The 72,089-nt window shown below is 39.1% G+C and overlaps 1 protein-coding gene, 1 long non-coding RNA gene and 1 other non-coding gene across 3 annotated transcripts; 1 reads left to right on the forward strand and 2 right to left on the reverse strand.

Annotated features, from left to right (window-relative positions):
* Window positions 1-13,520: 13,520 nt before the first annotated feature.
* On the reverse strand, window positions 13,521-18,624 carry LOC142172887 (uncharacterized). Its single transcript, XR_012701981.1, has 2 exons — window positions 15,864-18,624; window positions 13,521-15,744 (listed from the first exon to the last, which is right to left on the reverse strand). It is a non-coding gene; the product is annotated as an uncharacterized LOC142172887 (long non-coding RNA).
* Window positions 18,625-22,833: 4,209 nt separating this feature from the next.
* LOC142173078 (U6 spliceosomal RNA) lies at window positions 22,834-22,935 on the forward strand. Its single transcript, XR_012702508.1, has one exon. It is a non-coding gene; the product is annotated as a U6 spliceosomal RNA (small nuclear RNA).
* Window positions 22,936-24,633: 1,698 nt separating this feature from the next.
* On the reverse strand, window positions 24,634-34,130 carry LOC107775949 (ER membrane protein complex subunit 8/9 homolog). Its single transcript, XM_075236752.1, has 6 exons — window positions 33,778-34,130; window positions 32,799-32,945; window positions 32,635-32,697; window positions 25,060-25,226; window positions 24,880-24,959; window positions 24,634-24,812 (listed from the first exon to the last, which is right to left on the reverse strand). The coding sequence occupies exons 1-5, from the start codon at window positions 33,985-33,987 to the stop codon at window positions 24,929-24,931; spliced, it is 618 nt and encodes a 205-aa protein (XP_075092853.1). The 5' UTR covers window positions 33,988-34,130; the 3' UTR covers window positions 24,634-24,812; window positions 24,880-24,928.
* Window positions 34,131-72,089: the final 37,959 nt, after the last annotated feature.

The following is a 72,089-nucleotide window of genomic DNA, read 5'->3' on the forward strand; positions in this document are numbered from 1 at the left end:
TCAGTTTATGAAGGAAGATCATGAGTATGCAGCACAAATGATTTCAGATGTTGGCACTAATTGGTATTACCTGAGAAGAGTGTACATTCAGAAGTCGCACTGTGTACTGACTTATGGATGCTTCGTTGGTATTACGGTACTCATCTAGTTGATCGACTACTGATATTCTGATTTTGCTATGTGGAACGAAAGAATTGTAGAAGCATTCCTCGTGGGATGATCGTGTATGAGAGATATGTTAGACATTTGGGCGGTGGAGTTAGGATCAGATATGGTAATTCGTGTGTTCTATGGATTTGGAGTTTAAGAGTTCTCAGAAGCAGATTGATTCGTGGTTGTGGACTATGAAATGTAGACAAAGCTAGCCAGATGATAGTATGTGTCATGGTTAGGTCATTGTGGACTTTTGGAGGGTTACTTATCTATTTGTGGATGAACAGAGTTGATTTGGGGCCCATAGGTATGGCCAATAAAGATGTGTATTCTACACCGGGTTGGATTTGTTAACTCCTACTGATATTGTAGAGGGATGTGCCATTCGGCTAGAATTGATTTTTAATCTTATCGAATATGTTCTATGTGTTACTCTTCCATTCTACGAGGGGTTGTGATTCTTTGGTTATATATACACATGGTGCGGTTCTATTTGGGCCTTATAGCGGAATTCAAGCGAGATGGTGATTGGGGTATGGAATGGTTGATTATACCTTGGTTATGGTCTTTCTAGGTTGTGGTATATTGTATTGTTGCTTCTCTATGGTTATGGTCATGCATTTGTGTACTTAGTGTCGAATTGCCTATGGTTGTCGATCTTGGGCATGGTGGCTTGAGGTATTTCATATGAACTAATGTTTGGATGGGGTCACGCCTTGCAGCAGAGTTATGTTGAGATATGAAACTTTGTGTTATATTCGTGTTTCTTGGTTCTACTATGTATGATGGACTCATGGCATTGTGGTTATTATGGTACTTGTTGAACTTGCGGAACGGTTCTATCATTTGAGTCATTTCCCATGACTAAGTACAATTGAATTGTTGAGTATTTGGTGAATGGATTGCATTAGTTTGTGGCTCTGGGTAGTATAGGTGTGGCATGTCAGTTGAGTAGCTTGTATTTGACCATATGAGGTTGTCAGATCTAGAATGGCTGCTATCATACTTGATTGTAGTATATTCTGAAGGATAATATCGAAAGTCGGCTTAGAAATTGGCTATAGTTCTTGTCGAATGAGAGGGAGCTCCATGATTGGTTGATCTGATAAATGGTTATGAGTTTCTACGTGTTTCTTTCATCATCGGCAGTGTACGAAGGTTTTAAATGAGTTTGATACAACGTTTATTACCGGTATCGAGTTTGAATTTAGCAGTTACTGTGGTCAGAAGTTATTGTCGTGAGCATCTAAGTTATATGGTATAGTATGTGATTGCATTTTGGTCTTTGGTTATGGCTTGATACAGCTTGTTCAGACTTATACATTGTGTAGATGCGAGATTCAGGTCTTATAAGGAATTCTAGATGTTGGAAATCGGAATCTATGGTTTATGATCTAAGGTCGAAGTAATGATCTTCTGTTATGTTGTGTTGTTAGTCCTATGTATAATTGGGTGACGTGGTATCACCCTCGGGTATGTGCATGATAAGGTTACACAATGATTGACGGCTTTGGAACAACTTTTGGCATGTTCGAGGACGAACGAATGTTTAAGTGAGAGAGAATGTAATGACCCGACCAATTGTTTTGAGCATTTGCACTTCGCTTGGTAGTTTGAGGGCATGAATAGCTCTGTATGATGTATTATGACTTGTGTGAGTCATCGGCTTTGGTTTTCAGGTTATTCAGAATCGATTTGGAACAATGAATGTCATGATTTAAGCTTTAAGTTGGAAGAGTTGACCAAGTTCGATATTATAGTATTTGACCTCGGATTTGAGTTTTAATGGTTCCATTAGGTCCAGATGGTGATTTTGGACTCGGGCGTATGGCCAAATTTGCATTTGAATATTTCTAGAAGGTTTCGGCACGAATTGGCGAAAGTTGGAAATTTGAATGTTAGGAAAGTTTATAAGTTTGATCGAGAGTTTACTTTTAGGATATCAGATTTGGATTGTGGTTTCGGGAATTGGAATAGCTTCTTCATGTCATTTGAGACTTGTGTGCAAAATTTGAGTTCATTCTGGTTTGATTTGATATGTCTCGGCACGAGTTTTGGAAGCTGAAAAGTTCAAAGTTCATTAAGTTTGATTTGAGATGTGATTCGTCATTTCGATGTTGTTGTACATGATTTGAGGCGTCGAGTAGGTTCATGTTAGGTTATGGGACTTGTTGGTATGTTCTAACGGGGTCCCGAGGGGATCGTGCGTGTTTCGGATTGATTTCAGACCATTTCCTTCATTTTGCATTGCTAGTTCTGCTGAGTTCTAGGCATTTAGTTTTCTTAATTGTGATCGTGGAGAACGAATCACGGTCGCATGGGGCTATTTTATAGCTGGGGAAAAGTTATTCATCGCGTTCGCGATTCCTTAGACGCATTCGCGTAGGTTGCTACAGAGTGAGCATCGCGTTTGTGCAAGTGTGCACGTGTTTGTGTAGTGATTTGGGCTGAGTTGGGCAAAGGTTGGGTCCTTCTTCACGTTCGCAATAATAGCATCGTGATTGCATAGTTCAGATGCATGTGGTCATCGTGTTTGCATGGATAGTTACGCGATTGCGTAGAGTATACGGGGAGGTAGTGTTGTTGTTCATCTCGATCGCTAAGGTTTGTTTGCGATCGCGTAGTGCATTTCCAGAGGCGGTGCACTTTCTTCTTCGTGATCACGTGGGTATTTCCACGATCGCACTTCATTAATCTGCTCAGTGATTATAAAGTACTCTATTTCGGAGGTTTCGGCCATTTTTAAATATTTGGAACTATAGAGCTCAGAGTGAGGCGAATTTTGAGGCAATTTTCACCACATGTATTGGGGTAAGTATTCTCTATTTGGTTTTGGTTATATTTTGTGAGTCTATCTGCGTTTTTGGTCATTGGATTGTGAATTTTAAAGAGACAAATTGGGGATTTTTTCTAAAGTTTCATAGAGTAAATTTTGAGTTTTGAACATCGATTCGGAGTCGGATTTGAATGAAATTTTTATGGTTGAACTCGTAATTGAATGGGTTGTTGGATTTTGTAAGTTTTATCGGGTTCCAAGGTGCGGGCCCGGGTTTGGATTTTTGGTTGATTTTGGTCTTTTGATTAAAGATTCAACCTTTATCGATTGGGTTGATTTCCTTTGGCATTATTTGATATATTTGAGTTGCTTTTGGCTAGTTTTGAGCCGTTCGGAGGTCGGCACGCGCGGGATGGCATTTTTGGAGCATCGTTTGGCTTACTCTGTATTGGATTTGGCTTGTTCGAGGTAAGTAACACTTCTAAACTTGGTGCTGAGGGTGCAAAACCTCGAATTACGTGTTATGTTTATTGATGTTGAGGTAACGCGCAGTCTAGATGACGGGCGTGTGGGCGTGCACCGTAGAAATTGTGATTTAGTAGATTTCATGGAACCGTGTATCTATCTTATCTGAATATATGTACTATGCTCTATGTGTTAGAGCACTTGAGCTATATGCTGGTACTATTGGGACCCACATTGGTCGTTCTTTTGATTTTGAGTTATTTGCTTAGTTGCAGTTATGTACTCAGTCGCATTCTTCACTATCTGTCATATCTCAATCTCTGTTATTGTATATTATCACATCTCATATCATTGATTTGGGCTGTTTAGCATGAGTGTTCTGAGCTCTAGAAACTGGAGAGATTGATGATTGAGTGAGGCCGAGGGCCTGATTGTGAGTGATATTTATAGGATCGAGTTGCATGCCACAGCATGATTTAATGATTTAAGCCAGGATTTGGCTTATTATAGTGCTTGGGGTGGATCTGTCCCTTCGGTGTCTGCAAATCCATAGTGGGCGCAATGCTAGCAGTTATTTACAATTGGGCTAGATCTGCCTTGGATTTATTTATGTTTGGTTTGGATCTGCCCTGGGCTGGATCGGCCCTGTACAGTACTGAGTGACTAGGTGAGCTGAGTATTGAGCATGATGAGGGAGAACACGAGACAGTGAGATTGAGTACTCTGAGAGTGTGAGTACATGAGTTCATCATTGAGATACATTGTAGTTGACATGCGTACTTGAGATACAGGCATAAAGATGCATTTCCTCTTACTACTCGGTTTTGGTGGCATTTATGATTTCACCTGCTTGTCAACATGTAGGTATAGAAATGTACTTTCCTTATGATATCTGAAAATGAAACATCTTATTTGTTGAAAGGTTTTTGGGAAATCACAATTTTCAAACTTACTCATATATTTTTGGTGTTTTCGGTTGAAGATTTGAGATTTACTGTTATACTTGAGAGCATGCCTATTTTCCGTAACTGTGAACGAGTTGAGCATCTTATCCCTAAGTTATTTTCTTGTACCATTGTTATTAGATTGTTATGAACTGTGGATGGTTATTGGAGTTGGACTCTGACCCTTGTCCCGGCTCGTCACTACTTTCAACCTAAGGTTAGGCTTATTTCTTATTGAGTACATGGGTCGGTTGTACTCATACTACACTTTTGTACCTTGCGTACAGATGTTAGATGCTGATGTTGATGTGTACAGCGAGAGTTGGATTTAAACACATACATGTGTTCCAGTTACGGCTATCACTTGTCCTTGGTAGCGTTAGATTCGAATTCTGTTCATTTACATTTCAAACAGATGTTGTAACTGTTTCAATTCACTTTTTGTAAAAGAATCTAAATCTTAGAAGCTCATGATTTGTACTACCAGTCTTTGAAAAATTCTTGTATAAAAGCAGTTGTATTGTCATTTCTTCTCTTAATCAGTCTTATTAAATTGGATAGTTATTAATTGACTTACCTAGCAGGTCGGGTTAGGTGTCATCACGACTAGTTGGATTTTGGAACGTGACAGTAACATGGAAATTGATTAATAATTATCATATTATACAATATTATAAGTATAAACATTCTTAGATGAAATTAGTTTACTAAAATGTCTTTCAAAATTGAATCACCAAATTACCCTCTACCTAAAATTAAAATTACCTCTAATTAAACGATGTTTTGTACTTAATGTTGTGGTAATAAATAATTCACAACATTCATGAAGGAAACAATCACAATATCATGGGTGTTTCCATATGTTCAACCGTTATTGTACATATTTTAAAGACACTACAAATTTCAATTAATCCATTGTATTTTATATGTTTTCATGTTGGATTGGAGATAAATTTTTAGAAAATTGTAGATGTACTCTGTCAATGTCATTAAAAAGCAAACTTAGTTAGATTGTGGAACAAGAAATATACTTTAAGCCTCTCTGGAATACTTCAATCTCAAGCCTCAGTATGTTTATCTCCTCTTTTGGGTCCTAACGAATGTAGCATAAATTTATCGTATCATAACATCATATTTTGTCACGATCCAAAAATCCACTAGTTGTGATGGCACATAACCCAACCCGCTAGGTAAGTTAACTAATAGCTATCCAATTCTAAAAATATTGACAAGTCAATTAAACAAAATAAATTATCTGGATCTATTATTTTTTCCAAGGACTGGTAGTACAAATCATGAGCTTCTAAGAATAGAGTTTACAAAGCTGATATTAAGTAAATACATCTTTTGTTTGAAAAGTACATAAACAGAGTTTTATAATCTGCGGCTACCATGAACAAGAGGCAGCTACAACCGGAACGTGGGTACATCTTTCAATCCAGCAACCATCGAACACAGCAACATCAGCATCCGGGATCTGCACGCAATGTGCAGGAAGTGTAGTATGAGTACAACCGATCACATGTACTCAATAAGTAACAAACCTAACCTTAGGTTGTAAGTAGTGACGAGCTTTAACAAAGGTCGGGTCCAACATCAATAGCCAACATCAGTTCATAACAACATAAGACAATTAAATAAAGAAGTAACTTAGAGAAAAAACGCTCAGCTTTTTAATAATTTATTCGAAAAAATTTCCGCCTTTCAAGTATATCAGTGAAATCCAACTCTTTTACCGAAATCATCGAAAATCCGAGTAAGTTTGAAAACTGAGTTTTCCCAAAAATCCTTTCAACAGTAAATATGATGTTTTATTTTTTTCCAGATAGCATGTGTGAAATACCTCTCTATGCCCACATATAAATGTGTGTAAATTAAGTCATGAATGACGTGATATCGTACAACATGAGGAAAAATGTATCTTTATGCCTATATGTCATGTGCATATCAAATGCAATGTGACTCAGTAATAAAACCATATTCATACTCTCAGAGTATCAATTCACTCAGTCCTCCCAGTCACTCAGTCCTCCCATTCACTCTAACCTCACAATTACTCATTCCTCACAATCACTCATTCCTCATGATCGCTCAGCACTCGGCACTCGGTAGGTACATGCGCTCACTGGGGGTGTGCCGACTCCGAAGGAGATCCTTTAGCCCAAGCGCTATAATAAGCCAATCATGGCATAAATCAATCAGGCCATGTTCCACACTCAGTCATAAATCAATAAAACATGTCGCGGCGTGCAGCACGATCCCATAAATATCCTTACAATCAGACCCTCGGCCTCACTCAGTCATCAATCGCTCCAGTCTCTCGGATTCTCAATGTCATGAAACTAGCCCGACAACAATGATATCATGTATCAATAAATAACAGTTGAGACTGAGTTATGATATGAATGCATGAATATGACTGAGTATGAAATATCAATGAAATTAGTGAGGTGACAGTAAGAAACAGCCATTGTGGGTCCTAACAATATCAGTATAAAGCCTAAACATGATATCTAGCATGATTGTCGGCTCAATTAATTAATCACATGGTGAAAACACAGAGATCAACAAACTAGGGCCACTAAATAGTGCCAGGGAAAACAACAGAGTCAGAATTCACAGGGTGCACGCCCACACGCCTATCACCTAGCATGTGCGTCACCTCAATACCAATCACACAACACATAATTTGGGGTTCCATACCCTCAGCACTAAGTTTAGAAGTTATTTATCTCGAAGCATCCAATTCCAAACCAAGCAAGCCAAGCGATGCTCCAAAAATGCCATCATGCGTGTAGCGACCTCCGAGCGGCTCAAAACTAGCCAAGAGCAACTCAAATACATCGGATAAAGCCCAAGGAAACAATACAAATGATAAAGATCGAATCCTAAATCAAATCCCAAATCCGGCCAAAAACCACACTCGGGCCCGCATCTTGGAACCCGACAAAACTCACAAAATCCGACAACCTATTCAATTGCAAGTCCAACTACACTAGTTTCACTCAAATCCGACTTCAATTTGACATTCAAATCTCAAAAATTTGCTTTATAAAATTCCTACAATTTTTCCCAAATTTCCATCTCAAAATACTAATTGAATGATGAAGACGATGATATATTCATGTATATTAACCAAATTCGAGTTAGAATCACTTACCCCTATAATTTTCTTGGAAATCTCACGAAAAAATGTCACAAACTGAGCTCCCCAAGTCTAAAATGTGAAATAAAACCGTAAGCCTCGCTTATGTAGTACTTCCTCTGAACTTCATTGTGCGGTCCGCACAAATCCAAGTGCGGTCGTACACCATAGTTTCCTCCATACCAGGATTCAGTATTTTGACTATAACTTTCTCTATAGATGTCCAAATGATGACTTCTTTATTTTTCTAAAACCTAGACATGAAGGGATATAACTTTTATTTTTGAATCATCTCAAAATTCCTTGTAAATCAAAAGATATAAGCTTTCGAAGTCGGACCGGAGAATCTGCAGAATCTCCTTGGAGTACAGCCGTAGGCAAAATTGTGTGGTCCGCACTCCTCCTTTGAGGTTCGCACTTTTATGCTGCAGTCCGCCTCTTATGTGTGATCCTCACCTTTCCTTCGCCTCAGCACCCCAAAATGTGCGGTCTGCACCCCCAAAATTGCCATAACAATATCAGAGTGCCGAAATGCCCGGACTCGCTCAAAACTCACCCCGAAACACACCCGAGGCTCCCGAGACCTTAACCAAAGGTACCATTGATAACTAGGGATTCTAGTCTATTTTATGCTTCTTTTTACTTGAGTTTTGGATTAAAAATATGTACAAGTATTCCCAAAAGCTAACTTGTTATCCTTGTTTGCAGTGTCTGGTCAAGAAGAGACAAGGATGCCAAAACCAGCTCTAAAAGGAGTGAAACCTGCACAAGTTCAAAGCCAAGTCAAAGCAGCGGTATAGCGAAAAATCCACTGTGGATGCAGAAGACCCACCACGACCGTAGTCCTTTTATTGCGGTCCACGGTGGCAAGGATTCAGAGAGTTGTCATTTTTGGAATTCAAGTCACCGTTGACCGCGGTGCTTTTATGCGGCAGCAAAGGACCTACCGCGACAGCGGTCCATTTACCGTGGTCCGCAGTGAAGAGGTTCAGAGAGTTGGAAGTTGAGCTGGAAGATTGAAGACCGTAGTCCGCTCTTGATTTTATGCAGTCGCGGTAACCTCACTACTGCAACGGTCCATTTTTCATTGTCAGCGGTACCTCCATTAGGGGCATTTTTGTTCGGAAAATTTAGCTGTGTACAAATACTTTCTTTTTAGATTTTTAGGTCATAATATCAGTAGTGAGCACGTGAACGCCGTATTTTACCTATTTTGAGTAATTTTGTAGCTAGTTTAGCAATTAATCTTAGTTTCTTATCTTGTAATTATATTTTATGGGTTATTCTTCATCTCAATCTATGATTTCTTCTTCAATTATGAGTATCTAAACCTATTAGCTAGGGTTGTGGCTCAACTCTAGTGTGGGTATTTAATGGGTCTCTTATTTTAGGGCTTAGATGTTTATGGGTGATGGATATTTGGCCTGATTTATGCTTTCTATGTTGAATTAGTGGTTGCAAATACTAATTTGTGCCTTTTTAACTTAGGCTCTTCTTGAGAAAGAGAGACTAAGTCTAGGAATTTCAGGCCAACAAGGAATTGGGGTGTATTCAAGAGATTGATATCCCTAATTAAAAGGTTAAACCTAGAGATAGTAACACCCGACTTGAGCCAACATTGCTTGCACAAATTGAACATCCAATTCGGCTTGAGAAAGCCAATTAGGGCAAAGTCACTCAAACTACCAAGAGGTATAGAGTGAGTAGCTTCGTGCATTGGCTATATCACGATCTCAACTATTACATTATTGCCCTAAGTTTTAGATCCCATTAGATACTTACCCAGGAGAAAGTCACTTTCCTAGTGCCTTTTTACCCATTTAGAAAATCCTACAAAATATCTTCTTAGTTTAATTTTGTGCATCATTAGTATAAAATTAGAAGTAACAAACAAACAAGAATGATTGGAAGTGCAATCAAGAGCATTATACGTTGCTAGATTAGATAGGAATCCAACTCCAAATATATCTAGCTCCCTGTGGATTCGATCCCGACCTTCTCGGATAAAAGTTGCACCGACCGTTCTTGCCACTCTATAGTGGTGTAGGGTTGGACCCGATCAACCATCAAGTCCCAAAACATCATATAAACTTAGTCGAGCTCTCATATCACATCAAACAATAACCAAAAATATGAATCGCACACAAATTCAAGCTTAATGAACTTGAAACCTCAAACTTCTATAACCGATGTCGAAACCTATCAAATCACTTCCGATTGACCCCAAATTTTGCACACAGGTCATAAATGATATAATGGAGCTATTTCAATTTCCGGAATCAGATTTCGATCCCGATATCAAAAAGTCAACTCCCCGATCAAACTTCCAAACTTAAATTTCCGAATAACCTGAAAATCAAAACTCACATAGGTCATAATACATCATACGGAGCTACTCATACCCTCAACCAACCGAGCAAAGTGTAAATGCTCAAAACGGCCGGTCGGGTCATTACATCCTCCCCACTTAAACATAACATACGTGGAACTTATTTTGTATGTTGATAGGAGCAGTTGTATATATTTGGATTTGTAAATTCAAATCTGAATTATGGATTTATTTTAATAAAGTCTAATAAATATTTTTTCTTATAGTAATGTGCAACAATGCAGCATATATAATATATATTCTATGTCGAACATGATTCAGATCATTACCAGTCCAGTGAAGTAGTTCTACTATTCACGGGGAATTTATATAGCAGTTTAGTTCGATGGAATATATATTAGATCCGTGACATATTTGGGAGGGGGGGGGGGGAGACATATTAAGCCATTGCTCTCAATTCTCACCTATGGGCTTAATTTCAAATTCCTACTTAATTCACCCATTGAAAAGATAGAATTATATCTGTTGTTGAAGAACCTTAGGAGCACTTCACATTTGTCCCCCTCTTGTTCATTTTTCTCTCTAATTTCTTCATCTTTTGCTTATTGTTGTTGTTGTCAACAAAACTACTTATTTATATTATTATTTTTTGCGTCTTTATAAAAATTTACGTCAAGATTGTATATTTATATGATTTTTAAAAAATTTATACCAACTAATATTGAAATATACGCACAAGACACGTGCCCAGAACTAGTTTCCAAAAAGAAGAAAGGTGTCAACAGATTTTAAAAGGAAAGTTTATAACATAAAATGAGAGAATGAGTATTATATTCCCCGAGTGTCAAATATCATTACCCAACTGTAAGTTTCATTCTAACTTTTGTGGTACAAATTAATCATCATCTAACAAATTTCAAAATTACCAAGCAATTGTAGCATCTATTAAATTAAAATTAGGGCGGCATAGCACGTGTTAAGTTCCCCCTCCACCCTCCCCTCCCCCCATATTTAAACCGTAATCGTCCATTAAAATGCACCACACAATATGAAATTTTCCTATTGAACATCTTATGTACTTAATGAATACCTTACTCGTATCAAATGTGAGAGACTTTAATCTTCGGTCTGAATTAGAATTCGCGTTTATCATCCACGTAGTCCATGACAGGTAGAAAAATAAATCAATATTGTAACAACCCAACTATATGATCTGGTTCATTATCAATCATTGACTGAACTTCTGGTGAAGTTGGTATGATGACAGGCTGGAAACCTAAATATAGAAATACTACCAATGTTTATCTGTCAAACTTGTTGAAACGGATCGACTTGCCTGTCCTCGCAATGATAATCCCAAATGATATTCGCTTAGTTTCAATTTAGGTGGCATAGTTGGCACAAAATTTAATAGAAAAACAAAAAGGAAATTTTGAAACTTGTAATTGTATACCTACAATATCATCTGTGCAGCTATAATTAAAAGTTTCTCATTCAAAGAAAATTAGAAGCTTACGTTGAATTATTTCCGATCGGAGAAAGCTACCATTCTTTTTGGAATGTACTAAAAAAAAATGTGCGTACAATGAAATTGAAAGATTATAGTCAAACTAGGTACTGAATAACATCTCGGGCGTCTCCCTCCTCCATGTATCACTTTTAGTTGTTAATATACAAGGAGTCATCGAAGCCCCTATTAGTTGCCATTATAGATGTAGATTTAAAACAAATATGTGAAATTTCGAAAGTTTTGAGTTCAATAACACAGTAAGCATGTCAAAATTGGAAACAATGGCTCAGCTATTTTATACATGTGATAAAGTCTATACTTTCTACTCCTACCATTTGTTTCTTCAACAGAAGTGAGAAATCCTACTTGGGGTGGTTTGGTTTCCAAACATGTTATTCTAGAATTGTAATATGAGGGATATAATACAGAGATCGAGTAAATAATAATGAAATAATATAATACAGAGATCGAGTAAATAATAATGAAATAATATAATAAAGATACGTTTTTGGTAGATGTTTGGTTTGTTGAATTAAAAATAAATATAGTGATATAATATAAATTATGTGTTTGATTTTATAATAGATAAACTTGGATAAGCTAATTTGAATTTTAACCTTTTAAGGACTTAGCTATGCGGGCTTTGGAGAAGCGGAGAAGTGCACTTTTGTCGTTTGGTCGTTTCATCCTTGGATTAGCTATCTCACGATTGTTATCCATATAGTTAAATGAGATATAAAAGTAACACCAAAAGTATATACCACTAATTTCAAAATTGCTTATACTGGAAATAAAAGTCCAACCAAACAAGAAATTAAGTAATTCTATATTTTATTCCAAAATAATTATCCCTTATTTTTTTAACCGAACAAACCCTATATTTACTTTATAGGGTCCTTGTTCTTTGCTTAAAGCATGGATCATGTCACAAATGGAATCAACAAAATACGAAATAATGCTAATAATGGAAAACTACAATGACACTATAAGTGAGGAGAAAAAACATAAGAAGATACGAAAATATATAAAAGCTTCGCATAAATGTACATGTTATGAGTATATGAATAGTCTATGAACTCGAATGTTCTCAATATAGCTGGATCTACCTTTTCGACTGGACGTGATTTATGAAATGCGATCACTGGCTTCACCTCGAACTATATATGCGTCTTGCAGAGCCTTACATGAGCAGAAGAGAGTAAAATGTAGCCAAGGACGACCTGCCAATAAGTCATTGCATTGGCTACAACATCTCGGCAAGTCATTCTTGGCTGCAATCCACTCCCTACCTTTTCTTGCAATGACTCTCTAGACAAATCATGAGCAATTCAATTGGATGTGATTTGTGAAACTCAATCACTGACTTCACCTCGAATTATATATGTCTTTCAGAGCCTTACATGAGCAGAAGAGAGTAAAATGTAGCCAAGGACGACCTGCCGATAAGTCATTGCATTGGCTACAACATCTCGGCAAGTCATCCTTGGCTGCAATCCACTCCCTACCTCTTCATGCAATGACTCTCTAGACAAATTGTGAGCAATTCAACTGGATGTGATGTGTGATAACTTTACCTCTGAATTATATATATGCATTTCAGAGACTTACATGAGCAGAAGAGAGTAAAATGTAGCCAAGGACGACCTGCCGATAAGTCGTTGCATTAGCTACAACATCTCGGCAAGTCATCCTTGGCTGCAATCTACTCCCTACCTCTTCATGCAAGGACTCTCTAGACAAATTATGAGCAAATCTCCACAAGTAGAATAGGAGAAATTATGTCGTATGATCACTGGTTTCATGCATATGTAGCTCTTGGAATGTCTCAATGGGCAAGATTGTGTGAATATTTATAGAATTGGAATGAAGGGATGGGACAGCATATATTCGTATATGTCCCAAAATAAACATGACTTTGCCGAAAGTGGAAATATGCCCATGCCTCTTGTATTGCACTAATAATAGAAGCTCCGTATATGGTCCAAATTTGGACCAAGTGTAGAGTCAAAGGGATAATATTTGGCCCACTTGTAAATAAAGTATTGGTTGAAGTGATCCATTTCTCATCATAATGGAACCTGTTGAGATAGAAGAAACTTTTCAACGGTTATTATTACTTAATTATGAGGGACGAAAGAAATGGTGGGAATTCATTCTCACATGTTAAAGCTATTGACAGCAAAGAGCAGTAAAGTGACTTCAAAAACTTAGTATTTTTATTGATCATGAAAGTTTGCTTAAATACATAAAGTCGGCAACTGACTATTAATAAATACTGCTAAAAATATGCTAAACAACTCTACTGCTAACTAAAAAGGAGGAACAGAACTTGAAAATAGCTAACAAACTTTCAAAAAGAAAAACAGAATCCTAAATATCTGCAAAATCAACACAATCTGGTGTGTATTCCTCAACTTCTGCAGCCTAACTAAACTTCTGATTTTATTGACTGCAACAACATTGCAATTTTTCAGGCAAATGCAACACTCCTCTTGCCTCAAGAATTGCAGACTCCAAGTTTGCTTCTAAGAAACTCAAATCTATTAACATGAAATGGCTTTGTAAACAGATCAGCAATTTGATCTTCTGACCTACAGCAATACACCAATTTCACCTCTCCTCCTTCTTGCACTTCCATAAGAAAGGACAATTTGATATTAAAATGCTTGGTTTTACCATGAAAAACTGGATTATGAGAAATTGCTATGGCTGCCTGATTATTCACAAACACTTCTGTGCTTGCTTGTTGCTCCAGATCAAGATCTAATAGGATTTTCCTTAGCCAAAGAGCTTGATTAACTGCTGCAGTTGCAGCAATGAATTCAGCTTCTGCAGTTGACTGTACTACGATTTCCTTTTTCTTTGAGCACCATGAAAAACATCCTGAACCATGGCTAAAACAATAACCTGAAGTGTTTTTCATATCATCAACTGAACCTGCCTAATCACTATCAGAATAACCTTGCAACTTGAAAGTGTAACACTTAGAGAACTTAACACCATAGTCCAAAGTTCCCTTGACGTACCTTATCACTCTTTTGGCAGATTTCATGTACGTTTCACTCGCATAATTTAGAAATATGGACAATACACTTACTGCCTGAAGAATATCATGTCTAGTAGCAGTGAGGTACATAAGACATCCAATCATACTTCTGTAACTAGCCTTGTCAACCTTGTTACTACCATCATCCTTGACCAGCTTCTCTTTCTGATTTATTGGAGTGTTCGTAGGCTTGAAATATTCCATTTTGAACTTCTTCATAATCTCTCTTGCATACTTATTTTGGCAAATGAACACTTCATTTTGAGTTTGATGAATTTGCATTCCAAGAAAGTAAGACATTTCTCCCAAGTCTGTTATTTCGAATACTTTCTTCATATCTGCCTTGAAGTCCTCGATCATTTCAAGGTTGTTGCCTATTTCAAAAAGATCATCAACATAAAGTAATATAATCACAGTATCAGAATCTCTTTTTCTAATAAAGAGAGTTTGTTCACTTAGGCTTTTCTTAAAACCTAAGCCTTGCAAATGCTCATCAATTCGATTGTACCAAGCCCTTGGAGCTTGTTTTAAACCATAAAGGGCTTTCTTCAATAGATAAACTTTATCTTCATGTACCCTTACAGAAAAACCTTAAGGCTGCTCCACATAAATCTGCTCCTGCAGAAAACCATTTAAAAAAGCTGACTTGACATCTAACTGAAAGATTCTCCAACTTTTTTGAGCAGCAATAGCTAGTAATAATCTTATAGTATCAAGTCTAGCAACTGGAGAAAATATTTCCGAATAATCAACTCCAAAAATCTGTGAGTAACCTTTCAAAACAAAGTCTAGCCTTGAGCTTGTTAACAGAACCATCAATATTTAATTTGGTGTGGTAAACCCACTTCACATCAATGATCTTCCTATCTTGAGGCTTTTCCACAAGATGTCAGGTCTCATTTTTCTCAATCATTACAAGCTTCTCCTGTATTGCATATTGCCACTTAGGATATGAAATGGCTTTCTCGAATCCAGACAGCTCTAAAATAGCCACATTACATCTCTGGTATATGTCAGAGAGCAACGTCATCCCTCTTACAGGTTGATGATCAATGCTTTCATCAGAATCGGGTAGATTGTTTGTAATCTACTTCTGCTTACCTTCTTTCCAGTCCCATTGCTCATTCTCCATAAAAAATACATCTCTGCTTATCATAATTTTTCCTGTATTAGGCTGCAAAATTTTGTAAGCTTTAGAGACCGTGCTATAACCAATAAACACTCCAGGTTAAGCTTTCTTGTCTAACTTATCTCTCTTAACCTGTGGAATATAAGAGAAACACAAACAATCGAAGATCTTTAAGTTTTTTAAGGAAGGTTTGTACCCATGCCATGCCTCAAAAGGTGTCTTTCCCTCCACTTCTTTTGTAGGCAACCTGTTCAACAAAAAAATAGTAGTGTTAGCTGCTTTTGCCCATAAATTCTTTGGTAGTCCCTTCTCATGTAACAAGCACCCCGACATCTCCATTATCGTCATATTCTTCCTTTCACTAACCTCATTCTGTTGCAGAGTATATGGGGCAGTGAGTTGATGCTCAATTCCTGCATTTTCACAGAACTTTTCAAATTGATCTGATGTGTACTCAGTACTATTATCTGATCTCAGCATTTGTATCCTGCAACCACTTTGATTTTCTACCAAAGTTTTGAATTTCCAGAACACTTCAGGTACTTCAGATTTGAACCTGAGAAAATAAATTAAACATATTTTTGTCATATCATCAATGAATGCTATGAAATATTTACTTCCTTTGAGAGAAGCAGTCTTATGTGGTCCCACACAAATTGGTATGGACTAATTGAAGTTTTACTGATGCTTTCCAGGTTGCCTCGGGAAAAGGCATCCTGCTTTGCTTTCCCAATTGACATGTGCTACAGCTTGAGAGTTCCTCCTCCATAAGTGGTACTCCTTGAACCATATGTTTTTTCGACATGTAAAAGAGTGCCCTCTGATGGAAATGCCCGAATCTCTTGTGCCATACATCTGCAGTTATCACATGGTTTGGATAGGCAGCCAATGTTTCCTCCATTGGATCAAAGGAAAAACTTCTTCCTCTTATTTTAACTCGACAGACTTCTTGACCCTTTGGATCAAAGATCACACACATCCTGTCCTCAAAAATAAGCTTGAAACCATTCTCCAAAAATTGCCCTACGCTCAACAAATGTTGATCAATTTCAATAACAAAGAGCACATCCGTAATTAACTTTGTACCTGAGTAACTTTCAATAGCTATTGTGCCTTTCCCTTTGGCAGGAAGATAATCACCATTACCAATTTTGACTTTAGAGGTTACAAATTTGTCTAACACTTCGAAATTTCCTCATCATGAGTCATATGATTTGTACAACCATTGTCAATTAACCAACTTTCACTTGAACTTTTGCTTGCAAAACATGTCGCCACAAACAATTGCTCTTCTTCTTGTTGTTCTGCAATTTGTGCTTCATTTGATTGTTGTGGTCCTTTCTCTTTGCAAATAATCTCAGAATGCCCAAGTTTATGACACTTTTTGCATCTCATATCAGGTTTTCTCCAACATTTGAAGTGTGGATGGTTTCTCTTCCCGCAATGCTGGCAAGGTGGATATTTTTCACCTTTGTTGTTGTTGCTATGATCAGTTGCAGCAGCTTCTGTTGATGTAGAATAGCTCTTCTTGCCTTTCTGCTTCTTGCCTTTGCTGCCAGGGTTGAATAGTTACCTTGCTTGCAAAGCTCCTTCAACAGCTCCCTCGTTCCTCATCAATCTTTTTTTTTTCTTGTGCTTGTAAAGGGTTTAAAAGTTCCGCCAAACTAATGTTTGATAGATCTTTTGTATTTTCCAGTGAAGCAATTATTACTTCAAACTTCTCAGGTAAAGTAACAAGAAATTTCTGCACAATTCTTTTGTCAGAAAGTTCGACACCAAATAACTTTACCTTATTTGCCAGATTGATAAGCCTATCTGATTACTCCTTAATAGTTTTAGATTCCTTCATTTTTTGTATTTCAATTTTCCTCACCAAGTTTAAGACCTTCATGCCTCGAATTCTTTCATCTCCATAATATTCTTTTTTTTAGAAAATCCCAGATTGCCTTAGCCGAACTAAGAGTCATGATTCTGGAAAAAATAGTACGAGATACTGCAGCATAGAGACACGCCTTCGCCTTCGACTTCCTGATCTTCTTCTCTTTGTGATTTTTGATCTGAGTCATGGTAGGATTGCCTATAAAGGAGGAACTTCATAATCCTCTTCTACTGCCTCCCAAAGATCACATGCATCTATGTAGGCTTTCATCCTGACTGCCCAAACCTGATAGTTTTCTCCATCAAAAATTGGTGGAACAATTGATGAAAAAACACTCTCACCTTCCATAATTCTTTAAGGCGATTTTATGGATGGTCTGATTAAGTGTTTGAGTTTTCACTCAGTTGATAACTCACACTCTCACAAGTCCTTTAAGAACAAAAAAAACTCTGATACCACTGTTAAAGCTATTGACAGCAAAGAGCAGTAAAGTGACTTGAAAAATCTGTATTTTTATTGATCATGAAAGCTTGCTTAAATACATAAAGTCGGTAACTGACTATTAATAAATACTGCTAAAATATGCTAAACAACTCTACTACCAACTAAGAAGGAGGAACAGAACTTGAAGATAGCTAACAAACTTTCAAATAAAAAAACAGAATCCTAAATATCTGCAAAGTCAACACAATCTGGTGTGTATTCCTCAACTTCTGCAGCCTAACTAAGCTCCTGATTTTATTGGCTGCAACAACATTGCAATTTTTTAGGCAACTGCAACATCACACCTCCTCTTTTCCCTCCTGAGTGAAGGAACCTTGCCTTGCTTTCTGTTCATTTGTGAGTCTGAACCCGATGGCTTTTTCAAGAGGTGATTCCAAGACTTAATCAAAGGAAAAATTCGTAGTTCAGGTGACTCACACCTAAGACGTGGATCGATCATGACGAATGGACTTAAATTTTTGTAATGTAATTAATGTAAATATAATAAAAGAGGTAGAGTCAAGATCTCGTTCCTTCTCCACCAGATGAAAGGGATATAAATTCTTACCTATGGGGGTAAGGGCTTGATTTGACCTTGTGTTCTAGCGGGTCAAAGGCGAGCCTTTTCTTGGTTAATAGAAGGCGATTTATTGAATTGAGACTATGTATAATTACAGTCCCATTACTGTCGATAAAGCGAAAGGAAAGCAAAGTTAGGAGGTTCTTGTATTTTGCATAAGTCATGGGATTTCCATGTCGTGTCAATCAGAGATGAATCCAAGATTTAAACTTTATGGGTTCAACCTTCAAGATATTTAGCATTAGACCTATTATATTTTTAAAGTTATGGATTCATATCTATTATTTATTGCAATTTTAGTAATCTTTACTCATAAATTTATGCTCCGTGTCGACATTATTGGGCTCAGTTGAACTCATAACTTTTAGTCTAGTTTTGAATTTATCTGTATAAAACCTACTAAAATTGTTAAAAATATTGATCTATGAATTCATAACTTAAACAAATTGATGGTTCAGCTGCTAGAACTCGAATCATGAACCCATAGGATCAAAATCTTAGATTCGCCTGCGATAAAAAAAGATATGATTATTTTATGTTTGCATGTCGGAGTAAATTGACTAATACCTTTGAATCAGTCTCCTAAATTAATGTAATGAAATTGTAGGCTTTATTAGCTAGTTGCAGTCCATGTAATAATGCCATAAGATCAGCTTGCAAAGCATTAATATAATGTAATGGTTTTGAGAATCCAGCCTTCCATGTGCCAAAGCTATTTCAAGCCAGCTCCTCCTTTTCCCATAACAGCAACAAATGCTCCATCAATATTCAGTTTATAGTAATTGTAATTGGGTATGGGCAATTCCTGGTGGGATTTTGAGAGAATTACTTTTGAGTTGAGGTAGGTGTGTTCTAGTGCCAAGAGATGATATACAGTTGAAAGAATTACGACCCTTGTCACTTGGCCTAACAGCCCAACCGAAAATGGCCCAGATTTGAAGCTCTTACCCTATTTAGTCCATGTTGTACATAACTTGAAAGAAACTTTTTAGTCTTTAGCCCATTATTAAAGACACACTTTTAGGGTTTTTATTATTTTCTTCTTTCTTCTTTCTTCATTCCCAGCACACCAAATTCTCTCTCACCGCCTCTCGCTTCTTTCTTTTCAACCCACATAGATCCCTCATCCTCTCTTAACCTAGCTTTCGTTATTCCCCCTCCCCTACCCCCTACGCAGTTCTGCCATCAATGGCTCGAAGAAGGCTCGGGCTCCTACTCCGTCGTCCATGGTGGCAAGCAGAAGAATATTGAAGATTTTTTGAAATTGGGTCTGACTCTTTGCAGTTTGAAACCTTAATTTCCAATGTCTGGTCGAGCTCCGACAAGAAAAGATCGGAATCCACGATGAAGCAGAAAGCTCCAGACTTGCTTGTTCTTAAGCTTGTTGACCTTCTTGGCTCATCATATGTGTGTTGTCCTCCTTGAAATCTCGAATCTGAAATTGGGTGTATCGTATCTGTGTGTTGAATTCCGAATCATTGGCGCAAAATTGCTAACCTATAGACGAGTTGAATCATCTAATACCTTCTACCACAACTCGAGGCTTGGATAAAAATCATAACGATATAGCAGTTTGTATAAATACTATATAATAGTGTATAATTGTGTATATGAATATACAAACACCTCTTATACACTATTATACATGTTTATACAAGTTATACAGTATTGTATAATTGTGTATAAATGTGTATAATGTTGTATAATTATATATCTTTTCAGTTTATAAGGATGTATATACATTGTTAGTGTGTAAGAGGTGTTGACACCTAATTTTTGACCCTATTTGAATTTATTCCCACTTTTCCCACTTATCTCGTCAATACCTCACTTTCACTTTCCCTCGCCCCCATACCGGTCCCTCATCCCACTATTCCCATATTCCCATCCCACCTTCTTTTGTCCCCCATTTTTCCTTGTCCCCTCTCACTTTATCCATTTCCAACTCACCCATGTTACACTCCAACAACAAGACAATTTTTACCTCTCCCTCTTTTCCTCATTTCTTAAGCTTCTTCAACACACACACACGGTCAGAGGCAGCAAGGGGAGCTCCCCAACTCTCTCCTCTACCCATTTTTTCTCCAAATACACTCACCCTCCCAAAAACGCGAATAGAGTATACCTTCGATATACACTCAATATATCATGGGTATACATGCGCAGAACACCCCCTCCCCAACGGATCTCCTTCTTTCTTTCTTCTCAAACCAGAAAACAATGACCTTTTCACCATCAAGATCAGCCTTGAAGCTCCAGTAATTCAGCCATCAAAAATCTGTTCAAAACACATCAAAATAAGCTTGAAAATAGCTCCGTTTTCTTAGTCAAAACGACCTCTAAAATAGCAGCAAAAACCTGTTGCAAACAGCCATAAAATTCACCCCTAACACCACCCAAAATGAGCCAAAAGATCTGCTGAAATCGGCTAAAAGAAATCGGAACAGATGCGTTTGGATTTTCGTCGCCGGTCGAAGTCGCTAGTCCGGGTTTCCGTTTGAGTCTCCTTCTAGTCCGTATGGTTTTGCTTGGCTTTATTTCGTTTTGGAGTAACGATTGTTGAGCTGTATCCATTTCATGAAGAAGGTTGTCTTCTCAGTCTATTGATAGAATATTCATATCAAAGGTTCATTTCCTCTAAATTCTTGTTTGCATTAGATGAATGTTTCAGTTTTGATTTAGATCTGTTTAAATGTTTCATTATTATTTCTTTTGTTTCTGTTTTGATTTATGTGTGTTTGATTAGAATTAGTTTCTCAAGTCACTAAATAATTATCTTCTCACCTATGTTGTTAGATTAATATGATTTGAGAAATCCATGTTAGACTTGAACGTAAATAAGTCATTATTTTAAAGGAAGTTCTTTTTTTTAAAAAAAAAACAATTTTTATGTTAGCATTTTATTCCTTAGTTGATGTTATGTTTCTAGTGTTCAATTATTTTAATTTCTTGTTTCATGAAACAATATATGGCTTTAAGTTCAAAATTATTATAGTTATCTAATAAAAACTAAAAAATGGAGCCTTACGCTAAAGAAACTATGGTATATTAGAGCAATTGGATCTTTTAAATTTAAAGTGAGATAAATGAGATTTTGGGCTTTTAGATTTAATAAGTCATAGCAAGGATTATGATCCGGGCTCAAATACAAACTGGGTAAAGAATAAAAATCTACACTATATCACTTTTACCACAATAATTCATAACTCTCGGCTTTGTAATAATCTCAAAGTAGTTTAGAAAAAATAATTGTATATTCGTAGTTTGCTTTAGGCGCGATTAATAAATTATCGTGGCTATGGGAACGGTTCTCGTGGCATAGTTGCGATACCAAATCTCCTAAATTTGGGTGTGCATTTATGTGACTCAAATCCAAATCTCAACGGAGTCGGAATGTATTAACAACCACGGGTGCATTGATTGCGACGTGGTTCGAGATGCATTTTCACGACGTTGCAATTCTATTAAAAAAATAATAATAATAAAAGCGGTTTAAAGTTGATAAAAGCACATAAATTATAATATGTATTAAAATCGGATATTTAGCCAATACAACAATTTAAGCGACCGTGCTAGAACCACGGGATTCGAAGGTGCCTAACACCTTCCCTCGGGTCAACAGATTTCCTTACTTAGAATTTCTGGTTCGCAGACTTCATTTGGAAAGTCGAATATTTTCCTCGATTTGGGATTCAAGATAAACCGGTGACTTGGGACACCAAAAGCCAAAAATTTCCCAAGTGGCAACTCTGAATTAAATAAATAATCTCATTTCGAATCTTGTCACTTAAATTGGAAAAACTCCCTCACGCATTTACCCTTCGGGTCGGGCGCGCAAAAAGGAGGTATGACAAGAGGTCTCTACGAAAGTTTGACACTTCCTTCTCTTCTTCTTTTTCGTGTATGTGTTGTATAAAAAAGATTTGTACGCGTTGGAGGGATTCTACAATTCATTTACCAAGTTTTTATTTTTCTTTTATCTTGTTGGATTGCTTCAGCAATTACACATAATAGTGTATGAAAACAACTGGTTGTATAAAGAATGAGCAATAACCGTAGTTGATTGTGTGAAATAAGCTGTCTTTCGGGAATTAGCCTATTTTTTTGGACTATAGATTTGCAAAGTGGTATTTAGGCTATTATATTACAAGTCGGGTGTGTGAGTTGTATTTATGTGAAATTATCCCATAAGAGAAACCGGTTCGTTTTTATTGTCAAAAGAATTGCAGTTTCTATTGGTCCAGATGTTCCAAAGTAATTAAAATAGGCATTAGGATGGAAACAGGTAAAAGTTTAGCAACAGTAATAGTACTGGTGTTTTGAACCAGTATTTGAGCCAGTCATGCAAGTTGCACTGGGGTGTGGGGATGCTTAAATAATTCCATATATAGATAGTCCCTTCCGGACATCCGATAAAGATGGAGCAATACAGAAAAAATTAGCATGCCCATTGCGGAAGGGTAACACGGACAAATCGAGAAATGGTCCAATTTTTAATTTTTAAAAGAAAGGAATTCTTACGTTGTATAGCAAAGGTTGATACCTTATTTATTATAAATAAATACCCTTTTAAAAAATCATATTTCATAGCTATCTTTTGATTTTTATAGTCAAATATCTATTTATGGTCACCTCCTACCTTTAAACCATAAAATACGCTTTGTATTATTTTTCTCTCTCTCTTTCAAATTTTTCTCCACCCTCTCTCTCAACTCCAGTTTTTCTCCATAAAATTTTCTCTTATTTTAACAAATCAGATCTCATGGGTACTACAAGTTGACATTGATCCTGAGGATGCAAATATCGAACAAATGTCTAGGGACGAAACCAATAAATTTGGTATATTTTCTTGGGAATTCGTCCGTCACCATGGGCTGCACCTATTCGGCACAACTTCCACATGGTTCTTGTTGGACATTGCTTTCTATAGCCAGAAAGATGTGTTCAGCGCAATTGGATGGATACCAGCAGCCAAAACCATGAATGTCGTTCAAGAAGTTTACAAGATTGCAAGAGCACAAACCTTGATTGCACTACTTAGTACAGTGCCAGGGTACTGGTTCACCGTGGCGTTCATCGATATCGTTGGAAGGTTCGCGATCCAATTGATGGATATACTTCGGATACAGATTCGCAGAAGAAATACTTCAGTTAATATATTTCAATGTATATCGATGTATTTCATTGTATTCATTGTCTTTTTTTTTCATTGTATTTCAATGTATTTCGCTGTATTTTATGTATTTTCATTGTATTCATTGTCAGTTTTTTCATTGTATTTCAATGTATCCCGTTGTATTCTATGTATTTCATTGTATTCACTGTCTCGCTATATTTCATGAATGTATTCATATATTTTTTTTTAATTAATATAATTTATGTATTCAGATGTATTATATAATTTCTCTAAAGATTGCTATGTTTTTGGAGTGTTTTTCGGTTGAGAATCTTTTTTATAACTGGAAGTACAAAATTTGTGTGTTATAATTGAGTTTGTTGAGTTATATTGGGAGTCTATTATGTTAATTGATTCGCTTTCCGTTTAAAAACAGTATAATCCCATGTTTCACGCCGTAAATACAGTCGAATACAGTAGAATACAACAATCTGTCCAACTGTAATCCCATGTTTCACGCCATAAATACAGTCGAATACAAAAATCTGTCTAGCTGTAATTCTCTGTTTCACGCCTAGAAATGCTACTATATTCATGAATACAGTAGCTTAAATACATCGAATACACTATAAAATATTTCAAAACATAGCTATAGAAAGTAATATAGTAAATGGTAGCTACAACTAGCTAATAACCACTAAAACATAGTGGTTTCTGAAAATAGATTCCATATATAGTTGGCTTTAGGGCATTGAAGAATATATGGAACATATATATCTTCTGATGTATTAGTGCAACAGCCATTTTTCATTAGAGGTGCGCTGATGACAGATGAATGTGTTTTTGTAACTAAAACAGTTTTCTTTTTAAAAGAAAATCATATCATAAAATGTAATATTTGAACACTTGCTACAACTGAGGTTAGGAGCTTTGCCAAGAAGGCTTCCGACAAATCTGCATTTCTCTTGTACGTTGCTAATTGATAATGAGTCGATGACCTATATGCATAATTTAATGCCAGATTGCTCTTAGATGAAGTGTCTTTTATGGAATACGAGAACATGTCATCAAATAACTAGAAACAAACACCCATGAAACAGGCAAGTTAAAGATTTAAGGTTCCAAATAAACTATTCGGGTTCCATTCAATACAAAATCAAGTTGTCTTGCTCAAGAATTATGTTTGACCTATTAGAAATGCGTACTTTTGCGAGGATATGATGCTATCTTCTATAATACTCCAAAGTCACTACCAATCTGCAAAATCAGAGCCATTAGATTCTTTTCATCAGAAACTCAGCAACTACACTGGAGGGATAAATACCGAATATCACATGGTAACCACACGATAGTTTCCGTGCTTCACAGAATCTTCACTTGAAGAGCTCTGGATTCAGCCAGTCCCTAACAAAATGGAATAGCAGAAGCAGAAAACATGAGGAACTTATAGAGATCAATGTGGATATTAGCAGCGTTCAAGCAGATAACAGTATGTAGTTCTTACTTGCTAATGTCATCCAGGTGGTCATCGAAATCTACGATATCCTTCCATTTTCCTGACGAGATATAATCTAAAAGGATAATATTTGCAGATGGCTCCTTGATTTTCAGAGGGCCGCTTGCATCCGTTCCCACTAGTTTCCAGCTCCTAGATACTTCCTTAGTGTAAAGCTGAATAAAAAGTAAATGACTTACAGTAAAGGAAACTACTACGAAGATATGGATAACTTGTTTAAGTACAAAACTATAAGAATCATAGTCTTATACAAGCAAGACTAGTAATGACAAAGACACAAACAAGTGCAGAGAACGAGCTTTAAAGTAAACCAGAAGTTAGAACTCTGAATTAGCTTGCATTGCGATACGTAACACAATTATAAATGTAGGGAGAAACAGATTAATACAGAGCATAGTGATATTCACTCTATAAAGTATCTCTACACAATTGTTATCTAACCGATTTACAAATAATCACATCTAGAACCCTGGATACATTGGTAACTACGACACAGAGAGGATCTAACTTCGCCTATGGCAAACGATTCAATTTTCCAGCAACGCTTTACTTATTTTATCACGAATTCCAAAACAACAGCAAAAAGACTCGGCAGTCAAGATTTTCAGGCCAGCGGTCTTAAAACCCATTGAAAATCTTTCATCCGAAGCCAGAAGCTACTCATTCCGGACAATTCTCTGTTTTTCACATGCAGATGAAACCAACTGAAGACTTTATTTCATCTGAATGAATTAAAGCAACTTTCTCCTCTGACGCAAGCTAAGCATGGTGATTCATCTTCATCCAGAATATAACAGAACATATAGGGTCCATTTCAAATACGAATTTGGGTTCTGATATTATTTTTTCTGCTGAAGTTGTCAGAGTGGGGGTTCTATTCCTTTTTACATTCAAGATATTTGTATTTTAAAGGAAGCCCAATCCAACAAGAGATATCATGTGAAGATCTAACCTATCCAAACTCTCCATGTTCCACCTATATAAAATATTTCATTTTCCTCCTCACAATCCGTCCTGAGCCAATGTCTTGGACTGGAGAAGACAAAACAGAGTTGATTGAATTGAAGATATAAAGCAGATGGTTTTCACCTATTCGAGTCTTGCAAGAAAATAGGATTTTATACTGAGCTCCACATATACAAATTGGGATGGAATGGCTCCTACTAGTTCCCTCCCAAGGGCGGATCTATGTACAGAAGAGGGGGTGCCACGCCACCAGACGCTCGGGTAAAATCTAATGTATATACTGGTATTTCACACAATAAAATGGATATAAGTAAAGGGTGCCACCCATAGTAACAAAGTGACGGTAGGTGCTAATGGTCCAAGCTCCAGCTTTTCAGGCCTTTGGCCTGGGATCGAAACTCATTTTGTATGTAGTGTCTCTTTTTTGTACTTTTTGTCCTTTTCTCTTATTTCTTCTTTTCTTAATTTTTATTTTCTTCATCGTTGTATTTTCTCTCTTTGTTACAACGCCAGTTTATTATTTATTTAGATTATGTATTTGCTTCCTTTTTCATTTTCTAGATCTTCAAAGTTTTATTTGAATATAATTTTAATTATTTTCCTTTTTTATTCATCTAGTGTTATTTTTTTCTTGATTTCAAATTGGACCAAATATTTTTTGTTTGGTGGTTGCGTATTTATTTATGTGCCAAAATTTTGTAAGCCGTATCGGATTAATTCAAGATAATTCAAAATATAGAGAATCGACCAAACATCACTCTTTTCCAATATCCTTGACTGAACGGCACCCGCAATCATGAAATCCTGGATCCGCCTCTGCTCTCTCCCCCCCCCCCCCACAACCCCCAAAAAACCTCACCCCAAAAAATCACACGTGCGAGTTCCCCCGCATACGACTCAAGTGCGCAAAAGTATGGATGATTTCCTATTTTGTAAGATTTAGCTTTTTCTTAACATATTTTTTGCATCAATATCCAAATCATAGAACATTCGAGAGCTTGAATTGGGCTAACCTCCAGCTTAATTTTGCATCTGATGGAAAGAGGGATGCACAGTAAAAGATCATGTCTACCTCAGGATCTTGAAAAAACTACTAAAGCTAAAAAATCTTCTTCTAACTTTCGGATACTTTAACATGTCAAGCTTAAAATAATCTCCTTAGTGAGTAAACATTTCCACCAGACATACAATATTTTTGTTAAGTACTGCAGGCAATGAGCTGCTCTAATAGGACTTCTCGACATAGAAAGCTCTCAAACAGATCTCAAAAAATGTTGTTGTTGTTGTACCACTTGCACACTGAGAGAGACAGGAAATGAAGTTAAAAATGGTAGCAGGAGCCATCAATTAGTATAGAGCACCTTGTTATGGTCTGTTTGGAGCTGATTTTTCCTTTGGTGCCAAAACAAGTTTACTGGAGTTAAAGACCGACCGAAAGATTTTTATAGGAGTTAGAGTGAAGGACAAATAGAAACAGTGGAGACATTATGCATGTGCTAGTGGCAGAAGTAGGGCTGTGCATTTGGATCGGATATCCGAAATCCGATCCGATCCGCTCAAATTCGGATTTCGGATTTCGGATTTCGGATATTTGGATCGGATTCGGATTTGATTTATTAAAATTTCGGATTTTCGGATTGGATTCGGATTTGTATAGTTTGAACCCGATCCGATCCGAAATCCGAATTTATTAAGGGAAAAATAAATACTAATTTTATTTTTAGGGTTAGGTGCATTAGGTCTTATTTCATTCTGCCTCCGTCTAATTCTCAGAAGCAACTTTTTGATGTTGCTGCCTTATCTCAGTTCTCACGCCTCAGACTCAGTCCTCACTGCTCACTTCCCGGCTTCAGTCTTCACTCATCACGCCTCACAAGTCACACCCAGAGACTGCTGTGCTGGTGCTGCTCACTTCAGTCTTCACGCGACGCCTCAAGCTGCTCCCTCCTGCTCGTTGCTTCCTCTATCTCTTCTCTGTGCTCCGGCGACCGCACTGGTAACTGGTAAGACACTAAGAATTGATGAAATTCTTAAGAAAGACACTAGGGTTAGGTCTCTTTGTTCTCTTTTATTTCTTGGATAAAATTGATGAAATAAATTGGGGGTTTCACTCTTGATTTTCTTAAACAGAAATAGACCATACTATACTACTATTTTGAATCCGATTTTAATTTTAATTTTTTGTTTTGTTTCGTAGATGGAAGATGAGGTAGAGATGGTGAATAAAGTTCAAGCCCTTGTAAAATGTGGTGAAAGTGGTGCTTCAAATGATTCCACAAGCAACGTCGAATCTGATTCTGGTTCGAAGAAAAGAAAAATCATGAAAGAAAGATCAGTGGCTTGGCGACACTTCAGTAAGTTCACTGATGACGAGGGTGTTAAAAAAGCGAAATGCAAGTACTGTCCAGAAGAATATGTAGCTAACACCAAAAACAGTGGTACAAGCAATTTGCTATCACATCTTCTCAAGTGTCCGAACAATCCCCACAAGCCGGAGACAAGCCAGACAAAATTAGCTTTTCAACCGAAAGGTCAAACAGGTGATGTCTCACTTATCCCTTGGAAATTTGATCAAGAGGCATGTAGGAGGGCTTTAGCTCGTATGATAATTATAGATGAACAACCCTTCATTTCTGTTGAAAAGGATGGATTTAGAGACTTCGTGAGAGCTCTTCAACCTTTATTTCATATTCCATCTCGTACTACTATGACTAGAGATTGTTTTGAGATTTACCATAATGAAAAACTTGCTTTGAAGTCAATTTTTAAAGAATCAAAACCGAGAATTTGTATTACGACTGATACATGGACATCAATTCAAAGAATTAACTATATGTGTGTTACAGCACATTACATTGACAAGAATTGGAATTTGCATAAAAAGATATTAAATTTTTGTCCAATTACTAGTCACAAAGGTCAAGATTTAGCTAGTGGTGTTGCTAAGTGTTTGCTTGAATGGGGGGTGGATAAAGTATTTACTGTGACAGTTGATAATGCAAGTTCTAACGATGTCATGGTTAAAGAATTATCCAAACAATTTACTAGATGGAACACTAACTTGATGGAAGGTAAGCATGTTCATGTTAGATGTATGGCTCACATCATCAATCTAGTTGTTCAAGATGGGTTGAGAGAAGGGAGTGTGTCTGTGGAACGAATAAGACAAGCTGTTAGGTACATTAGACAATCTCCAGCAAGATGGAAGAAGTTTAAAGAATGTTGTGATCTAGATAGGATAACTTCTAAAAAATCATTGTGCTTGGATGTTCCTACTAGGTGTAACTCCACATATTTGATGTTGAAGGTTGCTACAGTTTATGAGGAAGCCTTTATAAAATATTGTGATATTGATTATGGTTTGATGTCATGTATTTCTAACTGTATTTGTGAGGATGGACAGCCTGCAGGTCCACTTTTAAGTACTGATTGGGATAGTGTAAGACGTATTGTGAAGTTTCTTGAAATATTTTATGAACTCACCTTGAAGGTATCAGGTACACTTTATATTACGTCTAATGTGCACTTTCTTGAGATATGTGTTGTTGGTTCTTCTTTGAAAGAGTTGATGCAAAGTGAAGATGTTACCTTGAAAGAAATGGCAAATAATATGAAAGAGAAGTTTGATAAGTATTGGGGGGATCCACAAAAGATGAACAAAATGATTTTTATTTCATGTGTGTTCGATCCACGCCACAAGTTTCAATCTCTTTCGTTTGCTCTTGCTGCCATGTTTGGAGAAACAATAGGTGTGAAAATACAAATTGAGGTGAAGACATACATGGAATCTTTGTTCAATGTGTATGCAAAGAAGAATGGTGGTTCTGGTTCATTTCCATATTCTCCATCTTCCGGTTCATGTCCATCTTCTCCATCTTCCCCTAGTTCATGTCCATCTTCTCCAACTTCATCTACTTCTTCATCATCGCTTTCAAAATTCATGTTAGATTTAAAGAAGCATAAGAAGGGTGAAGGAATTGATTCTAAAACAGAGTTAGATAAATATTTGGGTGAAGATGTTGAGGAAGACTTTGAAAATTTTAAAATTCTGGGGTGGTGGAAGTTGAATTCACCCAGATTTCCCGCACTTGCTGAGATGGCACGTGATGTGCTAGCCATTCCTATTTCTAGTGTTGCCTCAGAATCAGTCTTTAGTACCGGTGGACGCATACTTGATCCATTTAGGAGTTCATTGACACCTAGATTGGTTCAAGCTCTTGTGTGCGTCCAAGATTGGCTTCGGAATGAATCAACAACTCTGGTTAAAATTGAAGAAGATTTAGATAATCTTGAACAACTTGAAGCGCGTAAGACTATCTTATTTCTTCTATTACTTTACTTGTGTTTAATGTATACTTATGTTATGTTTCTTTAGATTATTTTTAAACTAATTTATTCTATTACTATCTTATTCTACAGACTTGATTAATACCGGAAAAGAGCCTTGCATCGTCGACATATAAAAGATACGAGTTCGTGGCATGTTAAAAGTTTTCTTAAGCCTTCTAATAAATTGAACCAAGCTGCTGCATTAAGCCTTCTCTATTGTATTGTTTTGTTCTACCACCAAGCAGTCAAGCTGCTGTATTAGGCTGCTGCACAGGCTGCCCAACTTGACATGATACACATTTACCGATTCTCTCATTTTTGACAAGTGTAGTATTGCAGAACTTGAAAGTGTGCCAGGTTGAGGATTTTAGTTCCAGTGTGCCAGGTGTGCCAGAACTTAAGGCTGCTGCATTAAGGAATTCTGGTTGAGGATTTCAGTTCATTAGTGATTAAACAGCTATTTGGGATTTTAGTTAATTTTGTTTTATTCTGAAGATTGTGTTTTGTTTATGGACATGTTGAACTGTTGAATTATTACCTTCTCTTGAACTGTTAGCTATGCTTCTGCTCTTGCGTTTCTTCCATTTTGGTTCGTAAAAGAATCTGGATTGAATGAGAATGATCAGTAGAACTTGAAATTCTTTTGCTATGCTTTTGCAAAGTACCACAGTTATTGCAGGGACTTGTGTTATGCTTTTGCTATGCTTCTGCTATGCTTCAACTGGGAAATGAATTTGTGCAATATTGTGTACCTTTATGGGTTGCAAGTACAATGAGACTGTCAGCTTTAACCAGTTACAATACTATACTATTAGACATTAGTAACATATTTATTAATTGGAATGAAGCCAAAAGTAAAATCTTGAGGTAAAGTAATTTATAGTCATTTGTTTGCTATTTTTGTTCTTTTAAATGCTATTGTATTATGTAACATCCATTATCCATATACAGTTATACACACTCCTTAATAATACATACAATCCGATCCGAAAATCCGATCACCAATCCGATCCAAAATTTAAAAATCCGATCCAATCCGATATAATTCGGATCGGATTCGGATTGCAATTTGTGGAATCCGAAATCCGAAATTTCAATCCGAAATATGCTAAATCCGATCCGATCCGATCCATGCACAGCCCTAGGCAGAAGCACCATATGTGAATGCTCGGTATTTTCCAAAATATTATAGAAAGAAGAATGATGAAGCTTTATCAAACTTCAGAAAAAAGCGAACAATAACGAAGGTAGACAACGAAATAGGATTATCAACTTCTTTTCCTTAGTGTCAATTGACAAAATCAAAATACTGCAGATAGAATATGAAGGGAGGATTTATATTTGTTCACCCAGTATAGAAAAATGAAGATTATTGTGCACAAACAGCCTTAGATGAGAACTTGATTTCTTGACTCCCATAGCAATCAAAACAATAGGGCGAAGTTCTCTATCGTCAAACAATGACATGAAGTTCTCTAGTACTAAGTTGCGCGGACTCTTCGATTTTGGTGCTGTCCCCGTCCCGATACAAGACGGGGACGGGATATGTCCCGGATTCGGTCAACTAACTTCGGACACTTTGATCGGAGTCCATCGACAAATTTGGGAGAAAAATTGAGATTATGATTTCTCAAAATCAAAAATAGAACAGATTTAGGACAATGAAAGAATAATGTCCATCTTGGAGAATGAAAGATTGAATTCTACAATATTCATGTAAGTTTTTCACAGAATATCTCTCAAAATTTACAATATTTTTGTAGTTCTATTTTTTATTAGCCGAATCCCGCACCCGTATCTATATCCGGATCTGCACCCCCGAATCTTAAATTTTAGACTTTGCCGAATCCGATACTCGGATCCGTTCCTGTATCGCATACCCGCACCCGAGTCCAAGCAACTTAGTTCTAGCACAGGAAAGAAGTAATAACCTTCGGCATTTGGATAAAAACAAAAGAGACTAAAGCAACCACATTACTCCAACTAATTTCATCACGAGGCGTAAATGGGACAGATTCCCTGCGAACCCAGTTGTTGTAGAAGACAAATCATAAGGCAGCTAGAATTTCTTATGGAAGAACAAAGAATAGATAGAGAACTGGTCAAGTAGTTGCTGAAGCTAAATGCCACAAAACTTCAAATTTGAATGGCATGAAAGAGTACGAAATTTGACATCAATAATTAACCAGAAGGGTAAAAATTTGAAAATACACTTAGTTAAGCTTCAGTTTCAAAAGCCAATAGCTCCTTAAAATGAAATGTACATACCTGCATTACAGGACTTCTGTCTTTCCCCTTCTTTAGTAAAGCTTCAAGCTTCTTGTTATCCAACTGAAAATGCAAGAAACGTTAAGCTTAAGGATTTTTGTAACTTACAATCCAAAGATTGAAACTTTTGAATTCGAACTATCTTGAGTAAAGCAAAAAGGTACCAGAAGCAAAGCAGCTTGAGGGAAATATTTGAAGATATGATCTGCAATATTCTTGGCCACATTCCCAACCTCGAAATCATCAAATCTTTCATTTGCATGAAAGTAACCCACAATACTCAAACCTTTATCAGCATAGTACTCCTCGATCTATCCAAATAAACATCCAAACAAGATGAGACTTCCAAATAACTAAAATTACAAGTAGAAGGCATGGTATATGCATGTTTAAAGCAGTGTGTATCCACTACCTTCAACTCTAACAACATATATTTAGTTGAAAATTCTCCAAAAGCATTGATTTATACTCGACTCAAATCTATTGTCGCACAGAAATAATAGATACTGACCCACATCTAAAAGTATTGGATTTAAGTTATATACATTGACAATGTAAGATTTTTTACATTGTGATACCAGTTACCATTTTTTCTTAGCAGGTTACTTCCTCTGTTCAATTTTGTGTGGCACTCTCTCCTTGTTAGTCAGTTCCAAAAAGAGCAACACCTTTCTATATTTAAAAACAATGTAACCTTAAGCTTCCCATTGTACCACTAATGACATGCTTATATAGTCGCATAAATATTTTAGACAAGATTCAAAAGAATTTTTTCCCTACACTCTGTGTCCAATCAAACACAAAAACATAAATTAAAACGAAGGGAGTATCGATTAATGCTTATCATAATGATTAACCAGTAATTACTAGTTACCTGGTTGTGCAAATATTTTTCAAACGTCAGCTAATAAAACTTTAAACTCGTATTGGATTCATTTATACTAGGATTTAAGTTAACAGTGTAATATAAATTTTTGAACTTTAAACTCGTATTAGATTCATTTATACTAAGTTCAAATTGATCATCACAAAGATCAGCGAGCCAAACCGACATTTACAAAGTAATCATTAAGACTAAGTTCAAATCCACTGACTGTAAATTCCAGATGCAAAGTTGAGAGAAGAAAAGGGGGACTGACTTACCATGATAAGGGAAATTTCGAGCGGAGGAAGGAGGCCAATCTGAGAGTGGAATAACGGAACGGATTCGACGATTTCGACGGCGGTGTCGTTGCCGGAGATCCGGCCGAGAAGAACACCGTTGACGGAGGAAGTCTTGTGCTTAAGGGCATGTAGGATTAACTTGATGTACGCGTTTTGATGAATCTCGTAATTTGATTCGCCGCCACCCATCTCGAACACGAACAATTACTGTGAAATCCTTTTTGCAGGCGCCGGCTAAAATAAAATCTGTTTCTACGTCTCGAGAAGTCGATGCTCTCTGTGTAAATAGAATCTGTCACTACTATAAGTCCTTTTTGGTTTTGTTTTTATTCATCTTTAGTTTTTTGGGAAGGGAAAGGATACTTATATTAATAATAGTAATAATAACAGTTACACGCTAGGGTACGAGACCCATATCATTTTCTTTTGTACATACTAGAGAAATGTCTTCTAAGGCACAACCATTGCCTAGTGCCGTTAGGTTACTACACACATTCATAGAAATACATTCTAACATATATATGGTCATCCTGATCCTTGCAATAGGCGTCCATTGCGAAGATAGGAGGTAAGACAAAATAACAACGTTTATTATAATTAGGAGCCATTAGAGCTTCTTTTGCGAACTGGTGTGCTACCATGTTCCCTTCACGAAAGCTATGCTTCATTGTGATCTCCCTTTGCTGCGTTGCCTTCTCCATTAATCATTTGCATTCATGAATTAAATCATTATAAGTAGGATAATCCTCACGAAGGAAGCATATGACTTCTGTGGCATCTGTTTCAACTTCAACTGGAAATATGTTTTCCTTGATGATTATTTGAAGTGCATGATGTAGTGCTTGGAGTTCTGCCTGGATAGGTGATGTTGTGGGATGCTTCTCGTAGTAGCCCAGTATCCATTCGCCTTTGTTGTTGCGTATTATTCCACTGACACCTCCATGTAAGCAGCTATTGTTGAAGGCTCCATCAAAATTGAGCTTATACCAATTTCTTGGAGGAGTCTGTCACTTTGTTTTAAGCTTGACTTTTATATTATTAGTAGTAGGCTTGGATGTTAACAAGTGGTATTCCAATGCTTGGTTAATAACTTTGGTCGTGTTGATATGGTTGCTAGTATTGTTCACGTTGTTTTCATTTCTGTTTCGCCAAATCGCCCATAATACAAATGGAAAAGTTTCCTTCCATGTGATGAATTTGTTGGTTATTTTAGGATTCCTAGTATGTAAAAAATCTACCCAGTGTTCATTATCCATTTGATTGGTTATGGCTACCTCCATGGTTTGCCAAAAGGTTTGAGCCACCGTGCATTCCCAGAAGATATGTAGTGTGGATTCATTTATGGTCTTGCATATCAGGCAGTTTGGGTCGATGTTACTACCAATTTTTTCAAGGTATTCTCTAGTATGGACACGTGAGTGATAGCATTTCCATTGGAAGAACTGGATTTTCCTTGGACATTTTGTGCCCCAAATCCAATTGAATTTTTTATTTGGGGGTATTGTTTATCAATCAATTAATAACAGGAAGAGGTTGTGAATACCCCACTAAAGTTCATACTCCAGATGAGGTTGTTGATATGAGTAGTGTAGGAGGTTGCAGCTAAGGAATGGATACTAGTAATAATGCTTTGAGGAAGCTCAAAAAAAAAATTGTTAGATCCCATCCATTATTATTCCGAATGTCTTTGATTTTTAAGCAATTTTCATTATAGGTTAGGGGACCAATAATATTATCTCTAAGATTGTTGAAATTTGGAATTTAATTTGTGTCTCAAATATTCATGTTCGAGTGTTGGTCTACTGGCCACCTTATCTTTTTCATCTTTAGTTGGAAAAGCTCCAAACTAAAATAGGAGGCCGTTTTGATTGTGTTTTAAAATTAGGTTATGAAAATTATTGGCTTTTTAAGTTTGACTTTTGAAGAACTATTCTATGTTTTTGTATAGTATTAATTTTAATAAGAAGTTAATTCTATGTAGATTGAATTCTATCTTTTTTAGATTTTATCATTTGAAAAAGAAAAAAGTTCAAATGTATCCTTAATAAATGTGATTTGTTGTACATTTGTTCTATAATTATATTTCAGTCCATGAAAGTCCCACGGTTATCTTTAGTCTCACTAAATTGATTTGGTTGATACTATGAGTATAGTTAAATATTTTCAAGTGTACATAGTATATTTGAATCTTTTTAATTATTAAGGAACGTACTTCAAACTATTGCAAAAAAGAAATTTGATCGTTTAGGGGTAGATTCAAATATTTTGTTAGTCTACAAGCTCTACAGTAGCACATGCTAGAGCCAACTTGTAAATTGTTACATCCCGTATTTTTTGTACGTTAAAGTTTCGTCGTAAGTTAATCGATGCAAGTTCGGGAATGAAATTTTCTTGAGATTATAAGCATTTATGTTATTTATAACAAGCAATAAGCAAGTGCCGTGAAAGATACAAGGTAAACGAATCAAAGAAAATGAGTTTCGTTGAAGGTTGTCGATTTGGGATAAAATACGATCCAAGCTACAATACCCGGTATTTATACACTAGTGTCATACAAGGTATCACATGACCATGATAGTAGGGTACATAAAGTGTGTCAAGTGAGTAGTATTTTAAATAATTTGAGATAATTCTTAATTATGTGGGTAATTGGTTAAATATTGGATTAGTGGGAAATTAATAAGTTAATTAAGGAGTTGGTTGATAGTTAATTAAGGTCTTTGGATAAAGACTAAGGAAAGCTAACGTGGCAGCAAAATCTTGTCCAAATTATGACTCTTATACTATGAGTGAGAAGGTGGAACATTTAAGTAGTATATGGCTTAGTCATACCATTTAAAGCCCAAAACTTATCTAAATCAAAAGAAAGGTCTTACATCAAATTGTCAGGCAATGGAGATTCACTTAAGAATTCAAGCAAAAAAATTCCTTAAGCATCTTAGCAACGTGACTCTAAAGAAGCCCGGTATAATCTTTCTCAAGAATATCATACGGATTTTTTCCTACTCCGATCTTGTCGTCACGAGTTTTGTCACAATTGTCGTGTGTTAGAAGGATTGTCCAGAGAACCGGCTCAGGTATGTTAAGGATAAGCCCTTCCTTCATTTTGGCATGATGCGTAATTACATGAGTTTGATAACGAGGCATAAAGAGAAGTTTGTATTCCTGAATTTATATACACTATCCTAATCTCATAAGTTACAGTATTCTCTCTTATCGGGACTTCATATTTAATTGAAAATTGTCTTATTCCAGTCAAGAGAGCGGAGGGTATATATATATATATACAGTATTATAGTATTTTCACCACCATCGAGCTATAATCGGTGGGCAGGCCCCTATTGGGTAACCTCTAATCATATGCTAAGTTATATACCGAGCCTACTATGGCCTAGCGCCTATGAGTGAGCCCAGCATGACCGAGATATAGAGCCTAGTATGGCCGAGCGCCTATGAGCGAGCCTACTATGGCAGAGTAGTTATATATATACCGAGCCTTATAAGGTCAGATATTTGTTTTACTTACTATATTAAGAGAGTTGAGTCAGTATCAGCGGGCAAGTATATCTCCAGATCATCTTTGACTCCCAGTTACTTTCAGTTATTATATTATCAATTCAGTTTGAGCTTTCAGTTATTTTATTACCTTGCATACTCGGTACATTATTTCGTACTGACGCCCCATTTTCTGGGGAAGCAGCATTTCATGCGTGCAGGTTCAGACAGACAGACGGGTAGACCTCCTCAATAGGTGTTGCCCGAGTTCAGCTTTATCGGTAAGCTCCCCGTCCTTCGGAGTTGCCGAGTCTAGAAGTTTTGTGTATATATTGTGTATATATATAGATAGGTTATGGGTAGGTCAGGGCCCTATTCCGATCACAGTACATCTAGAAGTAGAGGCTTGTAGACATATCATGTCAGTTAGTACAGTATGTTGACATATCCTGTTAGTTAGTGCAGTATATTGGGCTTGTAGACCTTGTATGTATATTTTATTTGTTTGTCAGCTGTAATAGTTATGACGGCCTTGTTAGCCCAGCTTTATATTGATGTTTAGTCGGTGTTAGCTTCCGTTCAGTTTTATATGTTGCTTCGTAAATTGTCTTGCAATGGCCAAAGTATGACATTATATGTTCAGAGTCCCTTAGTCGCAAGTTGGTATGCAAGGATAGATAAGGCTCCGGGTGCCGGTCTCGCCCCCCAAGTTCGGGGCATGACAGAAGTGGCATCAAAGCAGTTCTATCCAAGGGAGTCTACAAGCCATGTCTAGTAGGGTTTTGTTTATAGTTTTGTTGTGCACCACATTATTTAAGCAGGGGACTACAGGGCATTTAAGAGTTGGTTACCCTTCTTTCAAATCTAAATTGTACGGTAGAATTGAGTTATAGGAAATTTGAGTTAAACTTACGTGTTGGCATTTGCATGCATAGATGACGGTGACTAGGAAGACAATGGCTATCCAGATGAGAGATACAGCGGTAGGTGAGGGGACTAGCAGGGTACCCCTAGTAGATGCGGCCCAATCTGAGGCCGAGGGAGAGACCCCTACTCAGCCATTACCATTTCCTACACCACCTAAGGAGATTGCTAGGGAAATTGCACATCCAGTTCCCCCTCCGCTTCCATCAGATCGGGACTTGAGGAGTGCGGTGCATTTTTTAACACAATTGGTAGCTACCCAGCAACATGTTAGGGAATCTGCTAATGCAGTATCTTCTGAGGGGTCTGGGAGTTCAAAGGTCCGAGAGTTTATTGCTTTGAGTCCCCCAGAGTTCACAGGGACAGATCAGAGGGAGGAACTGCAAGATTTCATAGATCGGTTTCATAGGATTTTCGGGTTATGCATGCCACGGAGAAAGAGGCAGTTGAGCTAGCAGCTTTTCGACTCCGAGACATAGTCATCCTTTGGTACGAGGGATAGGAGAGGTCTAGGGGACATGATTCACCTCCAGCTAATTGGGATAATTTTTTAGATGCCTTCTTTGACTAGTACTTACCGCGGGAGATCCAACAGGCTCGAGTCGATCAGTTTCTAGCCCTCAAGCAGGGCAATATAAGTGTTCGAGAGTATAGTATCCATTTTGACTCATTGGTCAGATATGCATCATCCATAGTTGCTACTATATTGGACAGGATCTATAGGTTTATAGCAGGATTGGCCCCAGGGTTGACTAAGGCATGTGCCACCGCTGCATTGTAGGATAGTATGGATATCTTCTAAATTCAGGCATTCGCCCAGAATATAGAAAGGGAAAGACGTCGGCAGCAGGGTACAGTGAGGACTGAGTCAGGGCAGCATAAGAGGATGAGATTTGCCAAGTATCAGGAGCAGTCCCGGGGTAGTTATAGGCCCTAGTACTTCGAACGGTCACCTAGGCCTCCGCCACCTCAGTTACAGGGTTACAAGTATGACCACTATACTCATTCAGGAGCAAGTGAGAGCTCACAGGCATCGGGTTTGCAGCGATAGCGAGGTTCAGGGCAGACATGGTCATTTCTGCCATGGTGTGACATCTGTGATAGAGGACACTTGGCCAATGACGAGCCGGTTCCAATGCCTGTTATACATGTGAACGTCCAGGGCATATGATGTGAGATTTCCCAAATAGAGATTCTGGGGGTATGGCACAACTAACAACAACAACAACAAGATCATTTATATATGTACATCTTTCAGGGTGCGAGTCTCAGTTTTCAGCTGGTAGAGGTTCCAATTCAGGTGGTAACTAGAATCGTAGCTATGCTTTAGCGGGTCGACAGGACCATGAGTCTTCACCAGACGTTGTGACCGGTATGTTGACTATTTGCTCTTACGATGATTATGCCTTGATAGACCCAGGATCTACTTTATCGTGTATTACCTCATTTGTTGCGAGGAAGTTTGGTACAATTCCTGAAATACTAAGTGATCCTTTTGCGGTATCTACACCAGTCGGAGAATTGATTATTGCTAAACAGGTTTACCGAGGTTGTACGGTGACAGTTTGTGGTCGTCAGACCTCATCCGACCTAGTTGAGCTAGAGATGTTGGATTTTGATGCTATCATGGGCATGGACTGGTTGGTAACTTGTTATGCAATAGTCGATTGTCGAGCAAAGACAACCAGATTTCATTTTTCGGGTGAGCCAGTCCATGAATGGGTAGGTGATAAGTTGGTATTTTACCAACTTATCTTGTCTTTAAGCCTATATTTTTGCTATGTTTGAGTGATAAAATCATGTGTTTAATGCCATTTACTTCTATATTACAGGTTCTATGTGATTTAGAAGTGATATTGAAGAAACCAAGTGCAACGAGTTAAAAAGAAGCTAAAAAGAGGAAAATGTGGAAACTGCCCTCAGTTGCCGCAATTGCGACAAAATCCTGGGAATTGTGAAGCCAACAGTCGTGGGAATTGCGAGTAATGCATGGGAATTACGAAGAAAGACTATTCAGGCAGTCTTCGCAAATGTGAAGTCAACCCAAGCAGTCAACCTTCGCAAATGCGAAGTATTTATCACAAATGCGAAGTTAAGCAGTATAGACATAGTTAGCAATTGCGAACTTATGTTCGCAAATGCGAAAATTGTGCTTCCGTTCTGGGCAATTCTGGAATTTCACATTTTTTGGCCCCAAACTCTTTAATACCTAAACCAGCTCATTTGTAAAAGATCTTTTGGCATATTTTCAGTCTTAGGGCTAGAGAGAACAAGGTTGGAAGCTAGGGCTTTGCACACACACTTTGGTCTTGAAGATTTGAAGCTTTTGGTTGAGAATTTCTTACCCATTTATTCATTTCTTCATTTCCTTGCTTTGTATTGTATATTTAAGTGTGTAATATTTTATTCAACACTTGAGTCTTGTTTATGGAAATATTCATGTTTAAAGTGTGGATTAAATACATTGTTATGCTTATGTATTGAATGATTTTTATTCTTTTATGAAGTGAATTATTGTTACTTTAATTATTCTTGTTCTTTAATGTTTTCAAAGGGATTAGCTAATCCTAGGACTCGCTCATTAACTCCGAATTAATTTTGAAAAAGATTATTTTGGGCTGGGAAAAATTAATTAACAAGAACTTGAGGCTTTAGCCCTTATTTTATAGATTCTACCTAGGATAAGATTGAACTACTTGTATCCATATCCGGGTGTGCTTAATATCTTAATTATTTTAGGGATAATTCAATTAGGAAGTCTTGTTAGTCTTTGGAAGAAGCTAATATAGAATTATTATTCATGGCTAATTAACATAAACTTGCTCATATTTGTAAAATCGTGAAATACATTGGATCGCTACTTGAGTGTAATTCCCGATGCATCCATACTTGTAGCCATTGATCATTTTACTTGCTTTCTAGGTTAGTTTACATTTCCGCATTTAGGTATAAATCTTTTCTAAAACCAATTCTAAGTGTTTGGCATTGCATAACAAAAGATAATTCTCTTACATTCCTAATCGCCTACATACTGTTCTCTGTGGGATTTGACCCCGACTCATAGTTGGGTATGTTATATTGCATGCGACCGTGTCCATTTACTTTTTAGTAGTGGATTTGGACGTCATCAAAATTGGCGCCGTTGTCGGGGAACAATTTGGCATAATTTAGGTTGTTTGAGAAATAAGCGTAAGTGCTTTGGTCCAAACTTGTGAATATTTGTGTAATTATTTTTCTTACCTTGGTCTATTTTTCTTGTTTGTTTCTTGCTTATTTTCTTAGTTTTGAAAAATGGCAACATTTAATGAAAATTGATCGGATGGTAGTTGTTCATACTTTGATGACCCATGTCCTTATTGTGGAGGACCATACTCGTGGCAAAATTATTTAAATTCTCCCCGGGGTGGATTGTGCACACAATCTCAAACCCATGAGTGGAGTATTTGTGATAAATGTGGCTGTCAAAATAGTCATTGGGAGTATTGTGATTATTTGTCCTTCCCTTCCCTAAGCCCTCACTATGATGATTCTACTTTTTATGGTGAAAATGGTAGGACTATGGAAGTGGAAGAAATTGAGCATGGTCAAAATGGAGAGTTCAAGTTCATGTTAGAATGCCTACTTGAAGGAGGAAACAAAGAGCAAAGTGCCTTGGATGAGCTTTTGGAAAATAGTCTCCAAAATGACTTGGCACTTGAAAAGTTGCACTCACAAATGGGAGAAATGCTTGAAGCTTTAGAGGTCCAACAAGCCTCAAAGGTTAATGATAGCCAAGAATTTTCCTTAGATGTGGAAGCCGAAAATCCTTCCTTGGCGCTTGATCAAAACCAAGAAGACCTCTCAAATGCTCAAAATGAGAAGATGATGCTCATGTTGGAGACCATTCTTGAAAATGAGGAGAAGCACAACTTTGCACTCGAGGACTTGAAACAAGGCTTGGATTACAATGATGAACATATCCGCACTTTGGTAGAGCAAATAAAAATATTGGTTGAGGCTCATTATGCCCACCAACTTAAGAGTGTGGAAGAAAGTCAAGAAGAGTCCGATTTCGAGGAAGGAAGTGAGCTATACTTTGAGGAATCAAGAATTGAACATCCACCAACCGACTCCATGAGTGTTAGTGATGCCAAGAAAAATATGGAATTAGAGTCAACCGGTGTAAATAAAAATTTGGTTGAGATTGACTCTAGTCCGGGGGGGGGGGGAGGATGTCAAAATCCGGGAAGAATTGTAATTTGGAGGGTTGATGTCACATTCCAAGCATTTTTCAATATTGGAATTGTGTGGTTAAATGGGAATTGAACTACACGAGTCAATGAGGAATTGCGAGGAGGAAAGACAAAGGTCATACATTTTACAATTTGAGGGAACAAGAAGGCAAAATGACATTTCTCACATGAAAGCCAAGAAGTTCAAAATGAAGAAATTAAGTCTTGGTTTGATCATCTACTTACCACCCCCACTGCTCGTGGTTACAAGCTTGATTCCAAGTTGGGTGCCCAATTAATATCGTCCAAGTGGCGAGAAAAGTGGTAAAGTTATTTTGCGTCGTGTCACGACGTTAAATGCGGCGCTTGGTGGGAGGCAACCCATCGTTTTTCAAAATTTTTAGTCATTTTTGAAATTTTCTTTTTTAAAATAGCTTATTATATTGTTTCTAACCAATCAGCCAAGTTTCATAATTTTTGGAGTTGATTTGAGTAGGTCGGGGAGACGGAGAGCATGAAAGACAGTAGCTAATGAAAATTGCAGGGCCAGGCTTCGCATTTGCGAAAATTGGTTCACATTTGCAAACATTGACCATCGCATTTCCCAAAATTCTGTCGCAATTGCGACAATAGCAAGATTCATTAACCTTCGCATTTGTGAAGGCTGTGTCGCAATTGCAACATCAAAGGGGTAAAACAGATTCATTCGCTCAATTGAACAAAAGTGACGAAAAAAATCTAAGGCTCTCAAACCTTTGTTTCCCTCACTCTCCTTACTATAAAAACAAAAAAAAATCCACTGTCTCTCGCTCCTAATTGCAACAGTTCAGGTATGGAAGCTTAATCATTTCTTCTTCTTCTTCTTCTTCTTCTTCTTCTTCTTCTTCTTCTTCTTCTTCTTCTTCTTCTTCTTCTTCTTCTTCTTCTTGGTTTTCTTTGAAACCCTAGGTTTTCAAATGGGTGACATTTTCTTTGCCCGAAATTGCTTAAAAAATTGTTCAAATCGTAAGTTGATTTCTGGGTGAGATTGGTTGAGAGTGTGAGTTTTATTCTTTGCTAAAAAATTGGAGAAGTCTAAGTGCCTAAGGCTTGTCAAATAGAAGTGAATTTTTTATGCTTCTTTTGTGATCGATGAAAGGCCCGAATGAGATTCTTGGCCGAATCATCGATATTTTTGTTGATTCATAGTTGTCTATGAAGTCTAGTGCATGATATTATGTTTAAAAGATGATTGGGTTCATTAGGAATGGTTTGTATTCAAAAATTTTAGGGCTTGGTACTGTTATCTGAGGAAGGTGAGGCTGGGGACGACGATATCGCAGCTGTCCATAGATCAAATTATTTCGTGGATTTGCAATGACCTCTTCGAATTTGTGACTTCGCATTTGCGAAGAGGTGGTCGCAATTGCGAAAAATCTCAAGTCCAGCCAGCTTCACAAATGCAAAAATTTCTTCGCAATTGCGATCTTATTAGAAGTCATTATTCTTCGCATTTGCGAGGAATCTTTCGTAATTGCGGTTTCTGATAACTTCGCATTTGCGAAGATTTGTTGGGATTTGCGATATCAGAGAGCAGTCAGTTCAAAATCTCAAAATCCTGAAATTTTTTTTAAGGCTGGGTTTCGACTGTTCGATCATTCCTTTGGCATATTTGATTTATTTTGCAATATTCTTCATAGCCATACCATGTTTTTACTCCTATCGTTTGTTGACAGGTGCTATAATTGAAAATGAGCTCTAACTCTGAAGGATCCGCAAATGACAACCCCTTGGAAGCTGAGAAGAACTACGACCAACACCGATTCTTGCCATTGGAATGCCAATAACGGTACTTTACTGAACTGATATCAAAAAAGTTGCTCCCGGAGAGTGGTATACTGCTAGACAACGTCCAGGAACGCCTTCTCGAGTTTTATCAGGCTAGTAAACATGGGATGGGATTGTTTTGCCCCTCAACCTTGCCGAGCCAATGAGCAATGGGTGAGGAAATTTTATGCAAATCTCCCAGCTATCAGACTAAGGAAGCCCAAGATGAGAATTCATGGCAAAATGGTACACTTTGGAGCTGAAGCTGTGAATCAAGTGTATCACCTGCCGGACCACGACATGACCCCATTCCATGCAAAAGAATGTGCCTCAGAGGAGTGGTTTGTGTCCAAGTTATGCCCGGTGTGTGGATGTTCCATGGGCAGCTGAGAAAAGAGGGATCACATCCAAAGAGTTCATTGCTGCAGCAAAGATATGGTTGGCCATCATATGCAGTCGTATCTCCCCTGTGTCGAACATATGGAATGTACCGGTTACAAAAGCTCAAATGATAGCCTGCATCCTTGATGGTATTCAGCTAAATATTGGTGAAATCTTCATCAATGAACTGAGAGAGTATCCGATCTAGAATAGTCTATCATTAATATTCCTATCGTTTATCACTGAGCTGTGCCAACTTGCTGGGGTGAAAGAAGCTCCGGGAGACAATTGGATAGAGCCGGGAAAGCCTCTAAATCTGTTGAAGAAAAGAGGAGAGGGCGGCGCTGTGAAGAGCAAAAAGAGAAAGATGGTGTCTTCTTCTCAAGTTGATCAGAGTAGTCATCCATCATCTTCTGCAGGAGGACCATTTGCTGTTCTTAGTGAGGAGATGTGTGTAATTCGCGAGATAGTAGTTGGCCTTCCATAGGGACCTGGGGAGACATCTAAGGGAGCCGCTTACATTTCAAAGAAAGATTTTCAAAAATACCTTGATGATAAGAGGAAGAAGGGGGATCACCTTAAGATGCTAGAGAAGGCATACACTGAGCTGGCCAAAGCGCATGGTGAGTTGAGCAGTTCCTATGGCACTCTAGCAAAGGCACACACCCAGATGAAGAAAAGGGAAAAGAAAAGAGACAAATTCTTTACTCGCATGTGGAAGGGTGTGAAGGGGTTGTGGAAAGTCCTAAAGCCTCAAGACACAATGCCATCGACCAGGGCGGTAGATGATGATAATGCTCCTATTGCTTGGTCCGAGGAAGAAGGAGAGGAGGATGCCTCTGAGTCAAACAGCGAGGAGAGCACCTGATGCAGTATTCAGGGAGCACTTTTCACCATTTTACTCTATCATGTTTAGTTGCATTGGGGACATTGCAACATCTTTAGTTGGGGGTGGCTTCTTATATAACAGTTGTTCTTGTATAATTGTGGATAACTGTGGGTATGACAGATTGGTACTGTGGTTGTTTTCATTTTGTTGTTATTGTATTTTCATGTGATGTGTGATATTATTATGTTTATTAGCTTCTTAACTTCTTTTTTTATATATATATATATATTATGTTTTAGCTACTTGATGTTTATTAGCTTCTTAATTTTGGTTATTAGCTTCTTAAATTTTTTGTTGTTATTGTATAGTATGTTTTATGTTAGTGACGATATACTTGGCTTTCTTTGTACCACAGTTCTTTTTCCAAGAATGCCAATTTTCTTCTTGAACCGGGTAATTGCTAGTAAATTTTGTTGACTTTTTCCGATGATGGATAGCTAGGAAACTTTCTTAAGGGAATTAGTCTTGTAGTTTAGATATAACTTATGTTAATTTAGGAAGAATAAATGGTTTGAGTTGGGTTTGTGCCCATTGACCAAGTTGTGGCTTGCTTGGTACCAACATGATTTAAACCTCGGCATATGAATTTTTGGTTGTTGAAAAAGAAAAAATAATTGAAGTAAAGATGTCATGAATTTTAGACTCAAATTTTGGCTTTTTGATTCACTGAATAGCTTCCTAAGCTATATGTAACCTCTTTGAGTCATTGGTTTCAATTGGATTTTGGATTTGTATTCCACTTGAGTGTTCATATGCCTTGTGTGGTGAGATTTATTGTGAATTCTTTTGCATTACTTGTAGTCTAGAACTTGCCCGGAATGTGCTTCAAGGCAAAATTATAGACTAGCTTGGTTTGAAAAATGATATTAGGCCTTCCTTGGACCGCTATTGTGCCTTCAATTTCCTAACCTTGAATATTTTTCCTGGTCAATCCATTTTGAGCCTTTAACCTTGTTCTTTGGCAACCATATTACAAGCTTTAATCCTTTGTTCTTTATTGATCTAGTTTTTGGCACCCTACCTCCCTAAGTACTTTGAAAGTGTAAACATAGGCTAAAAGCCTAAGTTTGTGGGTGAAGGTTGGAAAAGTTGTGATATGTAAGTTGTTTAAAAGGTGGAAGGTAGAAAAAAATGATAAAAAATGAAACCTCCCTTGATTTTGAAAATATATATATATATATATATATATATATATATATATATATATATATATATATATAATAAGAAGTTGTGAATAAAAAGAAGATTAGGTGTGGAATAAAAAGTGAAGAAAGGATAGAAAATATTTTTGAAGGAAATGGACTTTGATTGTAAATTTTGTAGTGCTTGGGGAGGTTTTGAGTCACTCTAACCAAAATTGTGCCCTACCCTAACCAAAAGCCTAAACTACAACCCTTTAAGTCCTAATTGATTTTGAACCAAGTTGTCTACATTAGTGAAAAATACATGAAGGGCAAGCTTATGGTACTACTTGTATGCATTTGAACATCTTTGTGAGAGAGAGAGAGAGAGAGCTAATTCTTTCCATTTGATATCCCATTTTTGTTTTGAATTAAGATTTATGAGTGCGGTATTCTCTCTTAATTATGAGGGCAAATGAGATTTGAGTTGTGAATTTAATCTCATTTTCAATTGTAAGGAATGACCAAAGAAAAATAATTGTGATAGAGATGCAATTTTTGAAGCTTTAGTGTCATGACTTGATTTGCTACTTTGATTTGCATAGTGCTTGAGCACTTGAAATGTAATAAAGTTCATGAAAAGTGTTCGGCAATTCATATGCTTTGGATTAATTGTTGGTACCAATCAAAGTCATGCGTTTGTGCTTATAGTCGACATTTTTGTCTTGGCATGATAAGGATGCAATGTTGAGTTAAATACTTGGGAGGAGATTTTGTCGCTTTCATTGCTTGAGAATAATTTAAGTTTGGGGGTTTGATAAGTTGGTATTTTACCAACTTATCTTGTCTTTAAGCCTATATTTTTGCTATGTTTGAGTGATAAAATCATATGTTTAATGCCATTTACTTCTATATTATAGGTTCTATGTGATTTGGAAGTGATATTGAAGAAACCAAGTGCAACAAGTCAAAAAGAAGTTAAAAAGAGGAAAATCTGGAAAATGCCCTCAGTTGTTGCAATAGCGACAAGATCCTAGGAATTGCGAAGCCAGCAGTCGTGGGAATTGCAAGTAATGCATGGGAATTGCGAAGAAAGACTATTCAGGCAGTCTTTGCAAATGCGAAGTATTTATCGCAAATGCGAAGTTAAGCAGTATAGACATAGTTCGCAAATGCGAAAATCGTGCTTCAGTTCTGCGCAATTCTAGAATTTAATATTTTTTGGCCCCAAACCCTTTAATACCTAAATCAGCTCATTTGTAAAAGATCTTCTGGCATATTTTCAGTCATACGGCTAGAGAGAACAAGGTTGGAAGCTAGGGCTTTGCACACACACTTTGGTCTTGAAGATTTGAAGCTTTTGGTTGAGAATTTCTTACCCATTTATGTTCATTTCTTCATTTCCTTGCTTTGTATTGTATATCTAAGTGTGTAGTATTTTATTCAACACTTGAATCTTGTTTATGGAAATATTCATGTTTAAAGTGTGGATTAAATACATTGTTGTGCTTATGTATTGAATGATTTTTAATTTTTTATGAAGTGAGTTATTGTTACTTTAAGTGTTCTTTAATGTTTCAAAAGGGATTAGCTAATCCTAGGACTCGCCCATTAACTCTGAATTAATTTTGGGAAAGATTATTTGGGGTTGGGAAAGATTAATTAATAAGAACTTGAGGCTTTAACCCTCATTTTATAGACTCTACCTAGGGATAGGATTGAACTATTTGTATCCATATCCGGGTGTGCTTAATCTCTTAATTGTTTTAGGGATAATTCAATTAGAAAGTCTTGTTAGTCTTTGGAAGAAGCTAATATAGAATTATTACCCGTGTCTACTTAACATAATGTAAGCACGTGATTTTTTGCTTCACGGACAATCGCTCCAAAAGAAAATAAAAATAGTGGCAAAAGGCTTCGCTGTACAATTTTTCGATCTTTCCGTGACATGTGTTGTTAATCGTTTGTGAGTATGTCCATTTTGCATCTAGTCATTATCAAACAAAAATACAAAAAATATATGTGGCGTTAAAAGAAAATTCAAAAAAATATATATATAAATATATGTGCATCGTCCGTTTTAGGTTGTGATTTAACTTACTTGGTATGATAATTATGTTGAAATGCCATATTGTTATTTGTTTTAATTTCATTTGTTTTATTAGTTATTTTTATTTTATTTTTATTTTTCTTTAAATTGGAAAACAAAAGAAAGTTGAAATCAATTTGGGCCCAAAAGAATAAGACAAAAAACAGGCCCAAACCAACGATCTGACCCGGTCCAAACCGGCTGCCCAAGCACCTCCTGAAACGACGTCGTTTCAGGCAAATCAATCCCAGCCGTTCCAATCAATCCAATCCAACGGTCCAGGATCATTTTCGGCAACCCGTGTTCAAACCCGACCCAATAACCAATCCGACCCAACCCCTCACTTAAACCAAATGACCTCGTTTAACTACCAAACGACCCCGTCTCATTTCTCACCATCAGATCCAAGCCGTTGAGATCATTTGATCTAACGGCTCAGATCCAATCCCCTACTCCGTATATAAACCTTCCCTTACACCCACGCCCCCTATACCAACACCCCACCCCTTCGTCCCCAAGCTCAAACCCAGACCTCTCATTAGAAACCCTAGCCGCCCCCGTCTCCCTCGCCATTAAAGCCGGCGGCATGGACGCCGGTGGCCACCTCCTGAACACCCTAGGACCACCTCACTGTCCTGAACACGAATCCACTAACCACGAGCCTCGAATCACTTCCGTTCGTCTCGAATCTTCATTTGAAGATTTGAGTCGAACCCGGATCTATGCCAAACCATCCCATCTTCATACCAGACACTCCCCTGACCTTCCTCGTGACCAAACCAAACTTGGTTTGGTCCGAATCTACCCACAACTCCCTAAAAATCAGATCTGGAAATCCAGACTTTAGAACACATGCACCTGGGGAATCCGGGTGGTTTGGACATGGGTTTGAGGTCTAATAGACCTTAATCAAGGCGTTCTCATGTGAGAACACCCTGATTAAAGTTTGTTCGGCCTCAAAAGTTCGAGGTTAAATCAGATTTGGGTCTGTTTGATTTAAACATTTTCGGTAAGTTTTCCTTTCTTTTGTGTTAGTTTTGATTAAGTGGTCAGCATGTTTCGTTGTGTTTGTTTGTTATTTTGTTATTTTTCATTCGGACTTCTTTCATCTCTGTAAAGACCTTTTATTTGGTCAATTGCTTTCTGTGTATGATTTGAATGTATTCTGTGATGTACATGTTCAATTAGAGTAGTCGTCAAGCGAATTAATTCATATAGCCCTAGTAATTGAACAAAAAACTGTCTGATGCCCTTTAGGTCCCTGTATGTGTTGTTTATTTGAACGACTGATTATTACCTGTTATAATTAGTATAGTCGACTCAATAAATGTCGTCGATTAGTTTTCTATAACTAATGAATCGAATGAGCTAATAATGTCGCATGACTAATGAGCCTGTATTGTGATTTGAATGTTGGGCATTACCCATGATTGGTAGTCTGTAACTACATTGTAAACAATTAAAGGCCAGGTTGGGGCAGTTCTGAAATCGAACGTTCAAAGCCCAAAGTGCCCTGATGCTGCAATAGGCAGGGCAATAATAATCCAGGGTTAACAAGGGCATTCTGGGGTGTCGGAAAAGACAGAAAAGATTAGTATAAATGGGCTGACAAGTAGGGTACTAATTTAGGATTAAACTAATACCAATGGGGAACAAGACACAAGGGTATGGGGCTTAAATTGAATAATAAAATGATGCCCATAACTCCTGATTAAACAAAACCAGGCGTGGGGAATAAAGGGGGCTGACACCAAAAGATGCTGAGGCATGGGGCTAAAAGGGGTATGGGCAGGCTGCAAGTTGCAAAAAAAAAAAGGCAGCTTAACTGCACTGGTTCATTTGGCTTATAAAGAAGCCATTTGAGAACTTAAAAGGGGCTGGACTTTTAGTCTTCAGAAAAGAGAGAGAAAAGACTGGAATTTTTAGTCTCGAGGCTGGACATTTCTTAGTCTTCAGAAAAGAAAAACAAGAAACATAAAGTCTCAGAATATTGTAACCAAACACTGTCTGAAAATTACATAAGAGTTTATGTTGGTTTAGCTGTCTTGGCCAATTACTGTTAGTTGCCTGTTTGAGCTGTTTGTGGTTGTTGAATTGCTGGGGTGTTTACATTGAATACTCTGCTGTCTCTGCTGGTTCATACTCTGTTTCGGGGATTGTTGTTTGTTGCTCGACTACTCGGGAGCTTCATCTTTGTTGGTTGATTTTGTTGCTGTGTTGTTGCTGTGTATCTGCTGTTGCTGTGTTTACTGCATACTGCCCAGCTGATCATTCCTTTCTTCTTTGTCTTCTATACCAGGTACACAACCAATGCACTGTCAAATGTAATTGGGAAATTTGAGCATGAGTATAAATGAAAGTCCTGAAGAATGTCTTTATACATAGATGGTTACATTAAACATTCATGTAATATGTAATAGTTTGCATCCTTGTTTAGATACTGAAGGTAGCCTGTGTGCCCAATAGATGTCAATATGTGGTGATTGAATGTTAGTTTGTATATGTAGGTTGATAGATAAAAGGGTCTCAAATGCAGTAGGTTGTATCTTAGGTTTTTTTTATGGTTAGCATGTCCTTAAAACATAGAACTAACCATGTTAGTTAATTTCATGTCCTTTTGATAAATTGTCTCCTTATAATTGACAAACCATTGCTTTAAAATAAACGGCGCAAGGCTGCACTTCTCAACCTCCCGAAGGTCGAGCCCGAATCAAACGAACCCAGCAGCCTTTCATCAGAAAGGCACTGGCCCAGGTCCAGCCAATACCGTGTGGGCTGGGTTTGGGCCCACGGTGCTCGATTAGCTGCCCATGGGCACGATCATGTTTTCTTATTCTGCAAAGGCACTCGGGATTCCGTTATAATAACCTGCAAGCATGTAATTGAATAGGGTCATTTTTAACCTCAACTAGTAGAGACAAATGTGACAAGAAACGTAGTTGCTATAGGATATCCTGTTAAAATAAAGACGAGATGAGCTTCGACAAACAGAAACGCACAAGATGCGGGGCCCTCGTTAAACGTATATTATCAAAGCATTTAGTTTCCAGGACGGGTTGTTTAGTAAATTTCACAACCCTCCTAAAATAACAATACGTTAGACTCTTTAGGACGCGCCTTAATAAATCTTACCTTCTTAAACCCGGGTGCACATTTATGTGACCCAAATCCAATTCTCAACGGAGTCGAAATGTGTTTCTAATCACGGGTACATTGATTGTGACGTGGTTCGAGATGCGTGTCCATGACGTTGCAAATTCATTTTGGAAAAAAAAATAAGAATGAGATGAGCCTCGCCAAATAAAATACAAATTGCGGGGCCCTCAGTAAATATTTGCTTTAAAAATTATTTAGACTTCGGGATGGACCGTTTAGTAAAATTCCACGGTCCTACCCAAAATAAATACGCTAGTCGCTTTAGGCGCGCCTTTAATAATTTTATTTCCTTAAACTCGGGTGCACATTGATGTGACCCAAATCCAAATCTCAACGGAGTCAAAGTGTGTCGATGACCACGGGTACATTGATTGTAACGCGGTTCGAGATACATTTTCACAACGTTGCAATTCTTGATAAAAACAGTAAATGATAAAAGCGGTTAAAAGTTAAATTTTGCACATAAGTTCAGACTTGTATAAAATCAGATAATCAAGCCGAATATAACAGTTGAGCGACCGTGCTAGAACCACGGAACTCGGGAATGCCTAACACCTTCTCCCGGGTTAACAGAATTCCTTATCCGGATTTCTGGTACGCAGACTGTAATATGGAGTCATTATTTTCCTCGCTTCGGGATTAAAATTGGTGACTTGAGACACCCTAAATCTCCCAAGTGGCGACTCTGAAATAAATAAATAAATCCCGTTTCGATTGTCCTTTAATTGGAAAAACTCCCTTGCACCCTCTCTAGTGCGGAAAAAGGAGGTGTGACAGCTCTGGCGACTCTGCTGGGGAGTCCTAACCCAGAACCAATGGTTCAGGGTTAAGTATTCGAGCTTAGAATAAATTGTTATTATTTGGCTTTATTTATTATCTGATTATTACATGTTTTTGAGACTAATGTGCTAAATGCTGCTGTTACCGCTTTGATATTATTTGAACTGTATATAAACTGTGCCGGAACCTTTCTCTTCTTACCTCCGGGGATGTGCTCACTGGTTGAGACTCCCTATTCTGTTAGTGTCATACCCTAAGTAAAAGAGGCTCGGAAAGTTTCTAAGCCGGCTGGCCTTTTGGTTCCCGGAAAGGAGCTCCTTCCTCAACTCGAGTTGTCCGCTCGGGTACACTGTCTAGAACACCGACCCAGGTTTTGAGCATAGAATAACGTGACTTCATGCCGGATCCCTAGTAGGAACGCTTATTTGCATCATGTTGCATATGACTTAGGGGACTCAACACAGGGGTTGGGTCCGTCTAGGACTAGCAACCTGATATGAAAAGACCATTCTGATGCATCCTATTGTTTTCCGTGCATTTATTTGTCTCATACCCGCATGCTGACCGGTGTTTGAATATTTGGAATATTGTGAAAAAAAAGGGAAATAACGGTTAGGAATTGATTGTTTATTGTTGAAAAAAAAAAGAGAAAAAAAACAAATACTGTCAAAACTATGCCAAAATTTTGAAAAGTCGTTGTTCTGTCTTTCAAAAATAAAATATCAATAGAAATATATAGTTTGTCTTGTCAAAAAAAAAAAGGCCCTATCTTTAAAATGGTTTTTTTTATGAAAATAATAATAAAAAGAGTCTTGTGTTGTCTTTACTTTTATTATTTGTTGCAAATATATGTATATATATATATATATATGAAAAATTCAAAAGTTTTGCTTTACTTCAAAATGTATATATATCTCTATTTGTGGCAAAATATTTGTCTTGCTAAAGGTCTAGAAAAGTTCTTTCAGGCTCCCAGTTTTCGAAACAAAAATCCAAAATATTTTCCGTTATTGACTTCTTTGGAAAGTTTTTATATATATACGAAAATTCAAAATTCACAAAAAATCGCATATATTTTTGTTTTTATCAGGATAAGTGTCGTTTGTTAAATCTTATTAATAAATGTGCAGAATGAGCACGATTCCGAATGAACCCTTTTCAATCATGAATAAAATCCCCCTCCGATTGTGGCTCTGGTGGAATGATTTGGGCAAAGAAGGGCATGACGAAATCAAGAAGTATCTGAAAGGCCTCACGAGTTTGTTGGATATCAAGCCACGAGGAGATATCATAAGGGCACTAGTCCCCCACTGGGATCCTGCGCACAATGTCTTCCGTTTCTCAGATTTTGAACTTACCCCAACTTTAGAAGAAATAGCAGGGTATATCGGCAGCACTGAGACTCCTTTGAGGCACAAATATCTATTGCTCCAAGAGCTGTAGCAATACACAGGTTCCTGGATTCTTTAAAGATAGTCAGAACAATTCATAACCCTGACTTGGCAAAAGGTTTTTGCAGCATGAGTTTCGTATATCAAAGATATGGTCACATAGGAGGATTCGACAAGCCAGAAAACCAGTTGTGCAGCAAAGGTAATCGCCAAAAGTGGGAAGAACATAGACGGATTGCTTTCATGATAGCTTTCTTAGGACTACTGGTATTCCCAAGAAAAGACGGGAATATTGACATAAAGATAGCAGGGGTCGTCAGTACGTTGCTCACACAGAGTGATAGTACGTTGGCGCCCATGATAGTATCTGATATATTCCGGGCACTCACTTCTTGCAAAGCCGGAGGAAGCTTTTTCGAGGGTTGCAATTTGTTGTTGCAAATGTGGATGACCGAACACCTATGTCACCGAGCCCAGTTTCTGAGCCATGGATCCGCTGGAAAGACCTGCATAGAGGAGTTCTATACCAGAGTTAATGAAACCTACCTACCAGAAGGAGTCACAGCATGGACCTCATATTTCCATACCCTCAACGCCAGTCAAATACAGTGGGCGCTAGGATGGTTACCGATCGACGAAGTCATATACATGCCAGCAGCCAGGCCCCATTTTCTCTTAATGGGACTTAAGAGCATTCAACCATACGCGCCGCATCGGGTTTTAAGGCAACTTGGAAGGTATCAGATAGTGCCAAAAGACGAGGATCTGAGCATCCAGGTAATCGAGATCAGTCCCGACGGCCAGTTTCCTGAAGCAAGGGTTCGTCAAATTTGGAGCCAATGTCAATACTTAGAAGCAAATACTTGTGTAATGAATCAGGCAAAAGGGGAAGTTTCGCCCGGGTATCAGGCGTGGTACAAAGGGGAGACATCACCTGGAAGACCGACCAAAAGACCTCACCTGCAAGAATTTGCCCAATCCTCACAAGAACAGTGGGGCTGGTTGGCCAAAGAGCAGGAATATCTTGCCAAAGCAGGCAAACTGAAGCAACAAATCCAGGATATGAAGTTTGAGTGCCAATTACAGTCTGCTGCACACAAAGGAGAAAAGAACCAGTTAATCAGAGAAGGCGAGATCCTCAAAGCTCAGATCCGGAGAATGGAAAAAGAGGCTAATTGCCAGCTAAGAAGCCAGGCAGATAAAAGATTGATAGCAGGGTTAAAGGATCAGATTGCGGAATGCCGGGAAGATTTGGAAAAAGCCAGGGACAGCACAGCGAAATTGCGAACCAAGTGGGCAAAGGGTGAGATAGCTCGAAGGCAGCGCCTGCAGCGAGTCATAAGGGATTATGAACTGAGCATCGGGACATTAAGGGAAACGAATGCCTCTCTTCAAGAGAGGATCTTCAAGCAAACACGAGATGCCCAAGCCGACAGAAGGCGATGTTACGAGGCAATGACCAGAATGGAAAGGCAGATGGAGATGTTCCAGGACCAGCTTGCCAGCAATGCACAAACACTAGGATTGAAGAACCGACAGATAAGGCAGTTGTTCGCGGAAAGGGACAACATTCGGGGAAAGATCGACGAGATTGGGCATTACATCTACATGAGATGCCTGGCATGCGAGCAAAAGCCTCGAAAGACCCTCCTTGTTTCCATCATGGGTTGCGTCCACCGAATCATGAATGAGCTGAAAAACCTGCAGAGGGACCTCACACCAAGGGCCGCGGAAAGGCCGAATGATGCCTCGCGGGTCCCTAAGTTGGAAAATTAATCTTTGGTTGAGTCCTGTTTATTTGGCTTTGTCGCTATTCCATATGTTGTTTTCCTTTCTTCAAAACGGGTTAAGAACTGTGGAGTCTGTACTATTGCTATTCCTTGCTTGAAGTAATTTGTAATAGCAAAATTTTGAGAATGAATTTAATGATTTCACAAGAATTGTGTGTTTCTTTACTTTAAGGCAGAACTACGCCTGGTCTGATTCACGCGGGGACGTGATACGTAGGCAATCCCCATAAGATTCGACCGCTTTCAATAAATAAAGAAAAGAAAATGTAAATAGAATAAAACGCAGGGTTTCGCAAAATACTTTAAAGAGACGAATGAACGAGCCGGAATGATGCATGTGGTTTGAAGCAAAGCATGTAGAAACGGTTAACTGCCTAAGTGCATTGCATCCTCTATGTGTTATGATCAAATCTGTTAAGCTCTAACACTAACAAAGTTTGTTGTTGTCTGATATCAGACAGTTAGTTGTTAAAGAATTCTGGCAACACATTCATACCAAACCAGATCCAAAGGACCGGTAGCAACGAGCATGACTACTTCAGAGAATAGTAATGAGGAAGAAAGGCCGATGAGCCAGTTGCTAAAAGAGGCAATGGAAAAGATTGAAAGGATGGGACTAGAGATGCATGCAATGCAGCTAGCCCTGGCCAAAATGCAAAAGAGCCCTGAGACACTGGGACACATGCCGGAGTACCCTCACTCTGGCCCTTCCACAAGCCGCCCAAATCCCCTCTATCATCAAGAAAGAAGCCCTCATGATTCCCAAGCTCCACCACCCCATCAACCTCTCCCAACACCTAATATTCCCATTTTTGTGGGGCCTGCATCAGCCCCTTTGCAGCGAACGACCAGTGAGCCATTGTTTCCGGCTCATGATACACAATACTATCCCCCTGAGCCTACATTCCACGCACCGGAACCACAGGCTTACAATCCCCATTTGGAAATACCGGCAGAGGTTGAGAAGCCGGTTAAGGCCCCTGAACAGGATGAAGTGTTAAGAAAGTTCAAAAGCCTGGAGCAATCCTTCAGGAACTTGCACGGGCTGGGCAATCAAGTCAGCATGGCATACAAAGATCTGTGCCCTTTCCCAGATGTCCAACTCCCGGCTGGGTTCAAGATGCCCAAGTTTGATTTATATGAAGGGCACGGTGATCCCATGGCACATTTGCGGGGATTCTGTAGCAAAATGAGAGGGGCAGGAGGCAAGGATGAGCTTTTGATAGCTTATTTCGGCCAAAGTCTGAGCGGATCTGCACTGGAATGGTATACCAGGCAGGATTTCAGCAGGTGGTACACGTGGGATGATCTGGCACAGGCTTTTGCAGGTCATTTCCAGTACAATCTAGAGATAGTCCCTGACCGTCTCACGTTATTGAGAACTGGGAAGAAACCCGGGGAAAGTTTTCGCGAGTTCGGATTCCGCTGGAGAGAACAAGCAGCTAGAGTCGATCCTCCCATGAGAGAGGGAGAGATGGTAGACTACTTTTTGCAGACATTGGATCCAACCTACTTTGGTCACTTGGTGACAACGGTTGGAAAATCTTTCAATGAGGTGGTCAAAATAGGGGTCATGATAGAAGAAGGTTTGAGGTCGGACAAGATCTTGAACTATTCGGCACTTAAGGCCACAACCCAGGCTATTCAAAGCGGCACGGGAGGTGCGCTAAGAAGAAAGAAAGAAGAGGTTGCCACGATCGAGGCAGGCAGTTGGTCCAGAGCTGGCAGGCCGCACTACAACCAACCCAGGCCTCACAGGTCAAACTACCCATACAACCCACCACAAAATTTCTATCCGCCTCGAGAACCACATTGTTCAGTACACCAAGCCCAGGTATACACTCAGCCTCCGGTTCGCCCACAATGGCGCGCACCGGCTCCCCAGAACATATATGCACCACCACAAAACACTTACCCTCCACCAAAGGCATATAGAAATCCTTCAGGGGCAGGTTTCCGGGGAAATCCAGATGCCAGAAATGACAGGTTGCGGAAGCAAAGAACCTTCACCGAACTGGGAGAAACCTACACCGCTGTGTTCCACAAGCTGCGACAATTGGGTTTGGTTAGTCCTGTCCATACTCGGGAACCAAATCCCCCGCCTCAGAATTTGGATCGTTCAATCAGTTGTGAATACTGTTCAGGGATGCTCGGGCACGATACCGAGAAGTGCTGGAAGTTAAGGCACGCCATACAGGATCTTATTGACACCAATAAGATCGAGGTCCAGACACCGGAGGCTCCTAACATCAACCAAAACCCACTGCCAGCGCACCACGAAACTCACGTGATTGAATTGGTGTGTGAGGGAGGAGAATTAAGAAAACCCTCACAAACAGTGATGATGATCCAAGCTGCCCCAAAAGAAGTCTTAACCAGTGGAGGAACAAATGTACAGTCGCAGGGAGAAGGCGTCAAGCCGGTAGTGATATTGGGGAAGAGCCCGTCCATCATAGCAAGCAAACCCGAGCCAAGCAAGTTGGTAATACCAGGGATCCTGCCCACACCGGCAGTCATGTTGAAAGGGGTATGTAGAGAACGAGTGACCATAAAGCCGGTGGTCCAACTGCCAATGCTTGATAGCAGGGCTGTGCCCTGGAAATATGAAAAAGCAGTGGTGACGTACCAAGGAAAACAGGTGGAAGAAGTCAGTTGTGAAGCGCAAGGGCTGACTCGATCAGGTCGATGTTTTGCTCCGGTGGAGTTAAGAAAAACCAACCCAGTGGCGACCAAGAAGCCAGTGTCAGAAGAAGAGGCTGAAGACTTCCTGAGGAAGATGAAAGTACAAGACTATTCTGTGGTTGAGCAGCTGAGAAAAACACCTGCCCAGATCTCACTATTGTCATTACTCCTCCATTCCGAGGAACATCGTCGGGCCCTGTTAAAGATATTGAACGAGGCCCATGTACCCAGTGAGATTTCTGTAAACCACCTGGAAACCATTGCCAGCAAGATTTTCGAGGTGAACAGAGTGACATTCTCAGACGATGACCTGCCAGTGGAAGGAACGGAGCACAATAAAGCTCTATACCTAGCTGTCAAATGTGAAGACTCGATGGTAACCCGAGTATTGGTGGATAACAGCTCAAGCGCCAATATTTGTCCATTATCCACCCTGGACCAGTTAAAGGTTGACCGTGGAAGAATCCGGGAGAACAGCATCTATGTCCGGGGGTTTGACGGAAACGGAACAGCCACTGTGGGGGATGTTGTACTTGAACTAACCATTGGCCCGGTCCTGTTTACCATGGAATTCCAGGTATTGGACGCCACGGTATCTTACAACTTGCTGTTAGGACGACCCTGGATTCACGCAGCTAAAGCGGTGCCTTCCACCCTACATCAGACAGTGAAGTTCGAGTGGGAAAGACAAGAGGTCGTGTTGCACGGCGAGGATACAACATGCACCATGGGCGGAACCATTGTGCCTTTCATAGAGACCACTGATGACAAGGGTCCCTGGGTCTACCAGATTCTCGATACAGGGTCGGCCAACAAAATTTCTGAAGGAGAAATCATCCCGCACCCTAGGGTGGCTGCCGCAACAGTCATGATGATATCAGAAATGCTTGGGTAATGGGTTTGTGCCGGGAAAAGGCCTGGGAGTTGAACTTCAAGGGATAGTCCAACCTGTCTCCCTTCCTAAAAATCTGGAAACTTTCGGGTTGGGGTTCAAACCAACCGCAGCAGACAGGAAGGAGGCGCGAAGAATGAAGAAGAGGGTCTGGTTTCTGCCTAAACCAGTGCCACGCCTCTCAAGGTCTTTTGTTAAAGCAAGTGCCAAGGGGTTAGTGATCCCAAAGATTCGAGGACCTTTGATCGGTATAAATGAAAACCTGAATCAGAGTTTTGAGAGTTTGTTCGCGGATGTCAGTATGGTGGAAGCTGGAGAAGGTTCCAGCAGAGCAGAGATAAAATTTGTGGGGCCTGAGGCCAAGACCAACAATTGGACGGTTACTCCTCTTCCTGTCCGAGGGGAGTCTTGGTAGTAGGCTTTGATTAATGTTTTGTTTGTTTATTTGTTTGACCGGATTATTCAAGGGTGTAATCCAAATTTTACTCCCGTTTTGTAAAAGTGTGAACCCTTTTTATCCTGCAAATTTAATAAAGTTCTTTTCTTTTGTCCCATTTTAATTTCTTGTTTTGTTCTTTTTCTTTCTGAACAGTTCTCTTTTTACTGGTCCTAATGACATGGCATGCACAACGGATCTTCGACCTAGTCTAAATAATCAATCTGAATCTGACTCAATGATGCAAGAGGTCGTTTGTGATAATGAATCCGAAGGTGACGAAGGGGAAGCCTTCGAAGAAATAAACCGAGAACTGTGCCAATTTGAAGAGAAACCCAAGCCTAACCTAAATGACACTGAGGCTGTGAACCTAGGAGACGCTGATAACATCCAAGAGACCAAAATTAGTATCCACATTGAGCCAAATGTCAAAGCAGAATTGATCAAAACTCTCAGGGAATTCAAAGACATTTTTGCCTGGTCATATGATGATATGCCTGGATTAAGCACCAATTTAGTGGTTCACAAATTACCCACTGACCCGGCACACCCTCCGGTCAAGCAAAAACTAAGGAAATTTAAAACAGAAATGAGTGTGAAAATCAAAGAAGAAGTGATCAAGCAGTTGCAATCGAAGGTCATTCGGGTCACTCGATATCCCGAGTGGCTGGCCAATGTGGTACCAGTCCCAAAGAAGGATGGAAAAATTAGGGTGTGCGTCGACTACCGCAACCTCAACAAAGCAAGTCCCAAGGACAATTTCCCGTTACCCAACATTCATATCCTGATCGATAATTGCGCTGGGCGCGAGATCGGATCCTTTGTGGATTGCTATGCGGGTTATCATCAGATCCTAATGGACGAAGAGGATGCTGAGAAGACAGCGTTTATTACGCCATGGGGAACCTACTGCTATCGGGTAATTCCATTCGGGTTAAAGAACACCGGGGCAACGTACATGCGAGCAATGACTGCTGTGTTTCATGACATGATACACAAAGAGATTGAGGTGTACGTCGACGACGTGATCATCAAATCTTGGCGTCAGGAGGACCATGTAGCAGACCTAAGGAGATTTTTCCAAAGACTCCGGAGGTATGATATCAAGCTTAACCCGGCCAAATGTGCATTCGGGGTCCCATCAGGAAAGTTGCTGGGATTCATCGTCAGTCGACGGGGGATTGAGTTAGACCCATCCAAAATTGAATCCATCCGAGATTTGCCACCGCCAAGGAACAAAACAGAGGTAATGAGTTTGCTGGGTAGACTCAATTACATCAGTAGGTTCATCGCTCAACTCACAGCAACTTGTGAACCCATATTTCGGCTGCTGAAAAAGGATGCTGCGGTAGGTTGGACGGCAGAGTGTCAGGAGGCTTTCGACCAAATCAAAGGGTATCTGTCTAATCCACCCGTATTGGTCCCGCCTAAGCCCGGGAAACCTCTAATTCTTTACCTGACGGTCTTGGAAAATTCATTTGGTTGTGTACTGGGGCAACATGATGACACAGGAAGGAAGGAGCAGGCCATCTACTATCTTAGCAAGAAATTCACAGTACATGAGGTCAAGTACACTCAACTCGAGAAAACATGCTGCGCCCTAACTTGGGTAGCTCAGAAGTTGAAGCACTACCTGTCTTCATACACTACTTATCTCATATCCCGTTTGGACCCGTTAAAGTATATCTTTCAGAAACCTATGCCCACGGGAAGGTTAGCAAAATGGCAAATTATGCTCACAGAATTTGATATCATCTACGTGACGAGGACGGCCATGAAAGCCCAGGCACTGGCAGACCATTTGGCAGAGAATCCCGTTGATGAAAAATACGAGCCCTTAAGAACGTATTTTCCTGACGAAGAGGTGATGCATACGAATGAGTTGGAATTACCCGAGGAACCGGGTTGGAAGCTTTTCTTCGATGGAGCTGCAAACGCAAAAGGGGTTGGAATAGGGGCAGTACTCATTTCTGAAACAGGACGGCATTATCCTGTTACGGCTCAACTGCGCTTCTATTGCACCAACAATATGGCCGAATATGAGCCTTGCATTCTGGGTCTGCGCCTGGCTGCCGACATGGATGTCCAAGACGTCTTGGTCTTGGGAGACTCGGACCTCTTGATACATCAAATTCAGGGAGAATGGGAAACACGAGATCTAAAACTCGTACCATACCGACAATGCTTGCATGATCTGAGCAAGCAATTTCGATCGGTAAAGTTCAAACACATCCCGAGAGTTCACAATGAGGTTGCGGATGCCTTAGCCACCTTAGCATCAATGTTGCACCACCCTGACAAAATATATGTTGATCCTCTACACATCCAGGTCCGTGATCAGCACGCCTACTGCAATGCCATAGAAGAAGAAGCCGATGGCGAAACCTGGTTTCATGATATCAAGGAATACCTCAGGATGGGGATATATCCAGAACATACCTCTGGAGACCAAAAAAGAGCCCTCCGGCGTTTGTCGAATGGTTTCTTCCTCAGTGGGGGAATATTGTACAAAAGAACCCCGGATCTGGGATTGTTGAGATGCATAGACGCCAGGCAGGCAACAACGGTTATGGCAGAAGTACATGCTGGAGTTTGTGGGCCACACATGAGTGGATATGTATTGGCAAGAAAAATCCTTCGAACAGGGTGTTATTGGCTCACCATGGAACACGACTGTATCACTTTCGTGAGGAAATGCCATCAGTGCCAAATACATGGAGACTTGATTCACTCTCCGCCAACAGAGTTGCATACGATGTCAGCACCCTGGCCGTTTGTAGCATGGGGCATGGATGTCATTGGGCCCATCGAGCCAGCAGCGTCCAACGGTCATAGGTTCATTCTAGTGACCATTGATTACTTCACCAAATGGGTTGAGGCTAAAACCTTCAAATCAGTAACTAAGAAGGCAGTGGTGGACTTTGTTCACTCCCATATCATCTGTAGATTTGGGATCCCAAAAGTGATCATCACGGATAACGGTGCGAATCTTAATAGCAGCTTGATGAGAGAGGTATGCCAACAATTTAAGATTACACACCGCAATTCCACCCCATATCGTCCCAAGGCGAATGGAGCAGTCGAAGCAGCCAATAAGAATATCAAGAAGATACTGCAAAAAATGGTGGAAGGGTCCAGACAGTGGCACGAGAAATTACCCTTTGCTTTGTTGGGTTACCGCACTACCGTCCGGACTTCCATAGGCACAACTCCTTATTTGTTGGTGTATGGAACTGAGGCCGTGATACCAGCGGAGGTCGAAATTCCGTCCCTCCGAATTGTCGCTGAAGCCGGAATTGATGATGATGAATGGATCAAAGCTCGCTTGGAACAGTTGAGCCTGATAGATGAGAAAAGATTGGCAGCAGTGTGCCATGGTCAGCTGTACCAGAAGAGAATGGCAAGAGCGTATAATAAAAAGGTGCGCCCCAGGAAGTTTGAAGTAGGGCAGCAGGTATTGAAGAAGATCCTCCCACATCAGGTCGAGGCGAAAGGCAAATTCGCCCCAAATTGGCAAGGGCCTTATATCGTGACCAGAATATTGTCCAACGGTGCTTTGTGTTTGACAGATGTCGAGGGTAGATGTGTCGACATGGCTATCAATTCAGATGCAATCAAGAGATATTATGCGTAATTTCTTTAATTACGGCAATTTTTGGTTTATTTGTTTGTATTTGGCATTTGTTGAATAATGAGATGACGGAGGCAATTCTTTCTTCTATCCAAACACTTTTAACCCTCGCTTCCCCCTTTGAGCCTTAAGCAAATTCTTTCAATACCCCTCTTTTGGAATCACTAATGGGAAAGATACGAAAAAAAGAAAAAAAAAAGAAAAGAAAAAGAAAAAGAAAAGGAAAAGAAAATGAAAAGAAAGAAAAGAAAAATCAAGGAATATAAAACCGTGGGAACTACGTTTGACCTGATTCCTCAAAGAGGATACGTAGGCGCCTCACGGCTCGGTCATAGTATGCATCATAGCAAATATAGGATGCATAATGTACATAGTGTGCATAATAGGCACAGCGTGCGTAACGCACATAGCACAACATAAGAGTAAAAAAATAAATTCCCCAAGCAAGAAAACTGGGGCAGAAGTTATGGTTTGATTCCAAAAGTTGTAGCGCATCACCCATCAAATTATTTTCGTTTTTCATAGCCTTTCTTCAATCCCACACCAAAACCAACGTCAACATCCAAAAGACCTCCCGATCAATGTTCGAGAGATGCCAAATCCGGCAAATAAGACCGAGAATAATACATTGATCCCCAGCAAAGAAGAGGATCGTGAGACTGAGAATGAATTGATAGTCAAAGGAATCTCCAAAGGAGAGGGTCGTATCTACAACGCCCCGATTCATCGAAAGAAATAAAATGAGAGAGTCTCATCGGTGAAAACCTTCACAGGCACCGAGAGGCGACGTAAGACGAGGGATATGAAATGAGAGAGTCTTTTTGGTGAAAACCTTCACAGGCACCATAAGGCGCCGGGAGATGAGAGAAAAGAGAGAGTCTCATTAGTGAAAACCCCTCGAAGGGCACTATGAGGCGACAAGATAGAGCAACAAAAGCTACCACATTCGCAACAAGATGAACATCCATTTATCATCCCCAGCAAGTCAGACCATCGGACAAATCGATTGATACAAATAGACTGGGTCGGGAATCTATGGTGCACGTCATGATCACGGGGTGCACATCATGATCACGGGGACCAGTTGTGTCCTCCAGATAAGTTCTTTGGATTGTCTCCTCCCACAAAATATTGGTTCAGAAAGATTTTCTCCTTTCCATATCTTTATTTATTTTCCTAAAATGTGTCTTTAAAGGATTTTTCAAAGCTTACTACCAGAAACCGAAGGGGAATTCATCCAATGCAGGATAATACAAACAGTCTTAAAGGCCGGCCCCAGGCGATGCAGGGATTGTGCTCGGAAATGTTGGAAGAAGTATGCTCCAAAAGGGAGTGGTTTCGGGAGTTAGAAGCAGACTCCCACATCATGTGTTTAAAGAGAAAGCAGAGAAGGGGATAAATTGAAAACCAATCCCCAGCAGGCTAGAGACCCCCAACAGGCAACTTTGCCCGCCGACCAATTATGGGGACAAAGAGCAAGAAAAGGGGAAGAGAGAAAAATTGCTCGCCAGAAAGGCAACCTCTACCACCACGATTAAAACTGATTAAATCCTTTTGTCTGCTGCAGGAAAACAAAGGATTGATGATGGCAGCAAGATGCACCGCCATGGAAGTCACCAAAAACCGGGGCAGAAAATTTTCTGCCGATTGTCGAAAATTTTCTCGGAAGAACGGGGAAACAATTTCAATACATTTAAGTTCTAGGTCGCCCACCAGTACAATGCGGGAATACTTTTTAGTCCTAGGTCACCCACCAGTATAATGCGGGAACACTTTTAAGTTCTAGGTCACCCACCAGTATAATGCGGGAATACATTTAAGTTCTAGGTCGCCCACCAGTATAATGCGGGAATACTTTTTAGTTCTAGGTCACCCACCAGTATAATGCGGGAACACTTTTAAGTTCTAGGTCACCCACCAGTATAATGCGGGAATACATTTAAGTTCTAGGTCGCCCACCAGTATAATGCGGGAATACTTTTTAGTTCTAGGTCACCCACCAGTATAATGCGGGAACACTTTTAAGTTCTAGGTCACCCACCAGTATAATGCGGGAATACATTTAAGTTCTAGGTCGCCCACCAGTATAATGCGGGAATACTTTTTAGTTCTAGGTCACCCACCAGTATAATGCGGGAACACTTTTAAGTTCTAGGTCGCCCACCAGTATAATGCGGGAATACTTTTTAGTTCTAGGTCACCCACCAGTATAATGCGGGAATACATTTAAGTTCTAGGTCGTCCACCAGTATAATGCGGGAATACTTTTTAGTTCTAGGTCACCCACCAGTATAATGCGGGAACACTTTTAAGTTCTAGGTCACCTACCAGTATAATGCGGGAATACATTTAAGTCCTAGGTCGCCCACCAGTATAATGCGGGAATACTTTTTAGTTCTAGGTCACCCACCAGTATAATGCGGGAACACTTTTAAGTTCTAGGTCGCCCACCAGTATAATGCGGGAATACTTTTTAGTTCTAGGTCACCCACCAGTATAATGCGGGAACACTTTTAAGTTCTAGGTCGCCCACCAGTATAATGCGGGAATACTTTTTAGTTCTAGGTCGCCCACCAGTATAATGCGGGAATACTTTTTAGTTCTAGGTCGCCCACCAGTATAATGCGGGAATACTTTTTAAGTTCTAGGTCACCCACCAGTATAATGCGGGAACACTTTTAAGTTCTAGGTCGCCCACCAGTATAATGCGGGAATACTTTTTAGTTCTAGGTCGCCCACCAGTATAATGCGGGAATACTTTTTAGTTCTAGGTCGCCCACCAGTATAATGCGGGAATACATTTAAGTTCTAGGTCGCCCACCAGTATAATGCGGGAATACATTTAAGTTCTAGGTCGCCCACCAGTATAATGCGGGAATATATCTAGCTCGAGATTTTGGAATCAGTAACCCCACCTGAAGACGGAAGGTTACAACAGAGAGCCCCAAGCAGGAAAAACAATAAAATCCCCAGCGCCAAGAAGCAGAAGGCTGCAAAAGCAAGCGCACATTCAAAAGGAAGAAGGAACACGTCTCAGAAGAAGCAGTTTGAGAACGCTATGGCATGCCCAACCTAACAATTCTGATGAAAAGCCATACCACTGAAGAAACCATTGAAAGATTTAAAGAAGAAAGCCATGTTCCCAGCAAATCAAGCAAAGTGATGAGAACTGACATTCAGAAAAGGTGAAGGAACAGCATCATCCCCAAGATCACAAAATAAAGGCGTCAGAGGAAAGCGTTAGCCGACAAGAAAGCAAGACAACAAGAACAAGTTGGAGATAGATGAGATCTCATACTCTAGCTTAACTTCTTGTTTTTCCTTTCAAAATCAATGTAACAAGGAGATCAGTGAGCGGTAGCATCCTACAACAGCATGCAACAGAGCACAACAGCAGCAGGCACTACAGTCACACGGTAGTCCCAGCTGCCAAAATTTCCCGAACTACATTGACCTGATTCCTGTTCAGCCCAGGATATGTAGGAAACCTCTGAAGCAAAGGTTCGGTCAAATCTTTTTCAAAAAATGCTTCACACGGAGTATTCGGACGGGCAAAAATCGCTCGCTTTATCTTTGCGCGAAAACCCTTCGTGTCTTCGTGCAAAGAGGGGCAGCTGTAAGCACGTGATTTTTGCTTCACGGACAATCGCTCCAAAAGAAAATAAAAATAGTGGCAAAAGGCTTCGCTGTACAATTTTTCGATCTTTCCGTGACATGTGTTGTTAATCGTTTGTGAGTCTGTCCATTTTGCATCTAGTCATTATCAAACAAAAATACAAAAAATATATGTGGCGTTAAAAGAAAATTCAAAAAAAAAATATATAAATATATGTGCATCGTCCGTTTTAGGTTGTGATTTAACTGACTTGGTATGATAATTATGTTGAAATGCCATATTGTTATTTGTTTTAATTTCATTTGTTTTATTAGTTATTTTTATTTTATTTTTATTTTTCTTTAAATTGGAAAACAAAAGAAAGTTGAAATCAATTTGGGCCCAAAAGAATAAGACAAAAAACAGGCCCAAACCAACGATCTGACCCGGTCCAAACCGGCTGCCCAAGCACCTCCTGAAACGACGTCGTTTCAGGCAAATCAATCCCAGCCGTTCCAATCAATCCAATCCAACGGTCCAGGATCATTTTCGGCAACCCGTGTTCAAACCCGACCCAATAACCAATCCGACCCAACCCCTCACTTAAACCAAACGACCTCGTTTAACTACCAAACGACCCCGTCTCATTTCTCACCATCAGATCCAAGCCGTTGAGATCATTTGATCTAACGGCTCAGATCCAATCCCCTACTCCGTATATAAACCTTCCCTTACACCCACGCCCCCTATACCAACACCCCACCCCTTCGTCCCCAAGCTCAAACCCAGACCTCTCATTAGAAACCCTAGCCGCCCCCGTCTCCCTCGCCATTAAAGCCGGCGGCATGGACGCCGGTGGCCACCTCCTGAACACCCTAGGACCACCTCACTGTCCTGAACACGAATCCACTAACCACGAGCCTCGAATCACTTCCGTTCGTCTCGAATCTTCATTTGAAGATTTGAGTCGAACCCGGATCTATGCCAAACCATCCCATCTTCATACCAGACACTCCCCTGACCTTCCTCGTGACCAAACCAAACTTGGTTTGGTCCGAATCTACCCACAACTCCCTAAAAATCAGATCTGGAAATCCAGACTTTAGAACACATGCACCTGGGGAATCCGGGCGGTTTGGACATGGGTTTGAGGTCTAATAGACCTTAATCAAGGCGTTCTCATGTGAGAACACCCTGATTAAAGTTTGTTCGGCCTCAAAAGTTCGAGGTTAAATCAGATTTGGGTCTGTTTGATTTAAACATTTTCGGTAAGTTTTCCTTTCTTTTGTGTTAGTTTTGATTAAGTGGTCAGCATGTTTCGTTGTGTTTGTTTGTTATTTTGTTATTTTTCATTCGGACTTCTTTCATCTCTGTAAAGACCTTTTATTTGGTCAATTGCTTTCTGTGTATGATTTGAATGTATTCTGTGATGTACATGTTCAATTAGAGTAGTCGTCAAGCGAATTAATTCATATAGCCCTAGTAATTGAACAAAAAACTGTCTGATGCCCTTTAGGTCCCTGTATGTGTTGTTTATTTGAACGACTGATTATTACCTGTTATAATTAGTATAGTCGACTCAATAAATGTCGTCGATTAGTTTTCTATAACTAATGAATCGAATGAGCTAATAATGTCGCATGACTAATGAGCCTGTATTGTGATTTGAATGTTGGGCATTACCCATGATTGGTAGTCTGTAACTACATTGTAAACAATTAAAGGCCAGGTTGGGGCAGTTCTGAAATCGAACGTTCAAAGCCCAAAGTGCCCTGATGCTGCAATAGGCAGGGCAATAATAATCCAGGGTTAACAAGGGCATTCTGGGGTGTCGGAAAAGACAGAAAAGATTAGTATAAATGGGCTGACAAGTAGGGTACTAATTTAGGATTAAACTAATACCAATGGGGAACAAGACACAAGGGTATGGGGCTTAAATTGAATAATAAAATGATGCCCATAACTCCTGATTAAACAAAACCAGGCGTGGGGAATAAAGGGGGCTGACACCAAAAGATGCTGAGGCATGGGGCTAAAAGGGGTATGGGCAGGCTGCAAGTTGCAAAAAAAAAAAGGCAGCTTAACTGCACTGGTTCATTTGGCTTATAAAGAAGCCATTTGAGAACTTAAAAGGGGCTGGACTTTTAGTCTTCAGAAAAGAGAGAGAAAAGACTGGAATTTTTAGTCTCGAGGCTGGACATTTCTTAGTCTTCAGAAAAGAAAAACAAGAAACATAAAGTCTCAGAATATTGTAACCAAACACTGTCTGAAAATTACATAAGAGTTTATGTTGGTTTAGCTGTCTTGGCCAATTACTGTTAGTTGCCTGTTTGAGCTGTTTGTGGTTGTTGAATTGCTGGGGTGTTTACATTGAATACTCTGCTGTCTCTGCTGGTTCATACTCTGTTTCGGGGATTGTTGTTTGTTGCTCGACTACTCGGGAGCTTCATCTTTGTTGGTTGATTTTGTTGCTGTGTTGTTGCTGTGTATCTGCTGTTGCTGTGTTTACTGCATACTGCCCAGCTGATCATTCCTTTCTTCTTTGTCTTCTATACCAGGTACACAACCAATGCACTGTCAAATGTAATTGGGAAATTTGAGCATGAGTATAAATGAAAGTCCTGAAGAATGTCTTTATACATAGATGGTTACATTAAACATTCATGTAATATGTAATAGTTTGCATCCTTGTTTAGATACTGAAGGTAGCCTGTGTGCCCAATAGATGTCAATATGTGGTGATTGAATGTTAGTTTGTATATGTAGGTTGATAGATAAAAGGGTCTCAAATGCAGTAGGTTGTATCTTAGGTTTTTTTTATGGTTAGCATGTCCTTAAAACATAGAACTAACCATGTTAGTTAATTTCATGTCCTTTTGATAAATTGTCTCCTTATAATTGACAAACCATTGCTTTAAAATAAACGGCGCAAGGCTGCACTTCTCAACCTCCCGAAGGTCGAGCCCGAATCAAACGAACCCAGCAGCCTTTCATCAGAAAGGCACTGGCCCAGGTCCAGCCAATACCGTGTGGGCTGGGTTTGGGCCCACGGTGCTCGATTAGCTGCCCATGGGCACGATCATGTTTTCTTATTCTGCAAAGGCACTCGGGATTCCGTTATAATAACCTGCAAGCATGTAATTGAATAGGGTCATTTTTAACCTCAACTAGTAGAGACAAATGTGACAAGAAACGTAGTTGCTATAGGATATCCTGTTAAAATAAAGACGAGATGAGCTTCGACAAACAGAAACGCACAAGATGCGGGGCCCTCGTTAAACGTATATTATCAAAGCATTTAGTTTCCAGGACGGGTTGTTTAGTAAATTTCACAACCCTCCTAAAATAACAATACGTTAGACTCTTTAGGACGCGCCTTAATAAATCTTACCTTCTTAAACCCGGGTGCACATTTATGTGACCCAAATCCAATTCTCAACGGAGTCGAAATGTGTTTCTAATCACGGGTACATTGATTGTAACGTGGTTCGAGATGCGTGTCCATGACGTTGCAAATTCATTTTGGAAAAAAAAATAAGAATGAGATGAGCCTCGCCAAATAAAATACAAATTGCGGGGCCCTCAGTAAATATTTGCTTTAAAAATTATTTAGACTTCGGGATGGACCGTTTAGTAAAATTCCACGGTCCTACCCAAAATAAATACGCTAGTCGCTTTAGGCGCGCCTTTAATAATTTTATTTCCTTAAACTCGGGTGCACATTGATGTGACCCAAATCCAAATCTCAACGGAGTCAAAGTGTGTCGACGACCACGGGTACATTGATTGTAACGCGGTTCGAGATACATTTTCACAACGTTGCAATTCTTGATAAAAACAGTAAATGATAAAAGCGGTTAAAAGTTAAATTTTGCACATAAGTTCAGACTTGTATAAAATCAGATAATCAAGCCGAATATAACAGTTGAGCGACCGTGCTAGAACCACGGAACTCGGGAATGCCTAACACCTTCTCCCGGGTTAACAGAATTCCTTATCCGGATTTCTGGTACGCAGACTGTAATATGGAGTCATTATTTTCCTCGCTTCGGGAATAAAATTGGTGACTTGGGACACCCTAAATCTCCCAAGTGGCGACTCTGAAATAAATAAATAAATCCCGTTTCGATTGTCCTTTAATTGGAAAAACTCCCTTGCACCCTCTCTGGTGCGGAAAAAGGAGGTGTGACACATAAACTCGCTCATATTTGTAAAATTGTGAAATACATTGGATCGTTACTTGAGTGTAATTCCCGATGCATCCATACTTGTAATCATTGATCATTTTACTTTTTTTAGGTTAGTTTACATTTCGTATTTAGGTACAAATCTTTTCTAAAACCAATTCTAAGTGTTTGGCATTGCATAACAAGTGATAATTCTCTTACATTCCTAATCGCCTACATATTGTTCTCTGTAGGATTCGACCCCGACTCATAGTTGGGTATATTATATTGCATGCGACCGTGTCCATTTACTTTTTGTAGTGGATTTGAACATCATTAGTAGGTAATACAGTGACACCCAGAGGTAGGTTTATTTCCTATCTAAAGGCGAGGAAAACGATCGCAAAAGGGTGCATTTATCATTGTGCGAGTTAGAGATGCAGATTTTAAGATAACTACACTTAAGTCTATTCCAGTAGTCAAAGAGTATGCACATGTATTTCTAGATGAGCTTCTAGGTATTCCTCCAGAACGAGAGATTGATTTTGGCATCGATTTGCTTCCGGGAACTCAACCAATATCCATCCCTCCGTATAGAATGGCACCTGCCGAACTGAAGGAGTTGTAGGAACACTTAAAAGATTTGCTGGAGAAAGGTTTCATTAGGCCCAGTACTTCACCTTGGGGTGCACCGGTATTGTTTGTGCATGAGAAAGAAGGCTCGTTGAGGATGTGTACCGATTACAGGCAGCTGAACAATGTAACTATTAAGAATAAGTATCCACTTCCAAGGATCAATGACTTGTTTGATCAATTGCAGGGGGGCTAGATGCTTTTCAAGATAGATTTGAGGTTG

This window comes from Nicotiana tabacum, chromosome 18 (genome assembly GCF_000715075.1).
Source record: "Nicotiana tabacum cultivar K326 chromosome 18, ASM71507v2, whole genome shotgun sequence".
NCBI classification, from domain to species: Eukaryota; Viridiplantae; Streptophyta; class Magnoliopsida; order Solanales; family Solanaceae; genus Nicotiana; species Nicotiana tabacum.

Bases quoted from the DNA above. Each gene is read 5' to 3' on its own strand.
- LOC107775949 (XM_075236752.1), bottom strand. From the start codon at position 33,987: ATGGGTGGCGGCGAATCAAATTACGAGATTCATCAAAACGCGTACATC. The intron at 32,698-32,798 runs GTACCTTTTTGC...TTGCATTTTCAG, and splicing joins CTCAAGCTGCTTTGCTTCTG to TTGGATAACAAGAAGCTTGA. The intron at 24,960-25,059 runs GTAAGAACTACA...CCATTTTGTTAG, and splicing joins CACCTGGATGACATTAGCAA to GGACTGGCTGAATCCAGAGC.